General features: G+C 33.3%; 3 protein-coding genes and 1 pseudogene across 5 annotated transcripts; all 4 read right to left on the bottom strand.

Moving 5' to 3' along the window:
* Nucleotides 1-353: 353 nt before the first annotated feature.
* Nucleotides 354-5,585, bottom strand: LOC137811079 (WAT1-related protein At4g19185-like). The gene is made up of 7 exons (XM_068612665.1): nucleotides 5,227-5,585; nucleotides 4,334-4,396; nucleotides 4,127-4,243; nucleotides 3,665-3,950; nucleotides 2,788-2,943; nucleotides 914-1,065; nucleotides 354-783 (listed from the first exon to the last, which is right to left on the bottom strand). The coding sequence occupies exons 1-7, from the start codon at nucleotides 5,430-5,432 to the stop codon at nucleotides 579-581; spliced, it is 1,185 nt and encodes a 394-aa protein (XP_068468766.1). The 5' UTR covers nucleotides 5,433-5,585; the 3' UTR covers nucleotides 354-578.
* A 1,693-nt stretch (nucleotides 5,586-7,278) lies between these two features.
* Nucleotides 7,279-14,845, bottom strand: LOC137811081 (WAT1-related protein At4g19185-like; annotated as a pseudogene).
* Nucleotides 14,846-19,619: 4,774 nt separating this feature from the next.
* Nucleotides 19,620-24,866, bottom strand: LOC137811080 (WAT1-related protein At4g19185-like). 3 transcript variants are annotated; one of them, XM_068612667.1, is made up of 7 exons: nucleotides 24,257-24,866; nucleotides 23,048-23,110; nucleotides 22,810-22,926; nucleotides 22,313-22,598; nucleotides 21,513-21,668; nucleotides 20,417-20,568; nucleotides 19,620-20,029 (listed from the first exon to the last, which is right to left on the bottom strand). In XM_068612667.1, the coding sequence occupies exons 1-7, from the start codon at nucleotides 24,469-24,471 to the stop codon at nucleotides 19,858-19,860; spliced, it is 1,161 nt and encodes a 386-aa protein (XP_068468768.1). In that variant the 5' UTR covers nucleotides 24,472-24,866; the 3' UTR covers nucleotides 19,620-19,857. The 3 variants fall into 3 exon arrangements, with proteins under 3 accessions (XP_068468768.1, XP_068468770.1, XP_068468769.1); XM_068612669.1 differs by having other exon boundaries at nucleotides 22,810-22,853; nucleotides 24,257-24,770; XM_068612668.1 differs by lacking the exons at nucleotides 19,620-20,029; nucleotides 20,417-20,568 and adding an exon at nucleotides 20,687-20,895.
* A 16,973-nt stretch (nucleotides 24,867-41,839) lies between these two features.
* LOC137809265 (uncharacterized) lies at nucleotides 41,840-43,246 on the bottom strand. Its single transcript, XM_068610400.1, has 2 exons — nucleotides 42,670-43,246; nucleotides 41,840-42,438 (listed from the first exon to the last, which is right to left on the bottom strand). Exons 1-2 carry the CDS (start codon nucleotides 43,244-43,246, stop codon nucleotides 41,840-41,842), a joined length of 1,176 nt encoding a protein of 391 aa, XP_068466501.1.
* Between the last annotated feature and the right edge of the window lie 28,843 nt (nucleotides 43,247-72,089).

Below are 72,089 nucleotides of genomic sequence, written 5' to 3' on the forward strand. Positions count from 1 at the left end.
TACTCTCCATTTATATTATAGATAGATAGTATATATAGCATTATCCGAACTTACTTTTCTATATGCAAACACTGAGAGCATGTTTTAGTTTATAGTCGAAAACTATTTCTTTTAAGACACAGAAATCACTGAAATGTGTTCTTTTAGGCACAATTAAAAATTAAACCCTCAATCAATGTACTTTAAAGAATCTAATTATCTGCCAACAAATGCAGGACTTTGCTTAAAGAAGTGGTTCAAATTGTTCCATATTTTATTTGCACTGATCAGTGTTGCTACGAAATTCACCTTTCTTTGGGGTTAATGTTTAAATTGTTAAAAAGGCTATTACAATTCGAGGAAGAGAAGGAATATATTCCATTTCAAAATTGCTCATTTCAAAATTGCTCATCAAATTCAGATACAACACATTGAATTTCAAAATTCAGATATAACATGACAACATTGACCGTTAGTCCCAGAAATACAGGGACATAAACAAATACAGATTTACCTAAAAAACTAAAACAGTAACAGAATTGTGAATCACGAGACCAATTTTTACAATTGATTGGCATTTAACAACTCATTTCATTTCCTTAATCTGATAATGTTTTGGAGGGAACGGTGGAGGACCCCGAAAAAGCGTGGCCTTTCTGAAGTGCACTTCTGTCGTGAACAAGTGGTTCTGAGACCCAAGAGGCAAGATTAGCTACTCCAACTCCAAGAGTTGCTTGTTTTTCTCTAAAAGATGCCCAAGTAACTAAATATAGACCAGCAATGATGAGAGAACCTCCTAAGATGCTGTCGTCACATGCATGTTAAAACAGAATAGTAAGAAACTTCTAAATTAATTTCAAACCGTCATGCTAAAGGAAGCCATCTTCACGTTAGAACAGAATACATCAACAACTGGGAATAAAAGGAGCTTTACCTTCCCAAGAAAATTGGACTTCCAAGGAAAATTTGGGAGAGGATGGTTGAAAACGCAGGTTGAAGCGGATTGTAAAGGGAAACCATGGCTGGGCCCAAGATTTTGTTGCACCATGTAATGAGTCCATAGTTAAGGGCAGATGCAACAGTTCCCTGAACAGATAAGGAGATTTTTTGTCAAGATACACATGTTAAAAAATCTACCAAAATATTTGTAAGAACATGGGATACTTAAATCTTTTCAACCATTAAGAAAATACTCTCAGCTTTTCCACTAGTTGTCATAACAGCAAAATCCATCTTACTCTCAACGCATGGTGCCCCTAGGTAAAATAGTATTGTGGTTTCTGATGGTAGCATGATAGGTACTTGAGTATTATAGGATGGCTAAGTCTTGCATTGGGTTATGGAGATACACGATACTCCCTCATTGATGGTTAGTTATTAAGAGAGGATCCCTCAACTGTTTGAGTGCCTATTGATTGGTATAAGACATGTCTCTTAGTAGCAAACTAACGGCACAGGTGGTGATGCTGGCATTGCAGTGTTTGTCTGGGATTCAAAGTGCTAGCTAACAGCCAGATTGCATGGGCTTGAGGACTGCTGAGTGTGGTGGGATATTAGCATCTAATTATGGGACATAGGTCCCACATTGGAAGTATGGGATTCTAACGTAAGGATTACAATACCTTGGGCTCTCCAACAGGAACAACTAGCTTTTGTATTTGGTTCCCTCAAGGTTCTTATCATTAAAACACCTTTCTGTGGTTCATACAATGAGATTGGATCACATCATTTGGTTTCTAGAAGTAGACACTAGAACGTGTCTTACGGGTGACCATTAGCAAAACAGAACTATAGTCTGCACATACAACATAAACATTTGTCATCATCTATTCCCTACATATTTGATCTTTTATTTTCTTTTTTTCATGCCGTGGGTAATACAACAAAGACTCAAACTAAAATTTCAGTTTAGAATAGTCATACAAAATAACATAAAGTAACATTGATTATTTCGTTTGAACAGTAGCACGATAACTGTTCAAGATGTCAACAAGAAAGATTTTTAACATGGATTATCAAAATATGAACAAATATGTAACTTCCTAAAGTTTTTCACAAATAGTAAAAGTAAAAGAAAAAAAATACATTGAGAAATACTTCATCAACAATCAGGATAACACCTGTTCCTAGAAAGGAAACCGATGACTTACAAGAGTTGAAATAAAAATCAAAAGATGAATAGTGCAAATAGAATTCATTTAGTGTAGAACTCTTTATAATGCAAAACAAAGGTTTTCACTCCCTGTGAAACATTTTTAACAATTTTTAAACAGGTGACAGTAACACCAAATAATTCACAAAAAATGGTTAAAAAAAGCTTTTACAATTATGTTATCCAGAATGAAAACCCAAAACTAAGATAAACTAGTAATAGAGGAGAACAATGTTAGAAATTAAAGGCAACCATACCTAACAGATAAAAAATAAATCTTTATATACTCTTGTAATTTAGAAAATCATCTGTAGGAAGATTAATGCTCCCTCCGCTCACGTGTAGGGAACAATCTTTTGTTCCAAGATTGTCCTATTTCCTTAATACTCATAGTAGTGACCCAAAACTTGGACAACTTTGATTATTAACAAAGTAAGAACATTACATTACAACATTGACTCCACTTCAACAAGTTAGAATGCTCTCCTTTACAAACCAAACAACAGTCAATAATTGATAGCCTGATGTGTTGAATTGAATGGAAGAATGCAAATAATAAAAAAGGGCCAAGTTTAGAAGACATCTCCAATAATTCAATGTAGTGAGTAGATCAAAAGCATTATTAATAACCAAAAAAAGCTTTTCGAGTGACTCACAGCATAAAGAACAGCAAGGATTTCTGATGATGTCAAACTCCAGTCAGTTGACTCGTTATTCATGAATAATGATACTATCACCATTAGTAAAGTTCCGAAGAAGTATGAAAATGCTGTGACCGATATGTTTGCGGGATATTTTTTTAATACCGGTGCCTGAAAACAGTTAAAGGTAACAATTTAGAAACACCAATTATTTCACATGTTAAAGAACCTAAGATCACAACAAATTAATTGGTCAAGTTTAAGAATCAGCAGTACTAATTTGATCAGTGAAGAAATTTGGAATGAGTGACGAGTCAATGACCTGGCGCTAAGAATGATGTTTGCAACAATATTATTTACAATAACATGCATGAAAAGCATGGAGAAGTCATCCAATCTAATCTAAGTAAACTTATTAAGAGTGTGTTTCAATACAGGAGGATTGAGGAGAGGGAAAAAAGAAATTATGTTACTTATAATTCAGCAAACACTTTATCAAAATATTAGGGGATCTTACTTTGATACACCTCCAAACTCGAAGAAGATAGTTATAGGGAAGTGAACCGATTAGGACATGCAAGAAATTTGCAACATAAGCAATTATCCAATACAACTATCTGAGGTCTACATTATTCTAAGTCATATGAGACCCAAAAAGAAGTTGGAATATTGAGAATTGACCAAGTATCGTAAGTTTCTTATCAATGAGATTTGAGTGAAAAGGAAGATTCCTAATAAGCAGGAACATATAGAGTCATCTCAGCCTCCCAGGGAATGCACAGAGAAGTTGGGACTTGGTAAAAGGGTAACAGGCAAGTCATTGATCACTAAATTTATCCCATAATTGCTGTATTCAACAGTCACCCCATGCATATGACAAAAAAGATAATACCTGAATGGCTAGAAACGCAGCCATACAAATGCAGTTCCCTATCAAGCACAGAACCCCAAGATGAAAATGGTCTAACCCGAAGTCCTGTAAACTACCAATTAGCCATCCAGATGGCTCTGGCTGACCCTTGGCACTTATTTCATTTTGTACAACATGATCGATTTCAGTATATCCTACCAAAGCTGGACCACGATACAAAACCATCAATACGGCACCAGAAACACAGATGATGGTTCCTCCAACTTTTGCCAGACCATCATATCTGACTAAGTTCACTCTTTCTGTACTGCATGAAAAGGTTTGTACAGATAAACATAATTATATGACCTGGTGTATCTGCATAAATTTATTAATGTAAATATTTATGAACTAAAAGTGAGAGTGTGCAGTTGTATTTGAGTAATAGTACACACACACACACAAATTGAAACGGATAAATGTTACAAGTGAAATGAAACTGACCCCATCATTACAGCCAACATAAAGGTAAAGACCGGAATGGCTGGTTGTATGGCAGCCGCATAAGTTGGATTAGTATAGCTCAAACCAATAAGAAACAAAAGCTGGTTGCCAAATATCCTGATCATGAATCAAGAATGCATCAATAAAGCACCGTATCTTTATATATAGTGAAAATGGAAAATAAGTAGTATATACCAAGAGCCTCACCCAGTTAATCCAAGAAAGAAGAATGACACCAGGAGGTTCTTAGTAGTGGGTGGTCGAATCCGTCTACAGTCCAACATGGTATGATCAAGATATCCATTCAACAGAAGAAAAAGGAGTAATATGACAAGACATAAGAGGGAACAAAAAAGTTGCAAGTTAAAATGTTACATTTAAAGATTGAATGTGAAGCACGGTTATATTTACAGATCAGGAATATATGCAGCCACATCCACACAAAAAATAGTTATCATCCTCTTAGGTAGTAATCATGGAACTCCGGAGTCATTACCCACAAACACACATTAAATTTTAAAAATATATTTTAGAATATGATTAAATACCTTAAAACAATGGAAACATAAGTATAAGCTATACGATAATATTACTTAAATATTAAGAATGCTCTAAATAATCAGACAGAAAGGTCCAGATATCAATGAACATGAATGTAAATTTTCATACAACTAGAGTTACCCAACAATCCAAACACTCCAGCGCTTAGAAAAAACATACGTCCAGAGAAATATTATTATAATTCATAGATTCAGAGTGCCGTATCAAGCACATGCAAACAATCAGAGTGTTGCAAACATCACCAACCCTCCAAATTGTGGAACAAATAAATGTGCTTAAGCATCCAATCCCAACCGATCTAAGTATCCAATAACACCAAATGGAAATGTATCCGCAATACTCAACCTTTTCAGAAAGGGAATCAATAAATATTGTAAATAAACTTAGAAAACAAAAGGCCAAGGTGTGAGGGAGGAATCCATTTATTTTTCATCCAACCGAGGGAAACAACAGAACAAAAGGGAGCATATTCATAGGTTTTGAAAAACAATGCAAGCAAAATCTTGAATGGTTGATTTGAAAGAGATAAAGGAGCATACTTTTCACGGATATAAGCAAGGGGTGCGAGGATGGAAAGGGCAAGGAGATCGCGGAATACGCAGAAGACTAACTGGTTGATGCCAACATTAAGGGCCACTTTGGTGATGACATGGTAGCCGCCACTGAAAAGCTGCACCATGGCCATGGCCATATGGGCCTTCCATATGTCACCCCCCGCACCCACTCCAACTCCAACTGTTGCCATTGAAATGAATCCACTCTCTGCAACAAAGTCCCACAACCTCTAAAACACCAAATGGGGTTGTTGGATTCGCTCCTTCGTTCGTTGAAACAGTGATGCCAACACCAAACCCGATGCTTAGTTCGGAATCCACGGACAAAAAATAATAATAAAAAAACACTTACATAATTATTGATGGTGTTGAAATTTTTAATGATACTCTTTCTCAAACTTCGGACTTCAGGATTAATAATAATAATAATATAATGATATTTTCATTAAACTATTATTAATGCATGATTTCTTCCCTTTTTAATTACTATTTTATTTATTTTCGATAATGAGGTACTTTTACAAACTTTGCTCTATCAATCGGTTATAAGAAAAATTATCAGTCAGAAACTTAAATTTGATAATAATATTTTTTTGAATTTATATACAGACAATACAATACTTAAAAAGAAATAGTGCTTAATTTAAGGACAGTTTTAAAATTATGATATTAAATTAAATTGAAATAGTTGGAACTTATTTATATTTCTATCCACTACATTTTTTTTATATTTGAGTTCACAAAATATATATTAATTTAAAGTGTGTGTAACAATGGCAGCAATTTTGTGTGTGTATATGGGTTTGTTTGACAGAATGAAAGACAAGCAATAGGTGCAGGGCAACTCTTCCTAGCATGCACGCCTTCTTTCATATATAAGAAGATAAAGAAGAAAGTATTATTGCAAAAAATTGTAAAAGATTTAAATACGTTTCAAGACCCAATAATTGTGTTTATATTTAATTTTAATCTTTGTAAAAAGAAATACTTTTATATTTATGTCATTTTTGTTGTTTTATAATTGTCATTTACTGTAGCTAATTAAATGTTAATAATAAAAAATATCAATTAAATTAATAAAATATTTTTAATTATGATAATTGACCTATTTTTAAATGAATAATTCTTTTTTTTAATTCTCTTATTATTTAATTGGTCGTATTAGACTGATGCACATCATATCAATTAGGTAACCATACATCAAATTTAATCTAATTAAAGTTCATTTAATATAGATTTTAATTATTTTAAATTGAATTGAAAAAATTCAAATCGATTGGATTCACTCGGAAGATTTTATATCCAATATTTTTATTGAAATAGAATTGTTTGGATTTGTATTGAATCTGACTGGATTTAAAAATCCAATTCATAAACAACCCTAATATTAGACGTTTTAGTTTTATCAAGTTTAAATTATAATTTCATATTTAAGACCATAACTTTAAATTTTCTTATGGATAGTGTGATTTTTTTGAATATACTATTTATACTACATTATATAATCAAATTATTTTTCTAATGTAAAATAAATAAAAATAAACCCGCGTGTACGGGTCTAGGACTAATTGTTTGAAAAAGTTGCACGTACAAGACAAAACATTCTTATCCAGTAACCAAGTCATTTTAGTAAGTGAAAAAAGAAACTATTTTGCTTTCATATATTGTTACAATTGCCCTGAAAACACTAAAGTCTCAATGCAATAGAGAAAGAAAAAAAAAAGCTTTGTATGAAGTCTTACGTCTTATAGTTGGAATGATGCCTTTTCGCAAAGTTTTTAATAGCTTTCTTGTTTGGTTAAACTGAAATCAAATAAAAACAGAGTAAAATTCACTAATATTTATTTTTATCGATATACTTTCAGTTTTTGTTATATGTCTTGTTTATTTTTATTCATCTTTCATAATTTAATCTCTTTTCTACCTTTCTGTGCAAGGAATGGAAGGTAAAGAAATAGACCAAAATATTCAATTACTTTTGTATCGTAATGAAAAGTTATCTAAGAATTGTTGACGGTTAAATTTGAGAGGATTGTGATGATATTAATATCATATTACATTTCACATTCACAGTTTGTCCTCAAACAACATTTCACATTTAGGGGATAAAATACATGCATACCAATTTAAGAACCATCAGACCAATTTTCACAATGCATTGCTATTCAACAATGAATTTGATGTGTTTGGCTTTGATGTTACCCCGGAGGACCCTGACTGTGACCACTCTGGTATTCATTTTTTTCATGAGTAAGTGGTTCAGAGATCCTAAAGCCATTGGCAGTAACTCCAAAGGTTTCTTGTCTTTCTCTATAAGATGCCCAAGTAACTATATATAGACCGGCAATGATGAAAGATCCCCTAGGATGCTATCACCACATGGATTCAAAAACGAGAATAAAAGTAAGCTTCTAAATACTATACTGTTACAGTGCAATAGACAGGTTGGAACTTCCACTGCTTCAAGTAGATATGGCATTTTATTAAGCTTCCATATCAGAAATCAATTTTGGTATACTTTCTAGGTAGTTATAGTGAAAGACAACATAATTATATATATGATAGTTTCTAATTAGATTTCAACCTAAAAAAAACTTTTATGCAGTCAATGTGTCTGTGTATGTATTCTTAATAGATTTTCCTTAAATGTTTTAGTTTTACCCTTTACAGTTGGTGAGTAGGTTTGTTGTGAGATGGTAAAGTTAGAAAAAGAGTGCATCAAATATGTTGAAGTGGTAGGAGAGGTATACCTTCCCAGGTAAATTGGAGTGCCAAGGAAAATTTGGGAAAGGAAGGCAGAAAATGCAGGTTGAAGCGGAGTGTAAAGGGAAACCAAAGTTGGCCCCAAGATCTTATTGCTCCATGTAATGATTCCATAGATAAGAGCAGAAGCAATAGTTCCCTGAACAAATTTGCAAAATCTACATGTTAATAAAGAACCAAATAATCCATTAGAAGGTGAATCAATTAGAAACTATGTAGGAACTTAACATACAAGACTTTCAATCTTTTCACCCCTTAAAAGAGAAAAAGACCCTCGTTGATTAACTTCAGTAGTTTACATCCACTGTTATATTACTTAAATACAACTTTCAGTAACACATTGACGTCATCTTTGACTTCTGTGCTAGACTGCAAGTCATTTTTGCCCTCCATTTAACAACCATGCTTCACCAGTTACAACAAATTGTTGAACATGAACATCACAACAAAAGCCCAACTTATTCTCACCTCTAAATTATTGATACTACCCGGTAGAAGCAGTGCTGTGGCTGTTCCCAATAAGGTGAATACCAATGTGAGTTTATTAGGTAAGCCTATCTATGTAGCTCATATATATGAGAAAGGATCACACAAGTTCTTTAATTCATATTTTCACATTAAACTATTAAAACTGGATTATTTTCTCAAACTAAATACCCTCCATCAAGAATATTTGCAGAATTTGGGAGCCGGGGAATCCACATTTCATTGTCTAACTCAAGAATTTCATGATAAAAATATAAAGAACTTGATCTAATTTTTCTCTTCTTTATTTTAGACTGCTAGACATGAAAGTGGCTATATAATTATTAGCAATACAGAACTAAAGCTAGCAGAAGTAACACAGACATTTGTTTCCATTTGATCCGGACAGATTTTTTCTTTGCTTTGCTTCTTTACTTAATATCTACATCCTAATAAATCAACACAGACAAAAGAATTGAAATTTCAAATTTTGATCTGATATACAAGATAGAAAAAAACTTATGTCTATAATTATTTGAATGATGTCACGATGTTAGTGATATGTCATGTCTGACCTATTGTCAACTGCACAAGCTAATAAACAAAGGGTTTAGAAGACAACATAAACGGTTTCATTAGGTAAAATGGACCAAAGGATCTGAAATGACTAATATGAGTTCATGAGAATGAAGATTGATTTAAAATTTCAGTGACTCACAGAATATGCAACAGCTAGTATCTCTGATTGTGTCAAAATCCAGTCAGTTGACTCGTTAACCATGAAATATGATGCAATCACCATCAGTGCAAATCCAAAGCCGAATGAATACGCTGTGACAGATAGATTTGCAGGATACTTTTTCAATACTGGTGCCTGAAAATAGTTAATGGCAATAACTTAAACATGCCAACTGATCAAATAACCAAAGATTACAATAAATCAGTTCACAAACTAAGTGATGTTAAAGATTGGTGCTTCTAGCAATAAGTAATTTCATCCGTTAAAAAAGTACAAAATGATTGGTTTAATCCCAAAGAATTGAAAGAAAAATGTGAAAGCTTTGTGAAGTTGTCCAATATCAAAGTGTGTGATATATATAGAGAATTCCGAATGGAGGGAAATAGGAGCAAAAGTAAGGGTTTATACAGAGTGAGCTCTAAAGGCTTTTGCTGTAAGGATGCATAAATCAATATACTACAACATAGATGAACTCGTTAGAAACTCAAATGAGAAACCGTGTAAAGAACAACTTGATGTATCTCATCATAATTGGTGTGGAAAGGAGAAATCCAAGTAAGAACTGATAGAGTCATTCCACACTCCCATGGCAATAATAAATAGAAGCACGAGCATAGTAAATTGGTAATAGAGGAAGAAATGAACAGATAAAAATCTTTTCCTGATGCTATAATCAGCAGTCATTTTATGGACTTTTATTTTAATAAGTGTCTTTTGATGAATATAAAAAATTGTAGATACCTGAAAGGCTAGAAAAGCAGCCATGCAGATGCAGTTCCCTATCAAGAACACAACCCCAAGCTGAAAGCTGTCAAGTCCAATATCAAGTAAGCTGTTGATTAACCATCCAGAAGGCTCTGGCTGACCTCTGGCACTTTTTTTAATTTGTGCAACTTGATTCATTGTTTTATCCCCTATCACAGCTGGACCACGATAGAAAACCATAAATATGGCACCTGAAACACAGATAAGAGTTCCTCAAGCCTTCGCCAAACCTTCATATCTGAACAAGTTCAGTCTTTCTATGCTGCAAGAATGAGTTTGTTAAGCACATTGTGTTCTGGTCTATATGAACAATTTCATGAATCTGGAAATTTCTTTACTGCAATATGATTGGGCTTTTTGTCTGTGTACTAGAGAAAAAAATGAATTAATGATCCATAAATAAATTTTATATATTAATACAGACATTTTAATGCTAAGAAGAAATGGATAAGAGTGAAACTGACCCCATCATCAAAGTAAACATAAATGTAAAGACTGGAACGGTTGGCTGTACAGCACCAGCATATGTAGGATTAGTATAACCTAAACCAATAAGATACAAAAGCTGGTTGCCAAACACCCTGATCATAAATCATGGAGAAAAAAAGTATTATGCTGCAGTAAAACACTATACCATACATATACCACAAAAATAAGAAATAAGTGAATATAGGAAGAAATCTTACCCGGTCAATCCAAGAAAGAAGAATGACATCAATAGCTTCTTGGTGATGGGCGGTCTAGTCCGTCTACAGCCAGTATGGTAAAAATGTATGATTAGGATAGTCACACATCAGAAATAAAGAAAATACTATCACAACTCATAAGAGAGCAGAAAAAAAGTTTCAGGTTCAAATTGTGAACAGAGAATATAACTTTTATTTCACTGTTACTTTTCAAATGAGAATACAATCTCTCTAAATAATCTCACAATAGACTACTCAAATCCTACATTCTCTCTCATAAAAGTTATAATATAAATTATATTTAAAATCATAGTATAAATGACATTCAAAACTAGAATTAAAGGTAATAATCATTGACCTTTCAAATTTCTAAATAAAACTGATAACGCTTTGAGTTTAATGCTAACAAATTCCTCCCTTAAACTCAAACCTTTCATATTCTTCATTCAGATTGCTTTTCTGATTGTCATTGCCTACACTTCCAATTTTATGTTTTGTCTTGACCCCAATTGCCTCCAATATTTTCCCAACAGCCACCACATTGTTCTAGGTTAGAAGCAACTTTAGTTTTCTTCATTGCACCAACTTATGTAGAGTTCTGGTTTGAAATACTTTTAGTCTCCCAAACAAAATCTCTTGCACTTTCACCCGTTGAATTAAAAGGATTTAAGAAATGCTCTGGCTTTAATGAACTTGGAATATAATGATTAGACCATACATCCCTTTCAGTTCCATTTACTATCTTTTCCCAACTCAAAACCATTATCTTCAAGTAAAACACATGAACCAAGTTTCTTATTATCACAAAGAACTTTACTGCACCCCACTGTCAGACTGTCTGAAGTATTATTTCCTACACTCTCATCAACAATAACAAAAGATGGAATATACTTGTCATTGATCTTTGGTTTTGTCCTTAGCTTCTTGATAGCTTCAAGGGCATTTGTAAAATTATAATGGGCTTCTAATTTGAATTGTAATTCATTTACCTTTCCTTTTTGTGCCAAAAGCAACAAATGGAGTTCTTCAACTTGATTGACTCTACTTTCTTTGTCTTTCTCCATATTAACATATTTTTCTTCCAATTTTGTAAACCTTCTTTCCAGGTTACCAAAATTTGCTTCAACACTCTCCAATTGAGATACCAAGACATTCCTTTCATTTAGAAGATTGTGTTTTTCATTATTCAGCAAATTGCAAAATTCTTCCAAACTACTTGATTTTGTCCTTAAACCTTTAAGCTCAGTTTTTGCATCACAAAGGGACTTCTCCAACAAGATATTCTTTAAGTTGAGTTTGAACATCCGATTCTTTTCCATCTCCATCCATGTTTGCAAACACTCGTCCATTTTTGTCCTTCAAGTGCAAAATCCAATCTTTCATGAAAACCGAATAACATTTATCCAATAATTGTCCCAACTAAGAATATTACTCTTCAAATCAGTACATAATAAACTTCCTCCATTGTACCTTCTCTTCCGTCCTTTTGAAAAAAAACATATTTTCCCCCGACCTTCTGATTGGAATTTTTGTTGAGTCTCCAAAAGACACATGTCCATCTTCTATCTCTTGTATATCAACAAAGAGATGTTTGTGCCCGCACATATGATTACTAGCACAAATGTCTAGATACCATATCATGTCACTATCTAGAGTGACGTCTTCATTGACCATCATGAGAATTCCTTCATCTTTTGTCTCATCTTCCTCCACTAAATTTTCATTCTCTTCCACTTTCTTCTTGGCATAGCACTCCTTTGCATAATGTCCATATTTTTCCGCAGTTGTAACATTCAACATTTGAACGACCACCACGATCACGACCTCATCCACGCCAGTTTTGCTGGTTCATTTGTCCCTTATCTTCATTGTTGTTTCCATGACCATGACCTCCACATCCATGTCCTCTTCCTCGGCTATGTTACACGTACATCACCTTGTCTTCTTTAATGGTCATCTTTGTTTGTAAGGCTTCCTCCAAGACTTCTTGTTTCTTTTTCTTTCTTTCGTTGTTCATGTGCTTCAAGAGAACCCGCGAGATCATCATGGTCATCTCTTCCAAGTTTCTTGACTCCTCGATTGCACATACAACATTTTCAAAGTCATCGGTCAATGATCGAAGAATTTTCTTCATGATTCTTGCATCCGTGAGAGTTTCTCCATTGCGTTTAAGTTTATTGGCTACCGTTTGCACATGAGTGATGTAACTAGATACATCTTCTGAATCCTTCATCTTCATGGCCTCCAACTCACCTCGTAGAGTTTGAAGACGCATTTGTTTAACTCGGATTGCACCCTTGAACACCTTTTCCAAGATGTCTCATGCTTCCTTTGAAGTGGAAGCACCATTAATCTTCTCAAAAATGGTCTCATCAACAGCTCGATACAACATGTACAAAGTTGCCTTATCTTTCGATCATGTCTCTTTCAACACTTTGTTTTGGGTTGCCAAGTAACCAGTGATATTTTCTAGTTCTTCAAAACCTTCTTGAACCACCTCCAATTGTCACAATTCACCATCTTTATTAATCGAGACAGGGACAAATTATTGGTTATGCTGACCATAGCTCTGATAACAATTTGTGAACAGAGAATATAACTTTTATTTCAATGTTACTTTTCAAATGATAATACAATCTCTCTAAATAGTCTCACAATAGACTTATCAAATTCTACATTCTCTCTCATTAAAGCTATATTATAAATTACATTTAAAACCATAGTATAAATGACATTCAAAACTAGAATTAAAGCTAATAATTATTGACCATTCAATTTTCCAAATAAAACTAATGACGACTTTGAGTTTAATGCTAACACAAATTCCACTTCCAAAGTTTGACTGTGTATCCAGTTAAATATGCAAAAAAACAGGTCATCATAAGTCCCTGGAACCATTAGCAGTAGACAAGCATAAGTAGAATATTTCCAGAATTTTTGGCTCATGATTATGAACCTCAAAAAAGGATAAGCCAATTGATATCAGTTAAATACCAAGAATGCTCTAACTCAGCAGAAAGAAAAAGATATCAATATACTACAGTGTACAGTTTCATAAAATTAGTATCATGAACCAACTATCACAGGTGTTTGGGAGCCTGCTTTGCAAATGGGAGTTAACACTTTACAAAGCATGAAATTAGGAAGCAAGATTCTGTGTCATTGCCATTAAAAGTCAATTTGCCCCATTTTAACCTTTACTCGAACATAGACATCGCTAGATGAAAACTCAATAATGATTTTATATTACTTCTTTAGCACGTCCTATCACGCAATTTGTTCTGAAAGATTGTACCCAACACCCTTTGGCCATACACCCTTTGGCCATAAATCTCCAACAGTATTCATGAACCAACTATTTCCAAAAGCTTAGCCATTTAGATAAAAAGAACACAATACATCTTTAGCAATTAAGAACATGCTACTGCCCAAATTAGAATATGCTCAGTAAATAGTACCAATCGCTACACATTTTTCTAAGTGCGAGTAAAAATAAAACAACAGCCCCACATTAGCGGAGTTACAAATGTGTTTAAGGCTTTTTTAAGCATCCAATCCAACCGTGTCAAGATTTCTAAAAAAGTCCAAATTTCTATCAATCAGAAGAAGTTGAAGGCAAGATGCGAACGAGCAACCATTCATTTCTATAAGTACTGCATCTTAAATTTTTTGCATAAAACAGGAATGTAGGAAAAAAATTAAAAAAGAAGAGACACTTTTATTGCCTTTTTCAGTTTAATTGTCACTTCAAAATTCATACAGATGTAACAAATAAGAAATTTCCCTAATCTTAAAAACTTACTATTAAAAAGTCAATTTACTTTGTGATTGTGGATAAAAGTGTTACACTCTCATGATATCAATTGGGTATTTCATCCCCACTATAGCATAGGATTGAAGGAGAGGGAAAAAGAGCATGCCTTTCAAGAAAAAAAGCGAGAGGAGCAAGAATAGTGAAGGCAAGAAGATCCCTGTAGAAGCAGAAAACTAGTTGGTTCACCCCAACATTAAGGGCCACTTTGGTGATTACATTGTAGCCAGCATAGAATAGTGGCACAAGTGGCATGCACACATGAGCCTTCCACGCGTCACTCCTCACTGATACTGCTGCCATAGATTGTGAAGCTTCTTCAGCCATTACAGAATCTCAGTATCAGCAAGCAAGCTAGAGAGACCAAAACATATGGGTTTGTTGACTAGCATAAGATAAAGAAGACAATATTATTGCAAAAAAATGTAAATGATTTTAAATACGTTTCAAGACCCAAAAATTGTGTTTATATTTAATTTTAATCTTTGTAAAAAATTGTTACTTTTATATTTACGTCATTTTCGATGTTTTTTAATTGTCATTTACTATAGCTAATTAAATGTTAATAGTAAAAGAAATGTCAATTAAATTAATAGAAATATTTTAAATTTAGATAATTGACCTATTTTTAAATGTATAATTTTTTTTTTCAATCATCCTATTATTTATGAAGAAAAACAATGACTTTTTTTTTTATAAAATTTTCGTGTTAGGCATCACTATGCAACTTGACATCTCAACTAAGCTGACACCTCAAGAAACAACAATCATCTGCCATCACATGAAAAAAAAAATATTATTAAAAAAAAGAAAAAAGAAAGAAAATACAAAAATATGGGGGGACTAGACCAAAACACATATGTTAACACAAACAATACATAGGTAGATTATACCTATTCATAAAGAATTCTAAGAACAGACTAGCTGGGAGTCTATTATACCAATGAAAAGATTCTCTATGAATAAATCCTAAATTAGCCAACTTATTAGCACATGCATTCCCTTCACGAAAAATATGAGTTACCCTAAACCTGATTGTCCCACAAAAATTAAGACAAGTATTCCATCGATTCTGAAGCATCCACGGAACATTAGTCCTAGCAGTAAACGCAGCACAAACCAAGGCAGAATCACATTCAAGCCAGACATTAGTAAGTCCCATTTTTTGAGCTTCCTCCATAGCATGTATAACTCCATAAAACTCAGCAACCAAAGCAGTTTGAACTTCAAGAAACGCTGAAAAAGCACCAATAAATTCTCCCATACTTCCACGAAAAATATCTCCACAAGTAGCAAGACCAAGATACCCCCTAGCAGCCCCATCAGTATTAATTTTGACCCAGCCTGGTGAAGGAAATTTCCATCTAATAGGAAGAGGACGAAGAACTTTACCACTATGAGTCTTAATACCGAAAAACTTAATCACGTTGAAGTCCAACATATCATTCTTCATTGAAGCTTTAGACGAATTTCCCACTAGACAAGTTAAATCTTTAATTATCGAAATAGCCTTAGAAACCCCAATCTTATCCTGAAATCTAGCATAATTCCTCATACGCCATATCATCCATATAGAAAAGGTTACCACCGCAAGCTTAATCAATTTAACCAAAGGACTACCATCACTCTTAATAAAAGAAAGTAGATCATCCTTATTAGAGAAATGAGAAGTAAGAAAAATTTGTCGTACCCAACTCCAAATATGCAATGCGTTAGAACATTTAAAAAATAGATGTTGAATAGATTCCTCTTGCTTTTCACAAAGCGAACACATAGAACATATATGCAAACCCTTATTCTGAATATGTTGATTTGTAGGAAGTCGCCCATGAAAATTTTTCGAGAGTACTAGAGTTTTGGAAGGCGGAATAGATGAAGACCAAATGAATTTACCCCAACCACCTGAAACTCCTGATTCCAAGAAAAAAGTCCTAGCCGATTTAAGAGTGAAACGACCAGACTCATTTAGAATCCAATTAGGAATATCATGTTCCTCTCTAATCATGATATGATTAAAAAAAAGAGACATCTGCTGTAAAGATAAGGGAATATTCCAATCACAACTTGCCCAAAATTGAGAGACTGTATCCGAAATGCTAACACCATCAGATAACCCTGCAATATTTGCTAAAGAAGTAGTAGAGCATCATTTATCATTCCAGAAATTAATAAAAGAACATGTACCAACAGTCCAATAAGTATAGTCAAGCATGGTAGAATAAAATTGCTTAATTCCAGGCCAGAGAGAGGAAGATCTATAAACCGTTCGAAATTCATATTTTGATTTAAGAACCCTGACTTTCAAGAGTAAAGACCAAAACAATGGCTTTTATGTGTGGTATTATTCAATAAAAGAATATGTCTATTTTTATATAAATAAAGTTTTTTTACTTTTTTTTTTTTGTAATATCCGAAATATTATTAGAGATAATTCCTAAATAAACAAAGAGTAAAAAATTGATAAAGAGGTTATACACATTGGTTCTTTGTCATTAATAATTTTATCTTTCTAAAATTTCATTTTTTTCAGTATTTTTTTTTAGTAAAACTATAACTATGAGTTAATGAACTAACAAAATTCAATTCCGATGAAATAACAATTAAGAATTTTCAACTAAGAATTTCCAAAATTATTGACTACATTCAGAAATTCCAAACCATAAAATTAAACTAAAGCACCAATAATGTTTTTAAAATTTAAAATTTAGGATTTTAAGAAATTAACATCATATTATCTTATAACATGACAATAAATAAATCTCAAGGACAAAAAATAGTTTTAGTGAAATTATACTTATCGATTTTTATGACCATTTATAAATAACAATTTCTAGAATTCCGAAAAAAATTGTATTAAAAATATTAATTCATGATAATAAAAAAAAATTCAGAGTTCTACAACAAATGTTGTTTTTAAATTTATTATAATTTTTATGTATAAATTGACACCAAAGAGTCAAATCTAATATTATATTCAAGTAATGATCATACATGTTTTTATATCATTCTTAAGTTCAAATATAATCTCAACAATATATTTTATTTTATAATTTTTTATTATTTTCGATGAAAACAATCATTCAAATCCTTATAAGTTATTTTAATTTTAATTATAAAATCTATAATACATAGTTCTTGAGAAGCTTAATTATTCTCTCTATTTAAATACATGTTTCAAATACATATTCATAGCAAACATCCAATTTAGTTATTTTTTATTATACATATATTGATTTTATCTTCATATTTTGATTCATACAATATTATTTTTTCTTTTATTAGGCTTTTAATGGTATATTTACACTCTTTTTTTTTTTGAAATGTGTTAATACAAATTGTATTCCAATTGAAAAGGCTCAATAAAAAAAAATCATATATCTTGTAAATAATAAATAATATATAATCTATGATATTGTTTGTACCAAGTGTTTATAGTAGAGTTATCAACCATGTATACATCTAGATTGATTTTCACCCACACCAAAAACCCTTCAATTTAGAAATTGAAACTCAGCTTCCCAAAAACACTTTACATGTGTCAGATATATCCTTAACAAATCAAAGAGACAATGTCTATTTACTCAACAAATCAAACAAATTTTCCCAACAACTCAACATCAAACCTGCATGTGTTGTTCTTAGCATAACCTATCCCAAATTTCTATGTATCGATAATAATTCATTTTCAAAAGAATATTTTCGATTCATAATTATATTATTAGGTGTTTTAGTTTTATTAAGTTTAAATTGTAATTTCATATTTAATACCATAGCCTTAAATTTTATTTTGGATAGTGTGATTTGTTTTAATATACTATTTATGCTACATTATATAATCAAACTAGTTTTCTAATGTAAAAAAAATAAAAAAATAAACCCACGCGGTACAAGACAAAACATTCTTATACAGTAACCAAGTCATTTTAAGCTAAAAAATAAACTATTTTGCTTTCACATATTGTACCCAAAAAAGGAGAAGATAATATAACAATTGCCCTGAAAACGCAAAAGTCTCAATGCAATAGAGAAAGAGAAAAAAAAAACTGTTTTTATTGTATAAAGTTTTATATATCTTATAGTTTAAAAGCTGCATGCCTGTTGGAAATTTTTATTTAATAGTTTTTAATACCCTTGTTGGGATAAATCAAAATAGAGTAAAATTCACTAATATTTTTATTTATTTATTTTCATTCAAATATCTGTATTTTCTTTTACTTTTTTATTTTTTTCAGTTAAATATATACTTTCATCTTTGTCATGTCTTATTTATATTTATTCATTTTATATGTCTTGTTTATTTTTATTCATCTTTTATAATTTAATCTCATTTTCACACCTCTGTGCAAGGAATTTAATCTCTTTTTCACCCTCTGTGCAAGGAATGGAATGCAAAGAAATAGAACAAAATATTCAATTACTTCAATATGGTAATGAAAAGTTATATCGGAATTGTTGACTCAATTTAAGAGAATATGTGATATAAATAACAGGCAAATTCTCCACTCACCTCCACATCTTCTTCTTACTCTTTAACTTCATATTTTTTTTAACTGTGAATTCTAACAATTCATCTTCTTCTTACTCTTTAACTTCATATTTTTTTTAATTGTGAATTCTAACAATTTTTTGATAGTTAGTTATGATGATTACTTGTAACAATATTTTCAAATAATGATGGTTAGTTGTTACTTATAATGATTACTTGTAATAACGGATAATTTTTTAGTGATGATGATTATATTTTTGTTAGTCTTTTTAAAGCCATAGAATTTTTTAAAGCCATAGAATTCAGAAGAAAAAAAAATCAATGAAGTATAAATACAAAATTAAAAAATATAATATTTTCATATCAAAAATCAGATATAACAAGAATATGTTTGTAAATTTTCTTTCGCACATGAAATTGTTATTTCAAATATTATGATTAAAAAAAAATTATTGCAAATAAAATATTTAATATGGATATGCAACTAAGATTATGTAAAAATATAAAATTATGCATCATTTAGAACTATCTCAATTTAAAAAAAAAATTAAAACTAATTTTTCACAATATGAAGGTGATATATTACATTTCCATTTAAGAAATAAATTTTAAATCTAAACTAGTCTTATAAAAAAAAGCTTAAAATGTGAAATTTATAACTCCTTATCTCAACTTTATAAAACTAATTTATAAAATACTTATAAAATAGAGTTCAATAATTTATAAAATAGAGTTTGCCCTAAATGTGGATCTCAAACATCCTCCAACAAAATTTCACATTTACGAGATAAAATACATGCATACCATTTAAAATGATAACAAAAACAAAATCAAGAATCATGAGACCAATTTCACAATGCATTGCTCTTCAATAATGAATTTGACGAGTTTGGCTTTGCCGCTACGCCAGAGCACCCTGAATGCGACCACTATGGTATTCATTTTTTTCATGAATAAGTGGTTCAGAGATCCAAGAACCATTAGGAGTAACTCCAGAAGTTTCTTGTATTTCTCTATAAGATGCCCAAGTAACTATATATAGACCGGCAATGATGAAAGATCCCCCTAGGATGCTATCACCACATGGATTCAAAAACAAGAACAACAGTAAAAGTTAGCTTCTAAATACAATTATGTTACAATGCAATAGAAAAGGTTGGAACTTCCACTGGTTCAACTAGGTATGGGATTTTATTAAGTTTCCATATCAGAAATCAATTTTGGTATACTTTTTAGGTAGTTCTAGTAAAAGACAACAAAATTATTATATCTGATAGTCTGTAGTTAGATGTCAAGCTAAAAATAACATTTATGCAGTCAATGTGTCTGTATGTATTCTTAATGTATTTCTTTTAAATGTTTTAGTTTTATCCTTTACAGTTGGTGAGTAGGTTTGTTGTGAGATGATAAAGTTAGAAAAAGAATGCATTAAATATGTTGAAGTGGTAGGAGAGGTATACCTTCCCAGGTAAATTGGAGTGCCAAGGAAAATTTGGGAAAGGAAGGCAGAAAATGCAGGTTGAAGCGGATTGTAAAGGGAAACCAAAGTTGGCCCCAAGATCTTATTACTCCATGTAATGATTCCATAGTTAAGAGCAGATGCAATAGTTCCCTGAACAAATTTGTAAAATCTACATGTTAATAAAGTACCAAATAATCCATTAGAAAGGTGAATCAATTAGAAACTATGTAGGAACTCAACATAAAAGGCTTAACTTCAGTAGTTTACATCCACTGTTATATTACTTAAATACAACTTTCAGTAACACATTGACGTCATCTTTGATTTCTGTGCTAGACTGTAAGTCATTTTTGCCCGCCATTTAACAACCATGCTTCACCAGCGAGAACAAATTGTAGAACATGAACATCACAGCACAATCCCATCTTATTCTCACCTCTAAATTATTGATACGACCAGGTAGAAGCAGTATTGTGGCTGTTGCCAATAAGGTGAATGCCAAGGTGAGTTTATTAGGTAAGCCTATCTATGTAGTTCATATAGATGAGAAAGGATCACACAAGTTCTTTAATTCAAATTTTCACATTAAACTATTAAAACTGGATTATTTTCTCAAAACTAAATACCCTCCATCAAGAATATGTTGCAGAATTTGGGAGGCGGGGAATCCACATGTCATTGTCTGACTCAAGAAGAACTTGATTTAATGTTTCTCCTCTTTATTTTATACTACTAAACATGAAAGTGGCAATATAATTATTAGCAATACAGAACTAAAGTTAGCAGAAGTAACACAGACATTTGTTTCCATCTGATCCTGACAAATTTGATCTTTGCTTTGCTTCTTTACTTAATATCTACGTCTTAATAAATCAACAGAGACAAAAGAATTGAAATTTCAAATTCTTTCTACAATTATTTGAATGATGTCTCAATGTTAGTGATATGTCATGTCTGAGCTATTTTCAACTGCAAAAGCTAATAAACAAGGGGTTTAGAAGACAACATAAACAGTTTCATTAGGTAAAATGGATCAGAAATGACTAATAAGAGTTCATGAGAATGGAGATTGATTTAAAATTCCAGTGACTCACGGCATATGCAACAGCTAGTATCTCTGATTGTGTCAAAATCCACTCAGTCGACTCATTAACCATGAAATATGATGCAATCACCATCAGTGCAACTCCAAAGACGAATGAATATGCGGTGACAGATAGATTTGCAGGATACTTTTTCAATACTGGTGCCTGAAAATAATTAATGGCAATAACTTAAACATGCCAACACTCTCACAAATAAAATAACAAAAGATTACAATAAATCAGTTCACAAGCTAAGTGATGTTAAAGATTGGTGTTAGCAATAAGTAATTTCATCCAATAAAAAAGTACAAAATGATTGGTTTAATCCCAAAGAATTCAAAGAAAAATGTGAAAGCTTTGTGAAGTTGTCCAATATCAAAGTGTGTGATTTATTTAGAGTGTATTCCGAATGGAGGGAAATAGGAGCACAAGTAAGAGTTTATAAAGAGTGAGGTCTAAAGGCTTTTGCTGTCAGGATGCATAAATCAATATACAACATAGATGACCTCATCCCACTTTCCCCCTAATTTGGGGTACATGAACACGTTAGAAGACTCAATGAGAAACCGTGTAAAGAACAACTTGATGTATATCATCGTAATTGGTGTGGAAAGGAGAAATCAAGTAAAAACTGATAGAGTGATTCCACACTCTCATGCCAATAACAAAGAGAAGCACGAGCATAGTAAATTGGTAATAGAGGAAGAAGTGAACAGATAAAAATCTTTTGCTGATGCTATAATCAGCAGTCATTTAGTGGATTTTTATTTTAATGTGTCCTTTGATGAATATAACAAAAATTTAGATACCTGAATGGCTAGAAAAGCAGCCATACAGATGCAGTTCCCTATCAAGAACACAACCCCAAGCTGAAAGCTGTCAAGTCCAATATCAAGTAAGCTGTTGATTAACCATCCAGAAGGCTCTGGCTGACCTCTGACACTTAGTTTAATTTGTGCAACTTGATCCATTTCGTTATCCCCTATAACAGCTGGACCACGATAGAAAACCATAAATATGGCACCTGAAACACAGATAAGAGTTCCTCCAGCCTTTGCCAAACCTTCATAGCTGAACAAGTTCAGTCTTTCTATGCTGCAAGAATGAGTTTGTTAAGCACACCTTATTTTGCCTTCTGGTCTATATGAACAGTTTCATGAATGTGCAAATTTCTTTACAGCAATATGATTGTGCATTTTAGTCTGTGTACTAGAGAAAAAAAATGAACTAATGATCCATAAATAAATTTTATGCATTAGTATAGACATATTAATTGTAAGAAGAAATGGATAAGAGTGAAACTGACCCCATCATCAAAGTAAACATAAATGTAAAGACTGGAATGGTTGGCTGTACAGCAGCAGCATAAGTTGGATTAGTATAACTTAAACCAATAAGAAACAAAAGCTGGTTGCCAAATACCCTGATCATAAATCATGGAGAAAAAAAAAAATATTATGCTGCAATAAAACACTATACCATTCATATACCATAAAAATATACCATAAAAATAAGAAATAAGTGAATATAGGAAGAAATCTTACCCGGTCAATCCAAGAAAGAAGAATGACATCAATAGCTTCTTTGTGATGGGCGGTCTAGTCCGTCTACAGCCAGTATGATAAAAATGTATAATTAGGATACTCACATGTTAGAAATAAAGAAACTACTATCCCAACTCATGAGAGAGCACAAAAAAGGTTTCAGGTTTAAATTCCACTTCTAAAGTTTGACAGTGTATCCAGTTAAATGCGAAAAACAGGTCATCATAAGTCCCTGGAACCATTAGCAGTAGACAAGCATAAGTAGAGTATTTCCAGAACTTTTGGATGATGATTATGAACCTCAAACAAGGATAAGCCAATTGATAGCAGTTAAATACCAAGAATGCTTTAACTTAGCAGAAAGAAAAAAATATCAATATACTACAGAGTACTTTCATAAAATTAGTGTCATGAACCAACTATCACAGGTGTTTGGGAGCTTGCTTTGCTAACGGGAGTTCACACTTTCCAAAGCATGAAATTAGGAAGCAAGATTCTGTGTCATTGACATTAAAAGTCAATTTGCCCCATTTTAACCTTTAACCGAACATATACATCTCTAGCATGTGTTCAGATGAAAACTCAAGAATGATTTTGTATTATTTCTCTAGCATGTCCTACCACGCAATTTGTGCTTAAACTAAACAATTAATTAGAAAAAATGAGGGATGCAAGATTGTATCATACACCCTTTGGTCATAATTGCTCCAATAGTATTCATGAACCAACTATTTCCAAAAGGTTAGCCATTTAGATAAAAACACACAATACATCTTTAACAATTAGGAACATGCCACTGCCCAAATTGGAATATGCTCAGTAAATAGTACCAAAGGTGTTTTAAGGCTTAAAGCATCCGATCCAACCGTGTAAAGCCTTCTAAAAAATTCCAAATTTCTATCAATCAGTAAAAGTTGAAGGCAAGATGCGAACGAGCAATATGTACAACATCTTTAAATTTTTGCATAAAACAGGGATGAAGGAAAACAAATTAAAGAAAAAGATACTTTTATTGCCTTTTTCAGTTTAATTGTCATTTCAGAATTTCTACACAGGTAACAAATCAGAAATTTCCCTATTCTTAAAATACTTACTATTAAAAAGTCAAATTCCTTTGGGATTGTGTTCAAAAGTTTTACACTAATTAGATAGTTCATCCCCCACTATAGCATATGAGTTAGGATTGAAGGAGAGGGAAAAAGTGCATGCCTTTCAAGAAAAAAAGCGAGAGGAGCGAGAATAGTGAAGGCAAGAAGATCCCTGTAGAAGCAGAAAACTAGTTGGTTCACCCCAACATTAAGGGCCACTTTGGTGATTACATGGTAGCCACCGTAGAATGCCTGCGACAGTAACATGCCCATATGAGCTTTCCACGATCCACCCCTCACTGGTACTACTCCCATTGATTCTAAACTTTCTGCCATTACAGTATCTCAAATGGGGTGGTTGGATGTTCCTTGAAAACGTGAGCAGAGAATGGAGGGAACACCAAATCTTATGCTTTCTTCCAGCTTCAAAAACAATTTAACAAGAAAAACACACAAAAAAAATAGCAAGTTTTCAATAAGCAGGGTTGAATATTGGTTTTGGTTTGATCAATTTTCTGAGTTTGTATATGGTAAGCTCCAAGTCTTATCCTAATCAATGCGTGTATCTGACAATTTGTATGTAAAGTAATACATACTATCTTACTTTATATTAAGGAGTATGTTTACCTGATACAATTTATGGATCGATACTGACTCTAATAAATAAACAATCTAAACACAATGTTTTACTAATGATGCTATTGTTGAAAAATTTAACAAAATAAAATGTTATTCAGCAGAGACATATGTGATGTGATGTGAGATGGCAACATGTCAGGAGTTTCTTTTAGATTTTCACGAATCTTAATAATTCATTGTTTTATGGATTAAATTGAAGAAATTTTACATTTTTATTTGTTATTTTAAACCTTTCTGGTCCTAATGAGTTTAATTATAAAATCCAAAAAAACTAAAAATAGTATATAAAAAGCAGACATATTGATTAAAAAATATAGATAGAAAACATAAAGGTTTACTATTTTGGAATAGAAAATTAAATAATTGCCTTTGTTTTATTTAAAGAAATATTAATAAACAATGAATGGTATAAGAGGACGTGTGTACTTCTGCAACTATTTCTCCACCATCTCGTGCTTATCCGATGTGTGGACGTGTAAGAAGTAAGTGAAACATTAAAGTAACGTACAAACATTATCCATAAAAATATTGTTTTAATAAGAATTTTAAAAAAGTTATTAAATAAATAATTCATTTAGTTTTAAAAGATTCATATTTATAAACTATATTAAAATATTCTTTAAAACAAAAGAGCACTCCTTCATTCACTAGGGCGGGGTGGGTTATCCGGGTTGGTTCACGACTCCTTAATTAAAAATGCGGGTTGAGTTTGACACTGATAACTTGAACTAGAAAAAAAATATTAATATTTTTTAATTAATTATGTTAATTGTTTATGTTTAATATTTTTGAATTAGATGTTTTTAATGTTTTTTAAATAAAAGAATATTGATATTTGATTTTTATCTTGAGTAATGTTTGATTATATTTGAAATGGAAACAAAATATTGATGTTTGATAGTAACAAATATATTAATTTAATTTGATAATTTTTCAAGAAAAAAAGTAAAAAATATTTTCACTGAATTTCTAAAAGAAAAAAACAAATACAGACTGACCCACAAACCTGCGGACTAATCCTTATATAAAACGGAATAGAGAATCTAGGATGTGATCATTATATAAAACGGACCAACCCAACCTACATTTTAAAGACCGACGGATTATAAGGGACAAAACGGTCCGCTTTGCCATCCCTATCTTCACAATAGAGTTAAACTTTTGTTTTACATTTACACACTTAAATTTGGAGAAAAGAATGAAAGAAGCTTTAAAAGCTTGCTTTTGCTTTTTCTTCAGCATAAATCTGGCAAAACATCTGCCTTTGACTAACTATGAAAGAGAAATGAAAGCTACATTTCTAGCCAATTTTTTAATGGATCTTTATTTATTAAATAAGGAGGAGCAAATAAATTTATGTTATCATTCAAATTAATCTAAATGATGATTTTTTCTCACCTAGCAATGTGCCAAAAAAAATCTTTATCAGCTACTATTCACAGTATGTATTCATTCATATAGCTTGATCATGGTCACAATATTTAAATGTTCATGATTTTCCAATTTTCAACATTTTTGAAAATTATTTGCTTGATAAAAATATATATAAATTAATAAGTAATTTTATTATTAATGAATTTATAAAAAAAATTGTCTATTTTACACATACTGATTTTTCGATTTTTAATTTAAAATTATCAATTCTTCTTGTCTAATGGTTTCAATATTCATTCATTGGAAAATTATTTCCATCTCATAAAAATAATTATTAGTACATTAAATAATTAAATGCATATTTATGATGTTAACTTATTATAATTAATTTAAATTATAACTTACATTTTTAGTTGTTATCGTTAAATAACTTTTTCACTATTGAAAATGTTATTATTTTAAAATTACATTACATAAAAATAATAATATTTAAAAATACTATCATACTTAAAAAATAAATAATTATAATTAATATCATGATCAATATCAACATATTTTTTAATAGTTATGTTATTGCAAAAAGGGGTCGAGGACTCTTGTTCAAGCTGATGACACAATCTTCACGGGTTGATCTCTTCAGGTTGGACTTTCGGCTTCTCCTCTCACAGTTGGGTGTGTGTACCTGCAATGCAATGAGCTCTAATGCCAAAGTCAAAAATATTTTATATATTCATTAGATAAAATTCACTCCTCCTTACCTCTTGGGTTGATCCTCTATTTATAAGGTTATCTTATTGGGCTTATAACTTATTTGGGTCTTTCATTCTGCACCACTTATTATTTTAAACACACCCCTTAATTTGGGTCTTATTAAATTGGGCCTTGCTATAGTGATTATATATATATATATATATGTTTATTTTATATATAGTTCTTGGCATAACCTCTCGGTATATTCTTTCGATCATACCTCTCGATCCTAGCAGTACACTAGCCCCCATGCATAAAGATTTTTATTTATTTAGAAAAACTTTATGCCTAAAATTAAAAATGTGTCAGAGAAAATCTTTATTTAGAAAACATTTTGATTTTGCATTAAATGTCTCGTTTTACGTGTTTTTCTTGATCAAAACAAATGATTTGATGTGAACAATTCACCCAATCATTAGATGCAAAGTATTTTAATGGTTTAAGATGTGACGTTTCAAACTTATGGTTTTACTTCCATTATAAATACCTTACTTCATTTGCTGTTTTTGGTGTTATCTTATCTTGTTATTTTCTGAAAGGTCCAGCGAATTGTTTTAAAGGTATAATGTCTATCTCGAGCTCTGTTTACGTTTCTAATGAATTTACGGGTTTTTTGAGCGCGGGTGGTGAATCTATTGGACGAGTGATACGAGTCGATCGAAATCCTGATTCCATCTCCCCATCTGCTACTCTTTCATGTACGAAAGATTCAAATGAAGCCACTAACGCTATCGTAGCCAACATGGCCGAAAGGATTGCACCAAAAATAAACCCTCGTCTTGGTTATAACTGGGTTAATCCTAAAGTCCGAGAATTTTTCTCTCTGTACTGTTCCTCGAAAGAGCTCCGTATTTTCTTTCTAATACCCATATCTATTCTTCTAATATTGTTGGGGATATAATTTCTTTTTGGCGTGCTGGGAATGTTGATAACGTTTGTCATGGTCGTGAGAATGACAACAATGATTTTTTATTTATTTTTATGCATGTTTCTTTTAATGATCTTCACATTCGACTTCCATTGAATGATTTCCAAATGGGTGTACTCAATTTTCTTAACATTTCTCTACCCAACTTCATTCTAACAGTTGGGCTTCTATGCAAGCTTTTAGCTTCTTGTGTAAATTATTCTCCCATTCCAAAATCTTTTTTGTATTACTATAGTTCTCGGTCTAGTAAACGACCAAGCTGCTTGTCTTTAATTAGTAAATCTCGAATTTGTTTTCTCAAACCCTTAACTTCCTCATAATATAAGGACTTTAAAGAGGTTTTTTTTCAAGATTTTGATAGAGGAAGATGGAAGGAAATATTTCTTTAATGGTGATACCCCAAAATTTCCTTTCTATTGGACTAACCATCCTTTGAAGTTCAACTCTTGGTCATGCCACTCAATGGACGTCGAGGATCATCGTGTGATCGAAGTTCTTGGTCACTTCTCTTACCAGATTCCTACCCACGCTCTGTTACGATTATACACTTAAAAAACGCCACGAAAAGATTTCATTGGTATGTATTTGTTCAAACTTTTGTTACGCAGTAAGATATTTTTAACTTTGCTAAATGTTTTATTGATTTTCAGATTTAATGGCGGCCACTAATCCGAAAGCTCGGTCTTACTTCTCGAAACTCATGAGCAAAACAGGTTATTTAACTCCTCGTCCTGAACCAGTTGTCAATCATGCGGTGGAGATAGAAGATGTTGAACCTATCTCTCGAGTCGAAGCAGTTGAGCCTTTAAATGATGATCATATTGCTGGTCCTTCAAAAAAAACAAGAAAATAGATCAAAGTTGTAGAATATCTCATTCGTCTTCTCGGCGTCATTACCATGTTCAAGGAAGTTCATCACAACCACTTCCAGATTCAATCTTTTCTGCTACTACTAGGTTTTCAAAATTTATTCAGACTACTATTGATGAACCTTTGTATAATATGCTCAAGGCATTCAATGCTCCATCTTTGACTGATTCTATTATCAAGCTTTCAAGTCAGACTTTGCTAATTGGAAAAACGATGAAAGAAAAAAGTGCAAATGGTATTTCTTCTGCTGAGTTTGAAAAAATGAAGAATAAACTTGCCGAAGCAAATGAAAAGATTAAGTTTTTGACCCTTCAGGTGAAAGAAATAAATGTTTTGAATATTCAGCGAGAGACTGAAAAAAAGAATCTTGAAAATAAGATTGTTGAGTTGAATGCCGAAAAGCTAAAGAGTGATGAAGAAAAAATGCAAATTCAAAATGAAAGTCAAAGTTTGAAGGAAAAGTTGTTGGAATTGTCTACTACTAAAGAGAATGACAATAACACCATCTAACTCATGGAAAAAGAAATAAATCAAATGAAGGCGAACCTTTCTGAATACGAAAGCTTTGTCATTGAGAAACATAAATTAGGTTTGGACAAAGCTCTTCAACAAGCCAAGTATTTTTACAAAATTCCTGTTGATGAAGGAAACTTTGATGTCAAAAAGGACTTTTATAATGGTGAATTGATTCCTATCAACGAGATTCTGGATGAAGATGCAACATAAATTAACATCATCAACTGAATTGAATGAGTATTAACTCGATTTTTTGTTATAAATCCCGCTTAACTTTCGAGTTTCAAATCATTTTGAGTGCCGCTATGGCTGCACTAATGTATTACTCAGTTTATTTAATATAAAACTTTTCAGCTTTATTATTTTTTTATTATTCATTCTTGTGTCTTTACCACGAACAACTCAATCAATTTAATCTTTAAACTATTTGGCTAAGTAAATTAACAACCCCTTTCGGTCATACATCTCGGTCTAACTCTCTTCGCGTTACTTAAAACAATTGTTTAAAAAGATTTTGACCATGAATGAAAGTACTTAAACTGATATTTTTTATGGTACTCTTCTCTTCTCGATATGGTTTTATCTAAAAAAGCATAAATGTTTAAAGAACTTGATAATCTTTCGGTCATACCTCTCGGCCAATGTGATTGGTTAAAAACGTACATGCTTAATGTACTTCATAACCTTTCGATTGAACCTCTCGGCTAATATGATTGAAAACGTAAATGCTTAACGTACTTCACAACCTTTCGATCATACCTCTCGGTCTGAACTGATTGGTTAAAAACGTACATGTTTAATGTACTTCATAACCTTTCGGTCGATCCTCTTGGCTAATATGATTGAAAACGTAAATGCTTAATATAATTCACAACCTTTCGGTCAAACCTCTCGACTAATGCAATTGTTTAAAAACGTAAGTGTTTAACGAATTTATAATTTTGACTTTTCGTTTTATTCATAATATGCTCTCCAAGTTACTTTGAATAGAATAGATTTCACGAAGAATGAATTTATTCATAGTTGAGATACTTTTAAGATAGATTTGTCGGGAGGGTTCCACCTGGAGTGAAATCATTCAAGCCCGAGAAATTTTTAGAGTGCTTTCTTTGCAGGGTTTCATTTGTAATGAAATCATCCATGACTAAAATATTATAATATATTTCTCTCGGGAGAGCTTCACCTGGAGTGAAATCATCAAAGACCGAGAGGCTCTTAATACTGAACCTTTTTTAGACAATTTTTTTCGACTTGTGAAATATCTTCATTATATAATAAGTTTGTACACAAAAAGAAACTCTTTACATCATCTTCTAGCTAAAATAAAACTTTAAATGAATTGCATTCCACGTTCTTGGTATTGCCTTCTCTTCCAGTGTTTCCAATCTGTAAGCTCCATTTTTCAAATTTTCTAAAACTCTGAAAGGGCCTTCCCAATTAGACGGATACTTCCCTTGTTGTGGATCCTTTTGAGCATCAGTTCGCATCCTCCAAACTAGATCTCCTTCTCTAAAACTTCTAGGTTTTACTTTGGCATTAAACCTTTTTTATGCTCTTCTCTTTACTGCCTCTTCTTTGATTTTTTTATTTTTCTCTAAGTTCTTCAATGAGATCTAAATTTGTTCTTAAACATTCATTGTTGATATTCCAGTCTTCTATTTGTCTTCATAATATTGGCTCATTAATTTCTATTGGTAACATGTCATCAATGTTATATGTAAGATTGAATGGTGTTTCGCCAATTGAAGTTTGCGGAGTACACCTATATGCCCATAATATTTCTGGTAATTTCTCTGCCCATAATCCTTTTGCACTTCCTAATCTTTGTTTTAGTTGTCCAAGAATAATTTTGTTTGCTGCTTCTGCTTGTCCATTTGTTTGTGGATGCTCAACTGAAGTTGTGGTGGACTTAATTCCTAAATCTGCATAGAATTCCATAAGCTTTTTATCAATGAATTGTCGGTCATTGTCAGTTATAATAGTGTGCGGGATTCCAAATCTACAAATTATATTTTTCCACAAAAATGTTTGAACTTGCTGGGTAGTTATTTTTGTCAAAGCTTCTGCTTCTATCCATTTAGTAAAGTAATCAACAACGACAATCATGAATTTGGTTTGTCCACGTCCGAGTGGAAATAGAACAAGTATATCCATTCCCCACTTAGCAAATGGCCATGGAGAAATGATTCCTTGTAACTCTTGTGCTGGTATATGATTAAGACTTCCAAACTGATGGAGTTGTGCCTTCATCCGTTTGCAATTTCTTTGGTGGAGTGGTGGAAGCTTTAATGGAGGAGAATGAGCAAGGATCTCACGTAGAGAGCTGGACTCCTTGAAGGTGCATGCTAGGTGTGGAGAGTGAGTGGTGAGGTCATCTCACTTGATGTAGGTGAAGGATGAAGACTAAAATGTCTATCCTAGGGAGGTAGGAGACAAGGAGCAAAATTGGCAGCAATTCACTCAAGATTAATCTTGCAAAATGAGAGCTAAACACCTCATTTTATAGCATTGGAGGGCCGAAATTGGAAAAGCCAAATACAAGTGAAATGAAAGCTAAATGCAAATGAAGGTTGCATTTGAATTTGGCGCCTATCTGGACGTAGCACATGGAGCATGTGATGGAAAGCTTTTAGCACATGTGGAACATGTGCACTCTTTTCCATGGCTTGGTCATAACCGGCCTTGGTTAAATTAGGTGTTCAAGGAACCCTAATTTAACCTAGGTTAGTTATTAGGTACCAAATTTTACTTAAAAAAATAACAAATAAAATTTCCTATTCTACTTTGACAAAAATTAAACCCTACTCTACACTAGAGTTATGGCTTAAAGATGTACAAGAAGGTTTCCCTGCCATCAGTAGCAATATTCCAATCTTTTTTATTCTTCTTGGCCATGGATCTAGTGGTTGGGCCATATATTCTCTTTATGGGGCTTCCATTTGGGCTTGTCCTTGGGCCTCTTCCATCATCCTCTCCATCTTGAAAAGGATTTGTCCTATAATCCAATGCTTCTACTTTTTCTTCTTCATTACTTCCTGCAAAAAGGCATTAAGTCCATAACATTAAAAGTATTATGAACTTCATATTGTTTAGGTAAATCAAGAATGTATGCATTGTTGATGATAATTTTGAGAACTTGGAAAGGTCCATCACCCCGGGGACTAAGTTTGGACTTTCTCTTAGTTGGAAATCTATATTTCCTAAGATGAAGCCAAACTAAATCTCCTTCTTCAAAGATTATCTCTCTCTTCCCCTTATTGTTATGTTTTACATATTTCTCTATTTGTTGTTGTATTTATTCTTTAATCCTCTCATGCATTTTCTTAATAAATTCAGCTTTTGTTACTCTTTCCCTATGCACAAATTCTTGTGGATTAGGAAGTGGCAACAAATCTAAAGGAGTAAGAGGATTAAACCCACAAAAAGCCTCAAATGGAGAAATATTAGTAGTTTTATGGACTACTCTATTGTATGCAAACTCAATATGGGGAAGATACTCATCCCAAGATCTATGGTTGCCTTTCATGACTGCCCTAAGCATAGTTCCAAGAGATCGATTTACAACTTCCGTTTGTCCATCTGTTTGAGGATGACAAGAAGTTGAAAGTTCATTTTGGTTCCAAGTCTTGCCCAAAGGGTTCACTAAAAATGACTTATAAATTTTGGATCTCTATCAGAAACTATTCTTCTAGGTAGACCATGAAGTCTTACCACATCTCTAAAGCAGAGTCTCAAGATATTATTAGCATCATCCACCTTGTGGCATGGAATAAAATGTGCCATTTTGCTAAACCGGTCCACAACCACAAAAATGGAATCAAAACATCTTGTTGTCCTAGGAAGTCCTAAAATAAAATCCATGCTAATGTCTTCCCACGAAGCACTTGCAAAAGGTAAAGGAGTATATAGTCCATGAGACATTGTTTTAGATTTAGCTTTTAAACATGATATGCATCTAAAACAATGTCTCTGAACGTATTTTCTCTTATGTGGCCAAAAGAATTTTCCTTTTAAAAGCTCTAGAGTTTTGTCAACTCCAAAATGGCCCATGAGACCTCATTCATGAAATTCTTTTACAAGAAGTTTTCTATGTGTTCCTTGGGGTATGCAAAGTTTTCCTTCTTTAAAAATATACCCCTCAGACACATAAAACCCTCCTTGTGCTCTATGTTCACATTTAGCAAAGATGGATGCAAAATCATGATCTTCTTTGTAAAGTTCAATTATGTTTTCAAATCCAAGAATTTGGGCTCCAGGTTTTGAAAATAGGGCGTGTCTCCTTGAGAGAGCATCAACCACAATGTTTGTACTGCCCTTCTTGTACTTGATAACATAAGGGAATTGTTCAAGAAATTTCATCCATTTTGCATGACGTTTGTTCAACTTATGCTGACCTTTTCAAATATTTTAAAGACTCATGATCACTATGAATGACAAATTCTTTAGAAACTAGATAGTGCTCCGAAGTCTTTAAAGCCCTCACAAGTGCATAGCGCTCCTTATCATAGGTTAGGTAGTTGAGGGTGGCACCATGAAGTTTTTCACTAAAGTAAGCAATTGGGTGTCCACCTTGCAACAACACTGCCTCTATGCCTACTCCCGATGTATCATACTCTAGCTCAAAAGTTTTTGCAACATTTGGTAAAGCTAGAATGAGTGCATTAGTGAGTTGAGCTTTTAGCCTCTTGAAGGCTTGATCTTGCTTCTCGGTCCAACAAAATGGAGCGTCTTTCTTCACTAACTCATTGAGTGGTGAAGCTAGACTTGAGAAGTTAGGCACAAATCTTCTATAAAAGCTTGCTAATCCATGAAAACTTCTAACCTCTCCTACATTTTGTGGAATTGGCCATTCTTGGATGACTTTGATTTTTTCGGGGTCAACATGTACCCCATTTTTGTTAACTATAAATCCTAAAGATACTTCATTATCAACACAAAAAGTACATTTATCTCTATTAGCAAACAAACTATTGTTTCTAAGCACTAGGAGCACTTCCTTAAGGTGACTTAGGTGAGATTCTAGGCTTTGTCTATATACTAATATGTCATCAAAATAAAATACTACATATTTACATGTACAATCCCTTAAGACATGATTCATTAGCCTCATGAAGGTGTTAGGTGCATTAGTGACCCAAAAGGAATCACTAACCACTCATATAGTCCAAATTTAGTTTTAAAAGCGGTTTTCCACTCATCACCTTCTTTAATCCTAATTTGGTGATACCCACTTTTAAGATCAATTTTAGAAAATATGGTGGAACCATGTAATTCATCAAGCATGTCATTTAGTCTTGGAATTGGATGCCTATACTTGATGGTGATGTTATTGATGGCTCTACAATCACAACACATTTTCACTTGCCATCTTTTTTGGGCACCAACAAGACAGGTACAACACAAGGACTTAGGCTCTTTTGAACCCAACCCTTATCCAACAAATCTTGCACTTGTGATTCTATCTCCTTAGTTTCTTCAGTATTAGTTCTATAAGCTGGTCTATTGGGTAGACTGGCTCCTGGAACTAAATCTATTTGATGTTCAATTCCTCTAAAAAAGGGAAGTCTACTAGGGCCTTACTTATAGAATGTGTCATCAAATTCTTTTAAAAGATCTTTTGCTTGAGGAGGTAGAACACAAGTCTAAGTAAGTGTGGCAGTGCATGTAAGTGTTCCTTTACAAAATATGAGGTTTAAAGGTTGTTCAGATAGAATTATTTTTCAATCTTGTTTTCAATTTTTTCTTCTTCTTTCTGAATGACCTTGTGGGAAGGAACACTCTTCTCCCACGCCTCTTTTCCCCTAAGGGCCTTTTCTTGGTTTTCTACTCTTTTTTTCTCTTCCTCTCTTTTTTTTCTCATTTGCACTTGGTCCTTTACCACTTGTGAAGGTGATAAGGGATAAAGTACAAACTTCTTTTCTTTGTGAGTGAAAGTAATCTCATTGGTAAGACCATTGTGCATAGTTTTCTTATCAAATTGCCAAGGTCTTCCCAACAAAATATGACAAGCTTCCATGGGAACTATATCACATAAAACTTTATCTTTATAGTTTCCCACAGAAAACTCGACTTTCACTTTTTTGATCTACAGTTAATTCCCCATCTTCATTGATCCACTGAAGTTTATAAGGTTTAGGATGAGGTATTAATTGTAGATTTAACTTCTCAACCATCCTAGCGCTACAACAGTTGCAGCAAGAACCACTATCCACAATGAGAGAACATACATTTTCAAAAACTTTACACCTTGTGTGAAAAATGTTCTCCCTTTGTGTCTCTTGGTTCATACTAGGTTGGTTGTTGAGGGTTTTACGAATCATCACTAACTCACCCTCACATGGATAGGCCCCTTCATTATGTTCTTTTTCTTCTTCCCCACTAACTTCGTCACTTTGGCTACTATATACATCCTTACCTCTTAAGAATATGGTTCTCGTATTTGGGCATTGGGCAGCTATATGACCTCTTCCAAAGCATTTAAAATATTTGGTATCTCAGCTACGGGGTTATGAGGTTATCACTTCTTGATCTATATTTTTGGGAGTTTCCTTAGATTTTTCCTTTGCGGTTTCCTCCCTTTTATACTCTCTCTTGGGATAGGAGTTAGAGTATGAACCTTCTCTACGACTTGAAGTTTTCCTTAAATTTTGTTGTTCAAATTTGATACAAAGTTGAACTAAATCATTCAAGTCTCTATAGGGTAAAAGTTAAACTTTATCTCTAATCTCAAAATTGAGTCCACTCAATTGCTATGGTGGTGGCCTCAGACTCCCTAATTGAGGCTCTCATCATATATAATTCCATTTTCTACCTATACTCCTTTACACTCATAGTCTTTTGTTGGAGTCTTTGGAGCTTGTCCATTAACTCCCTATTATAATAGGAGGGAATATGGCAGCGTCTTAAGGATCCCCTAAGATCATTCCAATATTCTATGGGAGGGTCCTTATGAAGTCGCCTATCTTGCTCAAGGGCATTCCACCAATACATAGCATTACCTTGAAAGCTTAGGGTGGCTAAGGGTACCTTTCTTTCCTCACTTACTCTATGACAAACAAACAATTGTTCTACATTCATTCCCAATCTAGATAAGCTTCTACATTTTCTTTCCCATGGAAATAAGGTAGATCTACCCTAACCTCCTTAGTGCTTTCTTTTCTAGCTCTCCTAGGGGGTGGTTGATAATAGTCATTAATTCTAAGGTTTTGTTCCCCAAAAGAATCATTTTACCTAGAGCTAGATGCATGAGAACTTTTTTTTGATTTGTTGTATTCATCCCTTTCTTTAACCATTTTCAACTCTTTTTGCATCAAAGCAAAATGTTCATCCCTCTCTTTGAGTTGGGTCTCAAATTGCTATTGTCTATATGAAAGTGATTGAAAGTCTTGTGCTAGTTGTTTCAAAAGAGATTTAATAGACTCTCTATCACTTTCACTAGAATGATGAGAATGAGAAGACATGGTTAAAGTTATGTGTTAAAAGCAATTAACCAAAAGAAAGATAAGTGGAGTAATGTAGGTAGATTCCCAGGAAAGCGAGGTGAATCACTTGGATTACTTAAGTACCAAGCCTTTCCTAGCCAAATTCTATCCTTCAAGATTTTCACAAACCTTTCTCTAAGTAATTCACTTAGAGCACAATCAAAAATGAAAACACAATTTTATGCAATCAAACAATACAAAGCAATAAAAACAATTAATAGAAAAACAAATTGCTATCTAGAAAAGCTTGTAAACTAGGCGTTTCCTAAGGTGAGGCTTCTTGGCACTTTGAACCTTGAAGACACACTCACTGTCTAATTACGCAATTAATCCACTAATTATTCAAGGTTTTGAAAATTACAACTCAAAGAAAATTGAATTGGCAAAATTTAGAAATCCTTATTCTATGCAATCCTTCTTTTACTTTTGTCACTCTTTCTTTGTGTAAGTGTTTAAGCTCACTTGCTGTTGTCCTCTTGCTCAACCTCTCAAGGATATTCAACTTCAAGAATTCAAAACAACACCTACTAAGTGATAAATCTCTCACCAAAGATGTTAGCTCCAAACTTAACAATGCACCTTTGAATTACTTATCCACCAAGAAATGAGGTCAACAAAAGTTAAAGCAACAAAAATCAATTTGAAATTGGAATACAACAAAAGGAGTTGATATATGACAACTTGAAAGAGTAATTGAACCAAAAATTGACAAACAAACAAAATAAGGTACACAACAAAAGGATAGCACACAAATTGAACCTAATGAATGACACTAGAATTGGATTAATAAAACCAAAACAGTACTACTGGAATTTTGAGGTTTCAAATGCGTGACTTAAAAATTTATTCTGAGTTGGATCTTTCCAATTTGAATTTGAATTTTAAACCACAGACAGCTCAAGATCTTAACTAACTTTTGGCGTTGGAATCATGCTAAAAGAGTGCATCAATTAATTATGATAAATTTTTCAAATCTGATGTTACTTCACCGTTTATTTCGCGCCAGAATTGCACATTGTTTGAATTTGATTTATCATTTTTTTTTCTATTTCGAATTTTGCTTCACGTTTTTTTGAACTTTCCTTCTAACACCTCAAACTGTTTAGATCCAGAATTTCATAATTTTTCTCCAACGAATTTTAATTTCATAAATAGAAACAGCTAGCACAGAATATAGAATCCTAATCTGGAATTAAAAACAATTTTAAAAAACTTAAAAAACACAATAGAATTGATGTATAGGAACTTGTATGGATCTAGCACACAAGTATGAACTCAAATCTAAAAATTAAAATGCACCAAAGGATCAAACACAGAATTATAAATCTGGACACAAAATTAAAATCAATGAACCAAAATTATCAAGAAAAGTATTACAAAGAAGTGATGACAATTTAGGATGCACATGACTTGACAAAACATCTATGGATTCAAAAATCAAAATGACTCAAACTCAACAATATGGACCGCTTAAAATTGCAAGAAAGACTCAAAGCTAGCAAAATTAAAACAACAACATCAAAACTCAAAGAAATCCTACACAAAATTGAAATTAGAAGCTCAGGAACAATTTGAACACATTGCACCGATTGGATTTATCCAAACAACATCTAAATCAAAATTAAAATGCAAAAACAACAAGTCATTCAAGGATACAAGATGAACAACAGAAATCATGAAGAACAACACAAAATTAAATTGAAAAGAAGAATACACACTTAGCTCTTGAAGAACCTAGGCTCATGATACCACTTGATGGAGTTGTTCCTTCATCCGTTTGCAATTTCTTTGGTGGAGTGGCGGAAGCTTCAATGGAGGAGAATGAGAAAGGATCTCACGTAGAATGCTGGACTCCTTGAAGGTGCATGCTAGGTGTGGAGAGTGAGTGGTGAGGCCATCTCACTTGAAGTAGGTGAAGAATGAAGACTAAAATGTCTATCCTAGGGAGGTAGGAGACAAAGAGCAAAATTGGCACAATTTTGGCAGCAATTCACTCTAGATTAATCTTGCAAAATGAGAGAAAAGCACCTCCTTTTATAGCATTGGAGGGTCAGAATTGGAAAAGTTAAATACAAGTGAAACGAAAGCTAAATGCAAATGAAGGTTGCATTTGAATTTGTCACCTATTTGGACGTAGCACATGGAGCGTGTGATTGAAAGCTTTTAGCACATGTGGAACATGTGAACTCTTCTCCATGGCTTGGTCATAACTGGCCTTGGTTAAATTAGGTGTTCAAGGAACCCTAATTTAACCTAGGTTAGTTTTTAGGTACCAAATTTTACCTAAAAAATAACAAATAAAATTTCCTATTCTACTTTGACAAAAATTAAATCCTACTTAAAGTTATGGCATTTTAAAGATGTACAAGAAGGTTTCCCTGCCATCAGTAGCAGTATTCCAATCTTCTTGATTCTTCTTGGCCATGACTCTAGTGGTTGGCCCAGATCTTCTCTTTGTTGGGCTTCCATTTGGGCTTGTCCTTGGGCCTCTTCCATCACAAACTCTTGACATTTTTTTGCATGCCTTGACATATTGATTGCATTCTTCTCGGACTGACGACCAATAGTATCCAGCCCAACAAATCTTTGTTGCCATTGTTCGGGCTCCACAGTGTAGTCCACAAATCCCTTCATGAAGTTCTTTGGTCATATATTCAGCTTGTTCCTGTGAAAGACATTTTAAAAAAGGTGTTGAATACCCTCTTTTGTACAACTCATCACCTATTAGAACAAAACTGGTTTTTTTCTTTGCTATCTTAGAATCTACTTCAATGCCATGTTCTTGATTTTTTATCACTTCTACATATGCCTTGATCCAATCATCTTTTGTTGTTGTAACATTGAAGCATTCTTCTAAACCAACGGTAGGATTGTTAAGAGTTTGTTGTATGACTGAATTATGTTGAATTTGCCATTGTTGACTTGCCAACCTGGATAATGAATCTGCCTTTGAGTTTAGTTCTCTCGATATGTATTTTATCTCGGCCTTACTAAAGCATTGCATAATATTTAGAACTTTATGATAGTATTTCATTAACAATGGATCTCTTACCTGATATTCTCCTTGAATATTACCTACTGTGAGCTGAGAATCACTTTTTCATATGACATTATCAACTCCCATGTCTCTGGCCAAGAGTAGTCCTGCAATTAAAGCTTTATACTCAGCTTGATTGTTGGAAGTTTTGAATTCAAGCCTCAATGCCATCTCTATTTGGAAATTTTCTGGTCCTTCAAGTACTATCCCTGCTCCGCTTCCCTTCTTATTCAACAAACCATCTATATGTAAAGTCCATACCTCCTGTTGTGTTATTGTTGGCAGTTGAATAATGAAATTTGCAAGAGATTGTGCCTTAATTTCTCCTCTCGGTTCATATTTGATTCCAAATCTGAAAGCTCCACTACCATGCTAGCATTCTACATGCATGTTTTGGTTTTCTTAAAATTTAGATATTGGATAATTAGTTCTCGCAATTACCTGATGATTATGAAAATATGGTCGAAGGCGTCTTGATGTGTACACAAGTGTTAAGGCTATTTTTTCAACCAGGGGGTATCTGGTTTCGGCATTTTGGAGGGATCTACTTACAAAGTATATTGGTTTTTGTTCCGGGTTCTCTTGGATCAAGGTTGCTCCTATAGCTTCGTGTGAAGTTGCTAAGTAGATTATGATTGGTTGGGCTAACATGGGTTTGATTAGAATGGGTGGTTCGGCTATCATACTCTTTATTTGGGAAAATGCTCGCTCACATTGTTCATTCCACTCAAAAGTTTCAACTATTTTCAACAGTTTTACTATTGGTTTTGTTCTCTCGGCTAGGATTGGTAAAAACCTTGCTAACACGTTTAACTTTCCAACTAGTCTTTGTACCTCCTTCAAATTTGTTGGACTTCTCATCTTCATTATTGCTTCACATTTGTCAAGATTCGCTTTAATTCCTCTGTTGGTTAGCATAAAACCTAAAAATCCCCCCCCCCTCACATTGAAAACACACTTTTCAGGATTTAAACATATGTTATACTTTCTTATTCGTGCAAAAACTTCTTCAAGATCTTTTACATGTCATTGCACTTCACATGACTTAACAATCATGTCATCAACATAAACTTCCATGTTCTTTCCAATTTGTTCCCTAAACACCTTGTGCATCAACCTTTGATATGTGGCTCCAATATTTTTTAAACCAAAAGGCATAACTTTGTAACAATAGTTAGCCGTATTGGTTATAAAAGTTGTCTTAGGGATATCTGGTCCATACATCTGTATTTGATTGTAACCCGAATAAGCATCAAGAAAACTCATCATCTCCTGGCCAGATGCTCCATCAACCAATCGGTCAATACTTGGTAGTGGATATGAATCTTAGGGACATGCTTTATTTAAATCAGTGTAATCGGTACACATTCTTCATTTACCGTTTGGTTTCTTAACAAGCACCACATTGGCTAACCATGTTGTATACTGAGTTTCTTGAATGAAACCAGCTTGCATTAACTTCTCGGTTTCTTCAATTGCTGCCTTTCGTCTTTCTTCCCCCAACTTTCTTCGTTTTTGTGCCACCGATTTTGCTCTTTGACAAACAGATAGTTTGTGAGAAATTACATCAGGATCTATCCCTGGAATATCAGTTGCCTTCCATTCAAACAGATATTTGTTTCTTCGCAACACTGCAATCAATTTATTCAACAACTCTTCAGGCATACTTCCGCCTATGTATGTACATTGTTTCTCATCTTCTCTAAGCATAATAGACGTTGTTTCCTCTTTTGGTTCTAATCTCTCATCATTCATTCTTGGATCTAAATCCACCATGGCCACCATATTCCTGCCATCTTCTCTATCCGTTTTTGAAGTAATCTTTAACCCAACTGCATAACACTCTTGGACATCTCTCTGATTAACATAAATAGTTGCTATTTCACCCTTCTCGATTGGGAATTTCATGGCTAAATGTGGCGTTGATACTATTGCTCCCAACTTGTCTAAAAAAGATCTTCCAAATAAGGCATTATATGACGTACGAACATCCATTACCAAATACCTGATTTTAATTTTCCTTGTTACACTTCCTCTTCCAAATGTTGTTACTAAATCAATGTACCCTTTTGTATTCACCCTTTCACCCGAAAAGCCAATAATTTGTTCTCAGAAGGGCACTATATCTTCCTCTTTTAGGTGTAACTTCCTAAAGGTATCCCAGAACAATATATCCACTGAACTTCCTTGGTCTACAAGAGTCTTCATAACCACGTACTCTGCTATTTCTATTGTTATTACGATTGGGTCATCATGATCAGGATCGATCTCCTGAAAATCTTCATCTGTAAAAAACATTGGTGGCAAAGTTCTCTTCTTAAAAACATGATTGACTGATCTGACACTTCTCCAATATTGTTTTCTTACTGACGATGACTCCTTTCCAGAAAATCCTCCCGAAATTGTGTTGATAAAACCTCTTACAGGTCTTCCTAGACTCCTCTCTCTACTTCTTCTTATTGATTGAGCATTTTGATAACTTCTTCCATTCCTTCTTTCTTCCGGTCTACCTTCTCTTCTATCCATTCTTTCTATTCTTCTATTATCTTTTCCCTGAAATCTTTCTAGCCTCATTTCTTCTAATTCTCCACCTCTCGATCCTCTCTCAGGACTTTGCCTTGTTCTTGTATTTCCACTTCTGACAAAATGCCTCAGTTGTCCAGCTTGAATCAACTTTTCTATTCTATCTTTCAGGCCAATACATTCTTCTGTATGATGACCATGGTTTTTAGGATACTCACAATGCTAGCTATGATCTGCTATCTCAGGTGTTCTTACTTTTCTTGGTGCTGGTATGATTTATGCTGCCATTGCCTCCTATAAAATTCTCGTTCTGTTGGTGTTCAAAGGTGTATATTGTTGGAACTTCCGGCTCCGAAACTCCTCTTTTGCTCTCTTGGCAAAATTTCTGCCTTCTCTTTCAACTATTTTCTTATCACCTCCATTTGTTCTTGCGTGATTACGAAATTCTCTCAATTCTTCCATCTGCATAAACTTTGATGTTCGTTGCCTCAATTCATCAAGGTTGGTTGCCGGTTTCTTACAGAGACTATCGGCAAATGGACCTGGCTTCAACGCTATTATCATATGATGCATTGTGACTTCTGGACTAAGATTTTGAATGCCCAAAGCCACCTTTCCAAAATGTTCCATGAACATCCTCAAGGACTCTCCCTTTTCCTGTCTTATATTCACCAATGCAATTGACGTCAAATGATGAGACCGACTAGTCACAAACTGAGCTCCAAACTTTTCTACCAACGTGTCGAAACAATCAATACATAACGATGGTAAACGTGTAAACCAACTCAGAGTTGCTCCTTTCAATGTGGTTGGAAACACTCGGCACATCACAACATCATTCCATGTATATAAACTAATCTGAGTTGTATAAGCTGTAATATGCTCATCAGGAATTGTATTTCCATCATACTTATTTATGGTTAAGTTTTTCCAATTATCAGGCAATGGGGTTTCCATTATAACATCATAAAATGGATGTTTCCTAGATGACATTCCGGCAAAAGTTCTAGATATTTCAGGTCATCTTTTCCTTGTTGTTTGAAAACTTTCATCATTATGAATTCTTTCATTTGTTGGCACTCCCGGTTGAACAGTTTCAAACGATGAGTTCAACACTGTCTCTTCATGCAACTTTCTTTTCATATATGCTTTTTCTGCTCTTAACATACTTAATTCTTCTCCATTATTTTTTTTTAATATTTCAAATTCTTTTTGTAATTGCATCAACATTGCCATCAACATCATATTTTGATTATCTCCCTCCTCTCCACACTGTTCTTCTCTTATACTCATATCTGCTTCAGCTTCTCAATTATCTCTAGGTCCCATGGTGGGCGCCAAAATGTTCTTGCAAAAAGCGGTCGAGGACTCTTATTCAAGCTGATGACACATTCTTCACGGGTTGATCTCTCGGATTGGGCTTTCGGCTTCTCCTCTCACAGTTGTGCTATCTAAGTTGGGCTTTCAGCTTCTCCTCTCACAGTTGGGTGTGTGTACCTGCAAGGCGCTTCGATGCCAAAGTCATAAATAGTTTATATATTCATCAGATAAAATTCACTCCTCCTTACCTCTTGGGTTGATCCTCTATTTATAAGGTTCTCTTATTGGGCTTATAACTTATTTGCGTCTTTCTTTCTGCACCACTTATTATTTTAAACACACTCATTAATTTGGGTCTTATTAAATTGGGACTTGCTACAGTGATTATATATATGTTTATTTTATCATTTATATATATAGTTCTTGGCATAACCTATCGGTATATTCTTTCGGTCATACCTCTCTCATTCCTAGCAGTACAAGTTACATTAACTACTAAAACATCTCAACATTCTTACACACAAACAAAATATATATATATATATATATATATATATATATATTATATAACAATCGTGCCTCTCTTAGTTTACTTACTCTAATGAGTTTCCTATATTTTATCTAATAGTTTAATTAGGAGAATTTGCTTATAAAAACACATTGCTTGGTGTGTATCAATTGAATTAGAATCAATTGTAAAGTTTTCTTTCTACTTTCTGATGAGTGTGACTGAAAGTGACTCTTGTACTTCCTACAGTGTAGATTAGGGAGAATAGGTGCTCATCACAAGGGACTAAAAGTACCTTGCAATTGGACAACATTTGAAAGGGTGGTGGCAATGTAACAGCTGGTGTTTGATGTTGAGGTGTTGTAGCTACAATGTCAAGCTTCTTTCAACCAGCTGGAGCAGCTACTGGAACAGCTTCACAGAATGAAGTCTATCACTCACATTTTTATAAGAAATTATGCCGTTTTATAACTTAGCACTATCTATAACAATTCATATATCTTTTCTTTTCGTGCATCTAACTGTTGTTTGGGTTGTTTATGATCTACGTGTGAATGTTGGTTCTTATATAACAGTTATAACACTTTTAAAATATATATTTTTATTTTATTTTATTTTTTTGTCAATAAAAAGAGTTTATGTGAACTTTACGAGCGCCACATAAAACCAAGTTGATGAACGGATGAACCATGCAAGGTTATCTCAATTTTTGTAGTATATATATATAGTAAATATACTCTGCCACATGAGTAAGAATCTCCTTAAAACTACAACAATGTAACAATGTGTGTATATTTACTGGTGATTGAACAATGTGATTATAGGTATTTTTGACTGGGGTTATTTTTTTTTCTTTTTACTAAAATGGGGTCCGTTTAAAAAAAATTACAAATTTAGGCAAGTCGTGCCAATTCGGCACAACTTCATATGCACAAATCGTCCCAATTAGACACGACTCTGTCATGTCATACTGAAGTCGTAACAACTTGACACGACTTATGCCGCATCTTTTTTTTAAAAATTTTATTGTTTATATATTGGGTAGTAAGTTATGTAATGTTAAAAATTAATTTGATACATAATTTTCTAAGAGTGTTAGTTTTAAGGAACAAAAAATTGGATAATCGTGTATGGATCATGTTTGGATAATTAGCTTATTCAAACTTTGAGCCATTAACTCCTGAGGACATTGCCGCCGGACATGGTTTCCCACTAACCAAAAAGTATATTTTGATATTTAATGTCTCATGTATGCAAATTTTTTGATATTTTGATATTTAATGGCGCCGGACATGATCCATACACGATTATCCAATTTTTTGTTTCTTAAAACTAACACTCTTAGAAAGTTATGTATCAAATTATTTTTTAACATTACATAACTTACTACCTAATATATAAAAAATAAAATTAAAAAAATATGACATGGCAGAAGGCACGACTTTAATATGACAGCGCAGAAGTCGTGTCAAGTTGGCACGACTTCAGTATGACATGATAGAGTCGTGTCAAATTGGAATGATTTGTACATATGAAATTGTGCCGAATTGGCACGATTTGTCTAAATTTGTAATTTTTTTTAAACAGACCCCATTTTAGTAAAAAGCAAAAAAAATAACTCCATCATGATAAAAACCCGATAAAAATATAATTTATCATTATTTAACTATTATTTGTTACTACTCATTTTATTTGTCACAAATATTATTCATAATAGTGAAAAAATTAAAAAATGTTACAATAGTTATATTAAAAGGTTGAGAACACATAACATAAATAATTACTAAAATATATATAATAATTTTTTTTATAACAAGAATATAATTAATATAAATTTATTAAATATTTATAAATTAATAGTTATTTTTTATCAATGATAAATTATTAATTATTAGTCTATTAAAATATGTCTCAATAATAATGTGTTATAATTTATTTTTATATATTTAATAAAAAAATTACAAATACATGTATTTATATTAGTGATAAAAAATATTAAATTTATGTTATTTTAAATTTATAATTTTTTATAAGTTAACATCATTTTCATTTTATGATAATATAATTAATAGTGATAAGTATAAAAATTGTGACTATTTTTTTTAACTTGTCACAAAAAGTTAAAAATAATTGTTCTACTTTAGATTTGAATTCAAAACCCTTTAATGAATGAAATTTCTTCCTCAATACCACTTTAGAATTATCACTATCAATAATAATATGTCATAAATTTATTCTTAAAAAAAATTATTAAAATTATTAAATTTATGTCATTTTATATTTAAATATATGATTTTTTTTTATAAGTCAATATTATTTTTATTTTGTGATGATGTAATTAATAGTGTTATATATAAAATTTGTCACTATTTGTATATTACTTGTGATTACTTTTAAGTTGTCACTAAATTTTTATTTAAAATAAAAAAATATACATGTTATAAATAATTATTTATTAATGTACAATACAATATAAAAAAAAAATTATTTCAATAAAAATATAATTAATAAAAAATTATTAAATTTTTATAAATTAAGAATAATTATATAATATAAAATATCACATAATTATTATTATATCACTAATAATTGTTAAAAAAATATTAAATTTTTTCTATTTTAAATTTTAACTCATAATCTTTTATTAAAGAGACAATTTTACTTTCATTGTGTCACTTTATAATTACAATACTTATTTTAACACGATCGGTCGGTCACCGAGACCGAGTGACTAACTCGTCCAGTACCGACCGGTACATTAACAATTTAAGAAATTATACAACTAATGTGTTAAAGTGAAAATGAAAACATATAATCAGAATTCATGAAATTATTGAATAAGTAATTAAAAGCACATAATTCATCGATCAACAATTTTTTTTATCTTTTCTTTTTAATTTAACACTCTTTTTATTTGATTATGTTCTTCCTTTTTTCTTCATACTTTATAAATGATATAAACTTATACTATTTATTAAATTTTATCTCTTTCTAAAAATAAATATAATGATAATATATAAATGATTAAGTACAAAGTTTGTTATTATGTATAATTGCATAAATATAGAGGATAAGGAATCAATCTCTATTTGTGGGCTTTTAGTTATAACTGGTTAAAATATTAAAAAATAAGTTTGAAACTTATAATTTAGCCAGTTATAACTAAATCAATTATCATGTATTGTTCTTCACATATGTTGAAAGAAGATATATATCCAAATATCTCAAAGTTAAGATACGAATAAGATGTTAGTATTTAGGCTTATTAGGTTTATCAATGTTGTCTTACAAAATATACACTGAAGTTTGTCATTAACATCATAATATATAATATACAATTATTTAATTATGATTATTACTTTATTATGAAGCTTATAATATATTTAAATAAATAATAAAATATAAATAAAATTATATTTAAGTTAATATATAACCAATGTTAAATAAAATAAGATAATTAAGTATTACTGGATTAAAAGATATAAAAATGTAACCTCATTTATTAAAATAAAAAATTATAAATTCATTTAAAAAATTAAAAATACATAAGTTTTATTAAAAGATTATGAAAAATAAATATTCTTTTAAGAATATAAAAGTTTGGCATTAAAGAGAAACTACTCTTATTTTGGATTTCTTACTCAAAGACTCAATGTTTGTATGTTTGTGAATATCTAAAACTGAAGTTGTTACTCTCGTGGGATGTCTAATCTGAATAATAATAATAATATTAATAAAATTAATAATATAAATGATATTAAATATATGAATAATATTAATATTTTTTATATTATTAATTATATTAATATTGATAATCATACTTATCAGTATAATAATAATCATAATATAACAATAAAACTTGATTGGTGTAATGGTTAAAATTTATTTTCTCATTCAAGGGACTTTTTCAAATCCCAACTGGTGCGGTTTATTTCTAACATTAATAATAATTATAATAACATATATAATAATCCTAAAAATATACATAAATAATATTTATAAATAGTAATTGAAAATAATACCAAAGATAAATTAATTTTTTCATTTAATACTATTAATTTTTTTTGTAGTACTATTACATATTATTATTCACTAAAGTTAATTTTCGTTGGCGTGTATGTATATATGCATATATTTTTTGTTAACAGAATTTCTTTGGTAAAGGTTTATAAGACACTAATTTTTGGCTTTGCCATGTAGTATTAACATATGCAATGCTGCTTATGTGGTTTTGGCGTGTTCCTGTGGCTAGCGTATATCGGCAACTTGTGCAACCATTTGGTAATGCAATAATGATTGAATGATACTTTGATTTACTAAGTTGCTTATTTAACCCTTTCACTCATTTGGACAAGATCTGCAGACTTTCTAGCATGCGAAACAAAAATTAGCTTTCAATTGGCTTAGAATAATAAACACACAAATTATTTTCTCTGGTCCTTCATTCATTCCCACAACATAGTCTCTCTGTCACATGTTCTTATTTCTTGAGTCTCTGGACTATTCATGCTTATGAAGAAAATCAATATGGTATCAGAGCGGGTTATCCTCGCTATGTTCCGCTGCCACCGATTCTCTTCTTCCCCTTCATTCCTTTAATTTTCCTATTTTGTTTCTTGTTTTTCTTTGTCCCTTTCCATGGCTGCAACCCAACAGATGGTAAGTTATAGAGATTTCGAGCGGGTTATGTGTTTCTTGAAAGGATTGGGAGAAAATTGTAACACTGTCAAAACACAAGTCCTTCTCATGGAACCCCTACCAAATATGAATCGTGTCTTCTCACTTGTCCTGTAGCAAGAAAGGCATCTGAATGAGAATATAGGCATGGATACAAAGATCTTGCTCAATAGCGTTAACCATCAGAGCCAAAGAACGAACAACAAGGTTAACCATGGATGACAGAACCCAGGAAGAGGAAGAGGAAAAAACTATGGGAAGCAATACTCTTTCTGTAACAAGATGAACCACACCGCTAATGAATGTTATTCGAAACACGGTTTTCCACCATGGATGAAGCAAAAAAACTAACTACACTACAAATACCATTGAGAGAAATGAGGATTGTGATGGTGAGAATGAAGAGCCTTCACAAGGTAAGACCCACAATGAGAAAATCTTTGAAGCCCTCGGCCCTAAGCAACTGCAGTAGCTCGTTGACATGATCCAAAATTCAAAATTCAAAGAAAGGGCAGTAAACAATACCATGGGTGAAACTTCAAAACGAAATCCAGGTAAAGAAGGTAAGTGTTTTTGGATTCTTGACACGGGTACCACTAATCACGTAGCTTGTTCTATTTCTCTTTTGATAAGATATCACAAAATAAAACCAGTAAGGGTCAAACTACCTAACAATCAGTGTGTGTGTGTGCTACTCATGCTGGAACTGTTTTTCTTTCCAAAAACATTACTCTGCATAATGTCCTGTATATTCCAGATTTTACTCTAAATATCATATTTGTTCAATGCCTTATATCTTCTTTAAAATGTCAACTTGTCTTTACTCACAATATTTGTCAAAATGGGCTCTATCATTTGTATGCTGATGAAGAAAATAATTATGTTTAGACTTTACATGTTGACTCTTTTGATACTAGACACAATCTAGATATTTGGCATTATAGGATGGGTCATCCTTCAAATAGAATATTAGATTTTTTAGCTAAACAATATTCTGATATACATTACAATGATAAGAATATTTGTGCTCCCAGTCATCTTGCAAAACAACATAAATTGTCTGTTCCTCTTAGCAAAACCAATAGTCAAAATGTTTTTTTATCTCATTCATATAGACATATGGGGACCTCTAGGTATTCCTGCTTTGCATGGTCATAAATATTTTTTAACTATTGTAGATGATTTTAGCAGACATACTTGGGTTCATCTGATGAAAAATAAAAGTGAAACTAGAGACCTTTTACAAAGTTTTATTGTTTATGTTAAAAATCAGTTTTGTAGGAATGTGAAAATTATTAGAACTGACAATGGTAAAGAGTTCTATTGGAAAGATTTTTATGAGAAGCATGGCATAATTCAACAAACCTCTAGTAATGAAACCCCTCAACAAAACTTCATTGTTGAGAGGAAACATCAACATATTCTTAATATCACTCAGTGCCTTATATTTCAGTCCAGATTGCCCAAAGTTTTTTGGTGTTATGTTGATTTGCATTCTATTTTTCTGATTAATCGCCTTCCTTCCCCTGTTATTCATAACAAATCTCCTTATGAACTCTTATATAATACTGCACCTTGTCTTTCTGATATTAAAGTTTTTGGTTGTCTTTGTTTTGCATCCACTCTTGAACAAAATAGACATAAGCTTGATCCTAGGGCACGTAAGTGTATTTTTCTTGGTTTTAAACAAGGTACAAAGGGTTATGTTGTTATGGATATTCAAACTAGAGAAGTTTTTATATCTAGAAATGTTATTTTCTATGAATCTTCTTTTTGCAAGCCTCATAATGAAATTGATCAAGCTTTCATACAAGAAGATGATGACTTCACGGGAATTGCATATGATGATACTCATATACAAAGGGAGACAAAAAACTGAACTAAGCAAACAGAAACCATGATACATGATGATCTCTCTATACAAAATGAAGCTGGAAATTTCACAGAAGAAGAACAACTGAGGTGGTCCACTAGAACTAGGAGAACTCTAACATTTCTTGAAGACTATCATCATCAGCTCATGATATCACCATGTGAAGAAAAATCGAAAGACAATGTACGTTATCCTCTTAATTCGGTTATGTCCTATAAAAGATTATATGAAAAACAACTAAAGTATATTTTTGTCTATCTCCTCCAAAACTGAGCCAAAATGTTATGAGGAGGCAAAATGCTACCCTGAATGGATGGAGGCTATGAGAGCTGAAATAGAAGCACTTGAAGCAAATAAAATCTGGGATATTGTAAACCTTCCTCACAACAAGATTCCCATTGGCTACAAATGGGTGTATAAGATCAAACACAAAGCAGATGGTCAAATCGAACGGTACAAAGCAAGACTTGTAGCAAAAGGTTACACACAACGTGAAGGCATTGACTATATGGACACCTACTCACCCGTAGCAAGACTCACAACTATTCGCACCATCTTGGTTGTGGCTGCTATTATGGATTGGCACTTGGAACAACTGGATGTGAACAATGCTTTTTTGCATGGAGATCTACAAGAGGAAGTTTATAAGAGCTTGCCTCTTGGTATCACCATAGTGAGAAGTAATCAGGTTTGCAAGTTAACCAAAGCTTTGTATGGTCTGAAACAAGCCAGCAAACAATGGTATGAAAAGTTAAGTTCTTTTCTTTACAACATTAATTTTGTTCAATCCAAAGCTGGTAATTCTCTTTTCATTAGAAAATTTGAGACTTCCTTTATTGCTTTACTTATATATGTGGATGATATATTGATTGCTGGAAATGATATAAAAGATATAGATATTGTAAAAAATTCTTTAAATTATGTTTTCAAAATAAAAGACTTGGGGCATCTCAAGTTTTTCTTAGGTTTGGAAATCTCTAGAACATGTAAGGATATACATATATGCCAAAGGAAATATGCTCTCGATATTTTGACTGATGCAGGTATGCTTGGTGCAAACTTGCAAACACTCCTATGGCACAAAAGAATGACAAGCTTTTTTTATCAAAGTTTGCCAGTGCACAACATAACTCTATATCGAAGAATCATTGGAAGATTACTATATATTGTGAACACCATACCATATATTATCTTTTCTGTTCAATTCCTCGGCTAGTTTGTCCAGGCCCATCAAAGTTTCATCATCAAGCCATTCAGAGAATTTTAAGATACATCAAATCCTCTCCAACTCAAGGTATATTCTTTCCTAAAAATACTGATATTCAACTTAAAGCTTTTAGTGACTCTGACTGGGCTTCTTGTATCACCACACATCGCTCAACCACTGGTTTTTGCATCTTCCTTGGAGACTATTTGATATCATGGAAAACCAAGAAGCAAAACACCATTTCTAGATCATCCTCCGAAGCTGAATATCGTGCTCTAGCCACTACATGCTGTGAAATACAACGGCTTGTATATCTACTTGAAGACCTTTGCATCAAAGTCAACAATGTTGCTAGCCTCTTTTGTGATAGTCAATCAGCAAGACATATAGCTCAACCCAACAAATTTCATGAGAGAACCAAGCATCTTGACATTGACTGCCATGTTGTAAGAGAGAAATTGCAGCGTGGGCTCTTTCATCTTCTTCCCATAAGCTCTCAAGAACAACCAACATACATTCTTACAAAGTCCCTCAACTATGCAGCTTTTCATAAACTTGTTACTAAGCTTGGTGTTCTGAATATACATCCACCAGCTTGAGGTGGGGATTTGATGTTTTGGGTTGGTTGGGCTTGAGTTTATTTGGTTAAGTTTTAGTTCAGCCCAATAGTTTTTTTCTTTCCACACATCATATATCCTTATAAGGCTGTTATGCTACGTTACAATAATAAACACACAAATTATTTTCTCTTACTACATGTCCTTCATTCATACCCACATCACAGTCTCTCTGCCACATCTTTTTCTTTCTTGAGCCTTTGGACTGTTCATGCTTATGGAGAAAGTCAATACGTATAATTATTTGTCCTAGGTGACTTTTTTTGGGTTTAACTAGGAGTGTTTTGTATAGGCATACATGAGAGTATGTCTACTGGAGAGGTTAAAATTGTGATTATGTATAAGAATTGTATCACCCATAAAGTAATTTATATTTATTCATTTTTTATTACTGATAAAAAAAAACTACCCTAGTATTTAATTCAAAGAAACTTAATTTTAAAGATTAAAATGGTGTTTTTTGGGTTGGTTACCCAAAATTACATTTTGAAAAACTTTTTAGCTTTATCTTACTATTTAAATACGTATTTAAAAGTTTAGGATAATGCATGAAAATTTCTTAATATGTTCATAGCTTGTTTTCCTCTTATTTTAATAAAATTTCCACAATGACTGGTAGAACAATTAGTTTAGAACTTATATTTTTGGTAAATATTACAATTTATATAAAATTAGTTTAAATTTACTTCTTTTTAAATTATAAAAAATGTTTTGTATACAAGTGATTACTAAATAAGATCTGATTCAATAATTATTTAATAAAGTTATTTACCAAGTAGTAAAAGAAACTAGTTATTTTTTAAAATATATTTAGTTACTGTTAACATAAAATCGACTAATGAAACAAACTCTTGTTAGCAGAAAAATGAGTTAACTTTTGACAAGATTCGTATATCATTTGAATTTAAGAACACTTTTGGGTCTATTAGTAGTAAAATATGATGAGTATTCTATCTTGGTAATAGAGAATTAGTGGTTTGGTGTATTAATAAGATATAATTGCGATATTGTATTTTATTCTATTTTGTTAATTCAATATAGGGAGCAAAGGGAGAGTCTCCTCTTTGGTGGAAACTATTTTTATTTGTTTTTATATTTATAAAATTGTCTGCAGAGTTATTTTTTTTGGAACTTAGAGTTGTTTCTAATTGACTCTTTTTATCATTGTAGAATGGGATAATATATTTTTATATAGTGTTTCCACTTAAAAGTAAAAAAAAATAAAAAATATCATGAGCTGCTTCACATCTTGGTTTTGAAGTAGAATGAAGATGTTTGTGTTAAATAGATGCCACAATTGTAAGAAATTTGGTCTTGTATTGTATTTCTCTTCCAGAATAATAAGGGAGATGGATAAGATTTTGAAATTATGAATGAAGGGAAGAAGAAGAAAGGTGGGAGAAGATTTGAAGAAGGAAAGGTTTTTTAACCTTTTAATAACACTTCTCTACTAATATATTCACCCCTCTTTCTTACTAACCAAACCTAAGAGAAAAAAAACCCCAAAAAACTTATTAAAAAATTATCCACCCTTCTATATACATCCTAAATACATTTTTTTTAATTAAATAAATTTTAACATACACAAGTTCTTACAAAAATTGACATTGAAATTTTAAAATTCAATGTTAAAATAAAAAATTCATTTATCTTTTACTATTTAAATTTTTTAAATTATATTTTTAAACAATAAATTTAAATATTAATTTTAAAAATATATATTTTAAACAACAAGTTTAAATATTAATTTTATAAATAAAAACATTAAGGTAAATATAAAATTATAAAATCAAAATATGAAATTGAAAAATAATCTAAGGTGTGAACTTTTGTAAAAGTAAATACACTTAATTTCTTTTATTAAACATTCTATATATGTTTTACTAAATGGTGCATATTCTGAATATGTTATTTTATCAAAATTTTGACAATTTTTTTTAAATTATCCTTTCTAGTATTATTTGGTATAAAACATTTACGTATAAAAACTTAAACATTTTACAAAAACATTAAAGTGAAATAGTTTAGTTTTAAATTATTCTTTCAAAATCTCTCTTTTTTTTTAATAAAATCATTTTTGACGAGATATTTTTTTATGTTAAATTATGTGAAATCTCAAATTTTTTTCACTAAATATTTAAAAAATAATTCATTTCGAAATTTCCTAATATAATCAGTTATTAAAGATTTAATTTTCAAATCCTTCTTATTTTTTCATTTTGAATAAATTCACAAATTTCCTAAAAAAAATTAAAAACATAAGAACATGAGCATGATAAGAAGCATGAAATTGATAAGCATGAAAAACATGAAATTGATAAGCATGAAAAACATGAAATTGAAATTGATAAGCATGAAACTAAAATTCATAACATGAAATTGAAAGGTTGTGTCAATATTGTTTAGATTATTTACTTTGAGATGGGAGGATTCAATTTTAGTTCTAGTTGTTTGATGATATTTTTTCAATGAAAATTTAAAATAAAAAATAATATTTTTTTATATTGTATTATTTAAAAGATAAAATATATAATGATATTGCAAGTTAAATCATTAGTACATATAAATTAGTATATATAAATTAAGTTTTAATTATTAATTAATTCATTAGACATATTAATTAATTAATTAAAATTATATTATTATACCAAATTTAAGATTTTAATTAGTTTAAAACTTATATTTATTGGTTTATTTTTTTTAAATTATAAAAAATGAGTTATATAGCAGTGATTATCAAAACGTATTCAATAATTATTTAATGAAGTTATTTGTACTATTTCTTTTATTCTGTGTTATTATGTGAGTAAAAGGATATGAAAATTATTTTAATACAATTCAGATTGAGAGGCAGAGTCTACACATTTCAAAAAATTTATCCACAATAAACACTTTTATCACAATGGCTTTCTCTCTGTGGTAATCATAATGTTAATTTGGTTCACTACAAGAAAAAATGGTTTTAACGAGAGTTTATTTTTACATTATCTAGGGTTAAAACCTCCATTAAGTCATTTACCTAGGGTTGTAGTTTCCCCGCTAAACCATCGCTAGGGAATGTGTTCCACAGGGTTTTTTTAAACCTCAGGAAAAGCCTTTCAAAATACCATGGGTTTCAAAACCTCCGTAAAATACCATGGGTTTCAAAACCTCCGTAAAATACCATGGGTTTCAAAACCTCCGTAAAATACCATAGGTTTCAAAACCCCCGTAAAATACCATAGGTTTCAAAACCCCGTAAAATACCATGGGTTTCAAAACGTCCATAAAATGTTTTAGAACCTCCTTAAAAAATACCATAGGTTTCAAAATTATGAAATTTGGTTTTTTTTATTCATTTACCTGGACAAAGAATCTTTAACAATTTAAACTAGCTTTGCTGAAAAAAAAAAGAAAAAAAAAAAGAGGTTACACATATGGTGGGACTACCCAAGTTAGCTAGCTGGCTCAGCACAATAGATCTTAGCCTTTTATGCACATCCAAAGTAAATAAGTCTCAACTTTGTATCAATTTAATGACTTATAACCATGACATATCATGTACATAACCAACATATCTGACAGTACCTATGGAAAATGTGCTCATAAATCTATAACCATTTGAAATTGTTGAAATTTCTTGATTTGGACTCAAACTTAATCAAAATCAAGGTGCACGGCACGAAGAATCTTAACCATATAGAACTCATCCAACTTCATCTTAATCTTTTCTGAAGAATCAACATCTAAAACCATTTTCAATTCCTTACTAGTTGATTGGACTTCAATAATAAAACAAGTCATGTCATGATTTGTTTGTTTAAGAGATGTCAATTTATGAGCAGAGTCATAAAGTCGTTGAATATTATTTACAAAATACTCTTAGCCTTCTTCTGAAACGAGTGACACAAGCTCTAAGAGTGCCTAATATATTGTGTTCCACATAATGGCACAACAAGGCACAAAGCTAAGAATCAATCTTTTTCCATCGTTCAACTCTTTCTAATGGTATTTTACTACCATCTTACAAGTGCTCATGAAAACCATGACCAAGAAACCATAATTCAATTGATGGAGACCGAGGCAAATCACTTTTTACATTAAATAAAGTAATTGTAGGTGACAAAGAAAATGAGTGGACAAATCCAAATGCCATTACAGATCAGAAACAAATAGCACATGTGTAAAAAATGATATTTCAAGATGTTCAAATGAAGGCTTGAACTACACATGACTAGGTTAGCCATGCAAATATGCTATGAGTGATGGAGCATGTGGAGGAATTTGCCTCCCAGATTAGTTGGGTTCTCCATTGCCTGGAGACACGCTCCAAATCTAATGTTTGGAGAAAAAAAATGTGGCTTAAAGACAACATTAATAAAGTAGTTTTTCATCACACCACACAAACATTAATTATTTTTTCATCCATTCTTAATCATTTTCATACACTACGCAAAAGAAAGATCCAACAACCTTGTCAAAACTAGCCAACACAAAAACAAGGAAAACACCTAAACATAACACTACCAAGCTTTCAAATCCAACAAAAAAAACTACAAGGAAATGTACCTGGAATAAGATGAGCCCAATGAGGACTGGCTCCGTATCAAACCCAAAACTTCGAAACAGATAAGTTGAATTTCGCACCAGTGTATATCCTCCAAATTGCAGAAGGGTAAGAATCTACAACAATAATATCAAAGCACTAAACATAAACTGGGAGAAATATTGCATTACCTTTTCCATTAAATATTTAATTATATGATGATATGATATAATATATAATCCATCAATTATATAATAGATTTTAGCCTTTTATGCACATCCAAAGTAAATAAATCTCAACTTTGTATCAATTTAATAACAGAGAAGAGTTTAGAACAGTAAAATACATATTGGAAAAATAACTAATGTATTTTGCCATTTTGCCTTCTAATTATACCATACAAGTGAGAAGTGAGATGTAGGTTTTGTGAAATTGATGAGGTTAGAGTTTAGTTTGTAATAAAACAGAAAATGTATAATGATTGAACTGATATACCTGATCCAGGTGTGGTATGAATGTCGTTTAGCAAAGAAAAGAATATGGCACCGAATTTTGGTCCTGAAACAATGACGTAGTAAAAGATTAAAGAAGGTTAGGAGAAATATCTAAAACATTAATAAGACAATCTGAATCCAGTGGAAAGAAAGGGAGATTAAGGCAATGCTGGTTGGGATATGGTGGCTTCACATGTGGCAGGTTGTGGATGTTACAGTGATTGTGCACATGGTGGGTCACACCATGCTTTGTGACCATCTACTGTTTCTTAGTCATACACCTAATATAATGAAGCTAACAAGTGGGGTCAAACAATCACATTAAAAAGGAGCGAGACAGAAAATGAAATTACATTAAAAGGGAAATAAAAGAGAAATTGATTCTATAACAAACTCTAAGATTATCTACTAGAATTAGTTTCCCTATTTCCTTGTTAACACCTAGAACATGGCAGCCTAGTCATGTTACAGCAGATTTTTGGGTAGGTTAATCCTAGTATAATATCATATTTGTAACTAAACCACTGGATTTCACTCATTCCTTAAGCTTTATTATAAAAATAGTATACATTACACTAGACATTATCTGATAGCTAAATTGAATAACTTAAAATATTTTAGAGTTGGACACTTCTTCCAATTAAACCATTCTGCATACTCAACAAAACCAGAACATCCAAAACCAGTACTCACAATTTACCAGTGCTCATGCTCATGCTCAAATTTACAACATTTAACACATTATGGAAAATATGAACCCTGGACTCCAGACAACACGCAGCAGTTAAGAGATCTATCTGAAACCCAAAAAATAACCAAATTTCATCCAAAATCCATAGCCCAACATGCTTGATGTTAAATGAAGAAGTGCTGAAAAGCAAGTGGCAGAAATCTCAAGCCTTAGAAACCACTAGTGGATGATGCAGTTTCGGATCTGGGTCCAGAAGTGCCTAATCAACAGCTAAAACCAAACAGATTATAAAGCTAATAACCAAACAGCGTTAGGGATTATGCTTCAACTACTGATTCAAATAAGCAACTCAGAAAATCAATGCCAACTGAAGAAATCGACAATGGAAACAGAGAAAGGATAATGAAAAAAAGAGCAAAATCGATGGTGATGACGGTGGTGTTGCGTTCGCCGGAAAGAATAATGGTGGAGCGTATAGGGGCGTGAGAGAGAGAATATGTACTGAGAAGAGGAAGAAAAAACAAATTACCGTGGTGAAGCAGCAGAAGCAGGTCCGTGGTGGAGCAGCAGAAGCATATCCGATGGAGGAGGAGAAACTGTCCGTCGTGGATGAGAAACAGGTCCGGTGGAGGAGAAGCTCAATGGTGAGGAAGAGAAGTATCGTGGAAGATGGAAGACGAGAATGAGGTTTTTAGTCAAAAGTTGAAAAAAGTGAGTATTTTTCCTGAGGTTTGAAAATACATTTTTGGAAAAGTTAAAAAAAATATAATTTTTCTTTTTTTATTACAAATATTTATATAAAATAAATAAAAAATAATTAATTTTAATTAAATAAATATTTAAAATTAAGAATATTTTTTTAAAAATTTATATGTTTAAACTTACACTTTCAAAAACTTTAAAAATTTAGTTATCAAATATATTAAATTTTTTTTTTAATTTAATTATATCTATTTATTGAAATTTGAGAAAATTTAAAATATTTTATTGATGTTTTACAATAAACATTTCAAACTTAATGAAAATTAAAAAAATTCTATTATTTTGATGATATTTTAGAATATATTAATGAAACTTAACAAAGGTTAAAAAACCTCAACTATTTTGCAGAGGTTTTAAAGTAAACCTTTGAAAATTAACTAAGGTTAAAAAACCTCCGTTATTTTGCGGAGGTTTTGAAATAAACCTATGGAAATTAATGAAGGTTAAAAAAACCTCAGTTATTTTGCGGAGATTTTAAAATAAACCTTTGGAAATTAATGAAGGTTAAAAAAACCTCCGTCATTTTGCCAAGGTTTTATAATAAACCTTTGCAATTTAAATAAGGTTAAAAAACCTCCGTTATTTTGTTGAGGTTTTAGAAAAAAACCTCCATTAATTAAATCAATTCCTAAGGTTATGTTAACCTCCGCTAAATAACCTCCACTAAAACCTTTTTTTCTTGTAGTGTGTATGATTTTGATTTTAAAATTGCAATTCAGTACATATATATTTTGTCAGCATATATTAAGTTCTCGAATTATTTTAATCTAATGTTTTATTTCTTTTATATATCCTTCTTGGCACGAAGGGTATTTACTAAGGCAGGATTGGATAACACGTCTCTATTCTACATGTTACGTTATGGCGAAGCTTGGGGATATAGATAATAGATTTGTGTTGGTATTGTGACAAATTATGACCTATGACTTTAATTGGCAGGTTACTGGTGATACTACATTTGTGTTGCTTATATTTCATTCAGATCAAAAGGTTTGGGAGGAGTTATTCAAGGATCTCCAGCTTAACGAGAGGACTTTGAAGGATGCAGTACAATTCGTGAAAGTCAAAGAGTGATTAATCAAAGTACAAATCTAATATAATGTTTCTATTTTTCCAAAAAGATAGGCAAAATGTGATGAGAAAATATTTGAAATGTTTTGTTGTATCTGGTTTTATCTTTCTCTCTCAATGTTTGGAATTTATGTATCATATGAATAACTAGAGAAATTTGTAGTTTTAATAATTTTATTGAAAAAGTTGTTTTGGTGGATATCTATATGGTTGGTTGGAAGTTTATTTGATATAAACCGAATGAGACTGTTTAAAGTAGAATTGATAGAGTTCTGGTATCTAAGGAATGGCTGGAAGCATGGCCGAACAACAAATAATTTATTTATAGTAGAGTTGTTTCTAATCATTGTGCTATGGTGTTAAAAGGTACATGTTCAGACTGGAGACCGAAACCTTTTCGTAGTCTGGATGTTTGGCAAAAGGATGTCAGATTCAGAGATTTCGTATGTAGACATTGACTCAGTTATGAGATTCACGAAAGAGGGATTTATGTATTTAAAGAAAAATTGAAGAAGTTAAAATCCGATTTAGAAATTTGGAATAGAGAAGTTTTTGGCAATGTTAACCAGGTAGGGGAGTTACTACAAAAGAGAATTCAGGAGCTGGATGAGTGCGACGATGTCGGTGGCTTAGATGAGGAAGGAAGAGTGGAGAGGAGGTTTTTGTTGCCAGAACAAAACAAAAACTTCTTCAAGCAAGAAGTTGTTATTCATCAGAAAGTCCGTATTAAGTGGCTGAAAGATGGTGATCTTAATTCAAAGTTCTTTCATTTGGTCGTTAAATGGAGAAGGATGAGGAATGAACTTAATGGGTTGTTTATTAACGGGTGTTTCTGTGAAGATAAGGAGTTGGTTAAAGACAAGGTAAGAGAATTCTTTAAGGCTAGGTTTGAAAGTGGTGATGGTTTTCAAGTCAGGTTGGACAATGTACCCTTTAATTTTGTTTCTGATGCTGATAACGAAATGTTGGTTAAGTCTTTCTCCGAATAGGAAATCAAGTTAGCTATTTGGAGTTGTGATAGCTCCAAAAGTCCTGAGCCGGATGGTTTTAATTTTAGTTTTATTAAATTTTGTTGGGATTTTTAAAGGATGATATTCTTTTGGCTGTGAATGATTTCGCTAGGTCTGATAAATGGCCTAGGGGGACGAATGCCTCATTTGTGTGTTTGGTCCCTAAGTTTGAGAACCCACAACAACTTTGTGCTTTTATACCTATTTCTCTAGTTGGGTGCTTGTACAAAATCATCACGAAGATGCTTTCGTTAAGGCTTAAAAAGGTGATTAGCAAAGTCATTGATCAAGGCAATATGCTTTTCTTGAGGGAAGGGGAATCTTGGATAGTGTTCTTGTGGCCAGCGAGGTGTTAGAGGAGGCAAAAAAGAAGAGGAAAAATTGTGTTTTTTTCAAAGTGGATTATGAGAAGGCGTATGACTCTGTGAGTAGGGAGTTCACATACTATATGCTTGGTAGATTAGTGTTATGTGAACAATGGATTGTTTGGATTAAATCTTGTTTGGAGTCTGCTTCGGTGTCAGTGCTTGTGAATGGTAGCCCGACTAAGGAATTTGTCCCTCAAAAGGGTTTGAGACAAGGAGACCCCCTTGCTCCGTTTTTGTTTCTTATAGCGGCTGAAGGCCTTGCAGGAGTGGTAAGGAATGCAGCTGAGAAAAATATGGTGGAGAGTTTGGAGGTTGGGGCTAAGACGGTTGAGGTCAATATGCTTTAGTATGCAGATGATACTCTGTTTATTTGCAAAGTGAATATCAAAAGTGTTTTTAATATAAAAGGTTATTTTAAGCTTTTTTGAGTTGGCTTAAGGACTAAAGGTGAATTTCTTGAAAAGAAGTATTGGTGGGGTCGGGGTCAATCAGTATATGATTTGCCGCTTTGCGGATATTCTTAACTGTAAGGTGATGAAAACCCCCTTCAAATACCTTGGGATGCTTGTGGGGGTGTCATAGAAAGGAAATGCTTTGGGATGGGTGGTGGATAGAATAAAGACTAGATTGGGAAGATGGAAAGGTAGGTTTATCTCGATGGCCGGGAGGATTTGCCTTATCAAGTTTGTTATTTCTACTATTCATCTGTTTTATCTTTCTTTGTTTAAAATTCCTTCTGATGTGGTGAAGAAGATTGTGAAATTGCAAAGGAATTTCCTGTGGGGTTGGGGTCCGTAAGGAGAAAGATTGTGTGGACCTCTTTGGAAAAGGTATGTGAATCACGTGATGTTGGAGGTCTTGGGGTTATTAATATTAAATTTTTTAATGTACATTTATTGGGAAAATGGATTTGGAGGATGGGCTCCTCCAAAGACGGTTTGTGGAAAGAGGTTTTAGAGTCCAAGTACGGAGGTTGGAGAAGTTTGAAAGTGTCCAATCCAAACAGGTTCAGATCTCTTTGGTGGAAAGATTTAATTTTCAAATCCTTCTTATTTTTTCATTTTGAATAAATTCACAAATTTCCTAAATTTTTTTAAAAACATGAGAGCATGACCATGATAAGAAGCATGAAATCGATAAGCATGAGAAGCATGAAATTGGAATTGATAAGCATGAAACTAAAATTCATAACATAACATGAAATTGAAAGGTTGTCCATAATACTATTTAGATTATTTACTTTGAGACGGGGAGAATTCAATTTTAGTTCCAGTTGTTTGATGACATTTTTTTAATGAAAATTTAAATTAAAAAAATAATTTGTTTTATATTGTATTATTTAAAAGATAAAATACATAATGATATGGTAAGTTAAATCATTAGTATATATAAATTAAGTTTTAATTAATAATTAGTTCATTAGACATATTCATTAATTAAAATTATATTATTATACCAAATTTAAGATTTTAATTTAGAACTTATATTTTTGGTAAATATCACAATTTATATAAAATTAGTTTAAATTTACTTTTTTTTTAATTATAAAAATGAGTTACATACAAATGATTATCAAAACTTATTCGATAATTATTTAATGAAGTTATTTATAATATTTTTATTTTATTTTATGTTATTTTATGAGTAAAAGGATATGAAAATTATTTTAATACCATTGAGAGGGAGAGTTACACATTTCAAATTTCAAATTTTATCCACCATAAACTCTTTTTTTAAATCAAGAAAAACTTGATTGAAGACTCAAACGGTGTAATAGTTTGAAATCAACAAATATTATGTAATAGTTTTTATTGTTTTTTTTTCATCTTTACATCTTTACTGTAATATTTTTGCTCTTTATTTTTGTCTTTATTGTTTTTTTAAGATATAATTACGATATTGTATTTTATTCTATTTGGTTGATTGAATATTGTTTCTAATTTACTCTTTTTATCATTGCAGATTGGGATAATATCAGGTTAGTAATATCCGCTAGAGTTTGCAGATTTGTTCCGTAGAACTTATAGCAAATAAATAATAATTTTTTTTCGATCTTTTTTTAGTGTTTTCAATTAAAAGTAAAAAAAATAATATTATCTGGTTAGTAATATCTGCTAGACCTGTACCGTGCATAACAAAAATGATAATATTACATTTATTATAATATTAATAAATTAAATCAATTACGGAATTCAACAACATTCCTGAAAATATATTTACAATAAATAAAAAATAAAATTAAAAATAATAATAAATAAAAATATAAAAGTAAAAGTAAAAATTAAATAAAAAAGGAATTTACGTAAGATTTAAACTATTATAAAAATAAAATAAAAAAATTAATATATATATATATAATCATATACTATATGTATATGTTTAATTTTTATTTAAAGCTCATTATATAATTTAATCAAACAATTGTGTTAAATAGATTACACAATCGTAAGAAATTTGGTCTTGTATTGTATTTCTCTTCCACAATAATAAGGGAGAAGGATGATTTTTTGAAATTATGAAAGAAGGGAGGAAAAAGAAAGTTGGTTGAAGATTGTAAGGAGGAGAAGGTATTTTTTTTTTACCTTCTAATAACACCTCTCTAATCATATATTCACCCCTCCTTTCTTCTACTTCTTACTGTTTTAAAAGATTAACTAAACCTAAGGAAAAAAACTCCAACAACTTATTAAAATTTTATCACCCTTCTATATACATCTTTAATTTTACAAATATTGAATTAACTCTTTTAAATAATATCACACTTATTTTAACACACAAAACAAAGTTCTTACATAAATTGCCATTGAAATTTTAAAATTCAATGTTAGATTAAAAAATTACTTTATCTTTTACTTGTTCATGCTAGAGATATGGGACCTAGAGAACTATTGAAGTCTTCGTCTTCCTCCTTCAGTCGGGCAGGTTGCTAGGTGCTTGACTAGGATCCTTCTCGCAATCGTGTCTCTCCTTCGCTCTCGATCTTGGGTGAACACCGAATGGGGGGTACCTGCAGAAGGCACTCCGACGCTCAAGTCAGTAAAGCGAATGATCGAAACTCAGGTAGGTGCACAGTAATAAATGACGTACATTTCTCCTTGGAAATCGCGCTATTTATATTATTTTAATGAGCTTACCTCATTGAGCCTGATTAGTGGAATGGATCACACTTAGGGTTGCATTACCTAATCCTTAATGAAGGTTTAGCTTCACTAACCTTGGTTTGAGCGTTAATGGTTGTACGTGTCGGTCGGCCAGGCCGCCCGTGGTGTCTCGGTCGGCTCGATTAGACAGACTGGAACACGTCAGCGTGTGTCTCGGTCATCTTGGGCAGGGAGACCGTGACACATCATCATGTCGATCGGCCATACCGGTACAGTTGCCCCCTAGGCTCGAGGATGGGTTCATCCGGTGAGTCTTGAATGGTAGGTGTCGGTCGGCCTCCCTTAGGTACGTGACTATTGGGCTTCCCGAGGTGTGATGTAACCTTCGGCGACGTGACATGACCTGCATTAATGAGGGGTTTTTTGAGCGGGAGACATTGTGGACCGTTGGATCTGGAAGATCTAACGATTGAGATTGTTTTGACGTTTCGAGTTCCAAGGTCCTTGCACCCTATAAATAGTGGTCCCAACAGTGCCGAGACACTGTATTTTCTTTGTGTGAGTTGTCTGACAACCGAGCGATATCTCGTCCAGTGCTCTGATAACCGAGTGATTCTCGCCCCTCTGCTTTGCTTCGGTCTCCTACTTTATATAAGGTTAGTCATGTCGACTATTTCTCGGCCTACATCATCTTCTGATCGGCCTTCTCCCTCTGTCGGTCACCCTTCTTCCCCTGTCGGTCGTTCCTCTTCATCTTCTTCATCTTCTTCTTCTTCTACCACCAACTCCCTTTCGGTCGGGGTGGCCAATGTGCCACTTTAGGTAGAGGTCATTAGGGGGGATGATCTGGCCAATGTTGTTAACCGATCGAATTCTCCCCCGACGGCCATTCCTCTTGTTGACCTTAGCTGGGTGGACCCTAAGGTGGTTGAGATCTCGTCCACCTATAAGACCGAGGTGTCTGTGACCAAGTTTTTGGCCAAGCACCCGGTTCTAAAGGCGGGCGGGCATTCTCACTACTTTAACGTTTTTCCTTGTGAGCCCACCGAGAGTGTGTGCTTAGGGCGATCGGGTACCGGTCCCCCTTCTTTTACATGTACATTTGTCTCTTCTCGGACCTATATGTCTCCCTCCCCTTTGAAAAATTCACAATGGGCGTCCTTCGAGCGCTCAACGTGGCTCCCACCCAGATCCATCCAAACACCTGGGCGTCCCTCCAGGCCTTTCACCTGTTGTGCGATGTTATGCGCCTTCATCCCACTCCCTCTTCTTTTCTTTCTTACTATACCTCTCACCCCGCCCAACCTGCCTCTTGGCACTCCTTGGTCGGTCGGTCAAGATGTGTGTTATTTGACTCCTTTGCTATCTCTTACAAGAGATTCAAGGAGAGGTTTGTAAAAGTTATCGTTCGGCCAGAGGCGACAACCTTCTTTTTTGACGAGGTCGGTCGGTCTCGGTTCCCTATGTACTAGACTGTCAAGCCTCGGGATTTTAAGGCGTGGCAGAGGCCGATGGAGAGTGACAATGAGGTGGAGATTCTCTCCCTCTTCGACGCACTCCCGAGGAAGCTTCTATGCAGGAGGTTGATCGGTGCTTATACCATGACGACGCGATGGGCTTCCGTTAGGGGTATGGGTCTTTGTATTTTGCTTTGTCGGTCGGTCTTTGAATTTTCTCGTCCTCTAACACTTGTGATTTTTTGTTTTTGCAGAAGTTATTGTTCAAGATACACCGCCCAGTGCTAGCGTGCTAGACAAGTATCGGCAACAGGCAGCCGAGAGGAAGGGGCGTCGATCCATCGACGTCCTTCCTTCCACAAAGGGCTCGGATGCTCGTGCTGACAAGGGCTCGGTCGCCCCTTCCCACAGGTCCAAGAAAAGGTTGAGGGATGGTGGTAACATTGCCACCACCACTCGTTCTCTAGGGTCTCTGCCGACACCGCCTCTCCATCGAGAAGCAGTCAAGGTGGACTCTCCCTCGCCCGTTCGTGTGGAGCAAGCGGCTCCACGTCCCGAGGCCGACCTCCATGTCACCCCTTGCCCTTTTGGGGGGTGACTTGCAATTTACTCGGAGGCACTCAGAAGGTGTTCCGAGGAGTGCCTTCCTCGGACCTTTTGAGGGGTGGCCTGGAGATGCTCACCCGGTTGTTCGTCATGGTCCAGCTGGGCATCCAAGAAAGGGATCGCCATGCCGAGGACATCTCCCGACTGGAGCATGAGGTGGCCGAGAGCGCTGACCGCTTGAAGCAGGCTCTGAATGCTAACACCGAGCTTTCGGAGAAGACAGCTTGGGAGGCGACCGAGCAAGAGTTGGCTCAGCACGAGGCTGCTGAAGTTGGGCGCGGTTGAGGGAGTTGAAGGTCGAGATGGCCAAGGTGGTGGCCGAGAATGTCAACCTAAAGAAGATGGTCGAGGAGAGAGATGAGAAGCTCTCATCCTCGGCCGATGAGTTGGCCACCATCCAGGCTGTCAAGGAAGAGGCTGAGGCCTAGCTTGATCGCAACTTTGAGAAGACTCAAGAGTTGCTCAAACAAAGCTTTCTTCGGGCTGTCCGCCAGGCCCATGTGCTCTGTGGGGGTCGCCGGCCTCTGGTGCTTTTGACCTTGACCACGAGGTATACCAGGGTCGGCTAATGCCTAGTGCCGAGGCGAGTGCTCTGGCGGCGCAGGAGGTTGGGCCGACCGAAGGCGAAGAGGGTGAAGTTCATGAAGACAATCAAGGTTAGATTTGCCTTCGGTCGGGCTATGGCCTTTCCTTGCTTTATATTTTTCTCTCTCCTCTGAGGCCGGGGTGTGGTCTCCTCTTTTGCAATTTTTTAATCTATCGCCCATTTCCTTTTCATTCGGTCTAATTGGATTTGAAGAAAAAACTTCCACAAGTTAAACATGTCGGTCTTTAATTGTTTGGGTGGTCGGCCATTATTTGTGATTGCATTAATCGAACAAATTGAATGGGCGGTCATCCATTAATTGTAAATTAAGTTAATAGAATAAGTTGAATGGGCAGTCGGCCATTAATTGTGATTCGAACAAGTTGAATGGGCGGTCAGCCATTAATTGTGATTTAAGTTAATCAAACAAGTTGGATGGACGGTCGGCCATTAATTGTGATTGCATTAATCGAACAAATTGAATGGGCGGTCGGCCATTAATTGTGATTGCATTAATCGAACAAATGGAATGGTCGATCGACCATTGATATGTGAGTTTATTTGTGCCAAGTTATAGTGTTAACTTGGGTATGCCGATGAGTCTCAGCAGGGTATGCTAGTTAAGGCTTCATCCAGACCAAACCGAGTGAGAGGTGTTGGCAGGATATGTCGTTTAAGGCTTCGTCCAGGCCAAACCTAGTTGATCGGTCTCGGCAAGGTATGCTGGTTAAGGCTTCATCCAAATCGAGTTGAGTGTGGGGTGTTGGCAGGGTATGCCGGTTAAGGTTTCATCAAGACCGAGCTGAGTGTGAGGTGTTGGTAGAGTTTGCCAGTTCAGGCTTCATCTAGACCAAACCTAGTTGATCGGTCTCGGCAGGGTATGTCGGTTAAGGCTTCATCCAGACTGAGTCGAGGGGTTGCAGGAGAACAGTGCTAGTACTTTAATGAAAACGCCTCGTCAAAACCTCCTTGGTAGGGTGAGGAAAGAGTGCGTGAGTTTATTTAATTCAGCTGTAATAAAACTTGAGGTGCGAGGCATTCCACGTCTTCGGTACAATTTTGCCCGAAAGCCACTCTAAGTGATAAGCTCCCCCCTTTGTGACTTCTCGGACTCAGAAAGGTCCCTCCCAGTTGGACAAGAACTTCCCTTCATTTTTCCTTGCATCACTGCGCATCCTCCAGACGAGGTCGCCCTTCTAGAAGCTCCTCGGTCGGACTTTGGTGTTGTATCGCCTAAACACCCGGATCTTGCAAGCGGCCTCCCGAATCATGCTCTTGTCATGAAACTCACTTACCAAATCGAGATTGACCGCTAGGCTTTCCTCGTTTAGGGTGAGGTCGAACATTTGCCTTCGTATGGTGGGCTCGGCCACCTCGACCAGTATCATGGCCTCGGCCCCAAATGTCAGGTTGTAGGGTGTCTCCTGCGTGGTAGTTTGGGGGGTGCATTTGTACGCCTAGAGTACTTCTATCAGCTACTCGGTCCATCGGCCTTTTGCCTTGCCCAGACGCTTTTTCAGCTCATTGAGTATGACCTTATTGGCGCCCTCGGCTTACCCATTAGTTTGTGGGTGTTCTACCGAAGCCATAACAGACTTGATGCCCAGGTCGCCGTAAATGGACTGCAGTCCTCGGTCAATAAAATGTCGGCCATTATCAGTTATTATTGTGTGTGGGACGCCAAATATGCAAATAATGTTATTCCATACGAAGTTTTGCACGTTTTTGGTCGAGATGGATGCAAGGGTTTCGACCTCAATCCATTTGGTGAAGTAGTCGACTCCCACGAGGAGGAACTTGGTCTGCCCTTTTCCTGGCGCAAAGGGACCGATAATGTCCATCCCCTAGATGGAAAATGACCATGGGGAGATAATACTGTGCAGCTCTTCTGGCCTTGGGTGATGGAGAGGGTCGAACTCCTGGCACTTGGCACATTTCTTCACGTACTCGGCACAGTACCCTGAACGGTTGACCAGTAGTAGCCAGCCCGTAGGACCTTAGCGGTCATATTCCTCGTCCCAGAGTGATTTTCGCAGACTCCCTCGTGGATCTCGTCCAGAATGTACTCGACCCGTTTGTTGGTGATGCACTTCAGTAGGAGGGCCGAGTATCCTCTTCGGTACAAGTCCTCGTTGATCATGGTGTAGAGGACACACTGTTGTTTCATCGCTTTTTCTTGCTCTAGCTTGCACATGTCGTCCTCTAGGTACTGCATGATGGGTATCATCTAGTTATCAGTCTTGGCCTCGTCTATTGCAAGGCATTCGGTCTCGGACACACTGGGGTGCCTCAGCCATATATGTATGACTAATCTTTGGTGGCTCTTCTTCTTGGTGACTGACAACTTAGACAATATGTCGGTCCTCTTGTTTTCCTCCCTCGGTATGTGTTCCAAGGGTGCCTTGTTGAATCAGGCAATGCTGTTTTTGGCCACGTGATAGTATCGTTGTTGATGGAAGAGGGTCAAGCACAACCTTAAAGGAAGGTCATGCACAAGGACATCTAGGGCCAACCACAAGGGCAATGACCAAGAGGCTTGATGAGGATTGGAACAAGGCCACCGATGGTAGAGAAATCTATCTTTACATGTTCCAAGAAAGCCCAACATCAAGCGTAGCATAGCTTTATTTTCTTGTCCAAATAGTATAGAATTTACTATTGTGAATTTGTTTAAATTGCAATTAGGATTAAGCTAGGTTTACCTAAGTTAGCTTACGGTTTCTAGAACCTACTAAACTAACTTAGGCCGCCCATGTGAAGGATAGGCGCACCATGTGCTCACATTTCCCATGTGCTCCCATGTGCTTCCATGTGCTCACATTTGCATGTAATTTGGCTAGCATTTTCTCTTCATTTACATGTGCATTTTCGGTCCTCCAAGGCTATTTAAGGAGGAGCCTACCTCATGTAAATCCAAGATGAATTTGAGTAATGAAATGTTGCCAAAATGTGTCATTCTTACTCCCTTGCCTAAAATCTCTCTAGATTTAGGTCTTTAATCTTCAACCCGTTCACCTACCAAAGAGAGCTGGCCGAACCTCTCTCACTCTCCTACTCTTCATGCACCTCCAAGGCTACCACAACTCTTAGGAGAGTCTTGTTCCACCATCAACCCATTGAAGCTTCCGCAAACCACCACAAAAACCGTAAAAGAGAAGAGCCCAATGCCATCATTTGGTATCATAGCTATGGTCTTCAAGAGATAAGTGTCTCTTTGTATTTTTCATTTTGAGTTCTTCTTATCTTCATGTTGTTCATCTTTTGTTCAAGTTGTCTTGCTGTTTTAAGTTTTTAATTTGTTTTGGATGCTATTCTAAGCATTTCAATCGGTAGAAATTGTTCAATTTGTTCTTGAGCACCTTATTTTCAATTTTGTGTAGGATTCTATGGTGAATTGTGTTGCTGTTTTTATTTTAGGATATTTCAGTCTTGCTTGAATTTCTGTTCGGTACATATGATGTGTTTGAGTCATTTTATTTTTTGAATTTATAAGTTTTGCATAGTCATGTAATTCCAAAATTGTCAACAAATCTTAGTAGTACTTTTCTTGATTCATTTGTTTCTTGTTTTGATTTGAGTGTTTAATTTGAATTCTGAATTGATTGTTCCTTTTGGTGCATTTTTCCTTTTAGTTTGAGTTCATATTTGTATGCTAGATCATACAAATTCTATCACATTCATTCCATTGTGTTTTTGTAGTTTCTCATTCTGTTTTTTTAATTCCAGATTTAGAATCCTCTGTTTCAACAAATTATGTTCTGGCTGTTTTGTTTTATGAAAATTAAATACGTTAAAAGAAAATTACAAGATTCTGGATTTCAGTGGTGTCAAGTGTTATCAAAAGAAGATAAAAAAGAATCAGTTGAAAAAAAAAGATAAATCACACAAAAAAAGTGTGCATTCTGGCGCTGAAACTGACGGTAATTGGACATTGTTTTTTGGAAACATTATTACAATTAATTGGTGCATGTGCTTGGAGTGAATCCAATGCCAAAAGTTTGTTAAGAAACTGAATTTTTTTTTTTTAAATTTTCAGAAGCAAATACAAAATAGCCAGCTCAGCATAAATCATTAAAGTCACGCTTTCTGAACCACAATATTTTCAGTAGTGCTATTTCGGTTTTTCAAATCAATTCTAGTGTCATTCTTTAGGTTCCTTTTGTGTGCCAACCTTTACTGAGTGCCTATTTTTATTTGCTTGTCCAATTTCATTCTGAACTCTTTCTAGTTGTGTCATATTATTAAATCCAATTGCAGTGGTGCTGTTTTTAAGTTTTAATTGTTTCTTGCTTTCTTTTCTTGACCTCTAAAATTGTTGGTGCATAAATATCAATTGGTGCTTGTTGAGTAGAAATTGACTTGAGGAGAGTCTAGCTCTACTTAGTAGGTACTGTTTTGAAGAATTTAATTGCTTAAACCATAAGAGGATCAAGGCAAGGGGCAGCAACAAATACAAATACCAAAATACACCATACACTTTGAAAGGCACAACAAAGAAAAGCAACAACAAGTCAAGGGAGTGCATAGCTTAACAAGCTGAAATTTAATTTGTGCAATTTAATTTCTTTTCATTTCTTGAATTGTAATTACATTTCACTTTTGTTAATTAGTGGATTAAATCACGAATTAGACAGTGAGTGTGTCTTCAAAGGCTCAAAGTGTCTAAGAAGCCTCACCTAGGAAACTACTAGTTTAAGCTTTGTAGATTAGCTTTGTTAATTGTTTTAGCTAGATTTCCTTACGTCAATATTTGTTTAATCTTGCTTTAATTTGCTTTTGCTTATCTTTGTTTAAAGCTTTGATAAATTGCTTTAGTTGTTAAATAGATTTGCATTGTTTTCTTGCATAAAATTTGATTTCTCCACCCTCATTGTGTTCTAAGTGATTTACCTAAAAAGAGAATTGTGTGAAGATTTTGAGGGATAGTTTTTGGCTAAGGCAAGACTTGGTATTTAATAGTTCT

Source organism: Phaseolus vulgaris, chromosome 2, assembly GCF_000499845.2.
Source record: "Phaseolus vulgaris cultivar G19833 chromosome 2, P. vulgaris v2.0, whole genome shotgun sequence".
Classification (NCBI taxonomy): Eukaryota; Viridiplantae; Streptophyta; class Magnoliopsida; order Fabales; family Fabaceae; genus Phaseolus; species Phaseolus vulgaris.

Coding starts and splice junctions, on each gene's coding strand:
- LOC137811079 (XM_068612665.1), bottom strand. CDS start 5,432: ATGGCAACAGTTGGAGTTGGAGTGGGTGCGGGGGGTGACATATGGAAG. Junction 4,397..5,226: donor CTTGCTTATATCCGTGAAAA/GTATGCTCCTTT, acceptor GTTGGACTGTAG/ACGGATTCGACCACCCACTA. Junction 3,951..4,126: donor ATGTTGGCTGTAATGATGGG/GTCAGTTTCATT, acceptor CTTTTCATGCAG/TACAGAAAGAGTGAACTTAG.
- LOC137811080 (XM_068612667.1), bottom strand. CDS start 24,471: ATGGCAGAAAGTTTAGAATCAATGGGAGTAGTACCAGTGAGGGGTGGA. Junction 22,927..23,047: donor TTCTTTCTTGGATTGACCGG/GTAAGATTTCTT, acceptor ATTTATGATCAG/GGTATTTGGCAACCAGCTTT. Junction 21,669..22,312: donor CTGCTTTTCTAGCCATTCAG/GTATCTAAATTT, acceptor AATTATTTTCAG/GCACCAGTATTGAAAAAGTA.
- LOC137809265 (XM_068610400.1), bottom strand. CDS start 43,246: ATGTCATCTAGGAAACATCCATTTTATGATGTTATAATGGAAACCCCA. Junction 42,439..42,669: donor TCACGCAAGAACAAATGGAG/GTGATAAGAAAA, acceptor GTCATCATACAG/AAGAATGTATTGGCCTGAAA.